The 72,089-nt window shown below is 38.9% G+C and overlaps 4 non-coding genes across 4 annotated transcripts; all 4 read left to right on the top strand.

Annotated features, from left to right (window-relative positions):
* The first annotated feature begins 41,247 nt into the window (after positions 1 to 41,247).
* On the top strand, positions 41,248 to 41,322 carry Trnas-cga. The gene has a single exon. It is a non-coding gene; the product is annotated as a tRNA-Ser (tRNA).
* A 226-nt stretch (positions 41,323 to 41,548) lies between these two features.
* On the top strand, positions 41,549 to 41,623 carry Trnas-cga. Its single transcript has one exon. It is a non-coding gene; the product is annotated as a tRNA-Ser (tRNA).
* A 226-nt stretch (positions 41,624 to 41,849) lies between these two features.
* On the top strand, positions 41,850 to 41,924 carry Trnas-cga. Its single transcript has one exon. It is a non-coding gene; the product is annotated as a tRNA-Ser (tRNA).
* A 226-nt stretch (positions 41,925 to 42,150) lies between these two features.
* Trnas-cga lies at positions 42,151 to 42,225 on the top strand. The gene has a single exon. It is a non-coding gene; the product is annotated as a tRNA-Ser (tRNA).
* Positions 42,226 to 72,089: the final 29,864 nt, after the last annotated feature.

Here is a 72,089-nt window from a genome sequence, read left to right as displayed (position 1 = left end):
TTCTTACTGACTATGTTTTGAACCATTCCTGTGACACTAGTTATAGATTCCGATGCTTCACTTCAGGTATACTGTTTCTCTTGGACCTTCTTATTGACGATGAAACACAGAAATTGAATCGGAATTAAATACAAAAGGCACAATGCCGACTTAAGTACAAGAAGACTGACTATTCTTACTGACTATGTTTTGAACCATTCCTGTGACACTAGTTATAGATTCCGATGCTTCACTTCAGGTATACTGTTTCTCTTGGACCTTCTTACTGACGATGAATCACAGAAATTGCATCGGAATTAAAAATAAAAGGCACAATGCCGAGTAAAGTACAAGAAGACTGACTCTTCTTACTGACTATGTTTTGAACCATTCCTGTGACACTACTTATAGTTTCCGATGCTTCACTTCAGGTTTACTGTATCCCATGGACCTTGTTATTGACGATGAAACACAGCAATTGCATCGGAATTAAATACAAAAGGCAAAATGCCGACTTAAGTACACGAAGACTGACTCTTCTTACTGTCTACGTTTTGAACGATTCCTGTGACACTAGTTATAGATTCCGATGCTTCACTCCAGGTTTACTGTATCCCTTGGACCTTGTTATTGACGATGAAACACAGGAATTGCATCGGAATTAAATACAAAAGGCACTATGCCGACTTAAGGGCAAAAAGACTGACTCTTCTTACTGACTTTGTTTTAAACCATTCCTGTGACACTAGTTATAGATTCTGATGCTTCACTTCAGGTTTATTGTATCCCTCTGACCTTCTTATTGACGATGAAACACAGAAATTGCATCGGAATTAAATTGAAATGGCACAGAGTCGACTTAAGGACAAGAAGACTGACACTTCTTACTGTCTATATTTTGAACCATTCCAGTGACACTAGTTATAGATTCCGATGCTTCACTCCAGGTTTATTGTATCCCTCTGACCTTCTTATTGACGGTGCATCACAGAATTTGCATCGGAATTAAATAGAAAAGGCACAAACTCGACTTATGTACAAGAAGTCTGACTCTTCTTACTGTCTATGCTTTGAACCATTCCTGTGACACTAGTTATAGATTCCGACGCTTCACTCCAGGTTTACTGTATCCCTTGGACCCTGTTATTGACGATGAAACACAGAAATTGCATCGGAATTAAATACAAATGGCACTATGCCGACTTAAGTGCAAGAAGACTGACTCTTCTTACTGCCTATACTTTGAACCATTCCTGTGACACTAGCTATAGATTCCGAAGCTTCACCTCAGGTTTACTGTATCCCTTGGACCTTCTTATTGACGATGAAACACTGAAATTGCATCGGAATTAATTAGAAAGGGTACAATGCCGACTTAAGTACAAGAGGACTGACTCTTCTTACTGACTATGTTTTGAACCATTCCTGTGACACTAGTTATAGATTCCGATGCTTCTCCTCAGGTTTACTGTATCCCTTGGAACTTCGTATTGACGATGAAACACCGAAATTGCATCGGAATTAAATACAAAAGGCAAAATGCCGACTTAAGTATACAAAGGTTGACTCTTCTTACTGTCTATGTTTTGAACCATTCCTGTGACACTAGTTATAGATTCCAATGCTACACTCCCGGTTTACTGTATCCCTTGGACCCTCTTATTGACGATGAAACACAGAAATTGCATCGGAATTAAATACAAAAGGCACTATGCCGATTTAAGGGCAAAAGACTGACTCTTCTTACTGCCTATGTTTTGAACCATTCCTGTGACACTAGCTATAGATTCCGATGCTGCACCTCAGGTTCACTGTATCCCTTGGACCTTCTTATTGACGAAGAAACACGGAAATTGCATCGGAATTAAATAGAAATGGCACAATGTCGACTTAAGTACAAGAAGACTGACTCTTCTTACTGTCTATGTTTTGAACCATTCCTGTGACACTAGTTAAAGATTCCGATGCATCACTCCAGGTTTACTGTATCCATTGGACCTTCTTATTGACGATGAAACACACAAATTGCATCGGAATTAAATAGAAAAGGCACAATGCCGACTTAAGTACAAGAAGACTGACTCTTCTTACTGGCTATGTTTTGAACCATTCCTGTGACACTGGTTATAGATTCCGATGCTTCACTTCAGATTTACTGAATGCCTTGGACCTTCTTATTGACGATGAAAAACAGAAATTGCATCGGAATTAAATGGAAAAGGCACAATGCCGACTTAAGTACAAGAAGACTGACTCTTCCTACTGTCTATGTTTGAACCATTCCTGTGACAATAGTTATAGATTCCGATGCTTCACTTCAGGTCTACTGTATCACTTCTACCTTCTTATTGACGATGAAACACTGAAATTGCATCGGAATTACATATTAAAAGGCATCATGCCGACTTAAGTACATGAAGACCGACTCTTACTACTGACTATGATTTGAACCATTCCTGTTACACTTGTTATAGATTCCGACGCTTCACTTGAGGTTTACTGTATCCCTTGGACCTTGTTATTGACGATGAAACACAGAAATTGCATCGAAAATAAATACAAAAAGCACAATGCCGACTTAAGTATAAGAATACTGACTCATCTTACTGTCTATGTTTTGTACCGTCCCTGTGACACTACTTATAGATTACGATGCTTCACTGCAGGTTTACTGTATCCCTTGGACCTTCTTATTGACGATGAAACACAGAAATTGCATCAGAATTAAATACAAACAGCACAATGCCGACTTAAGTACAAGAAGACTGAATCTTCTTACTGACTATGTTTTGAACCATTCCTGTGATACTAGTTACTGATTCTGATGCTTCACATCTGGTTTACTGTATCCCTCTGACTTTCTTATTGACGATGAAACACAGAAATTGCATCGGAATTAAATACAAAAGGCACAATGCCGACTTAAGTACAAGAAGACTGACTCTTCCTACTGTCTATGTTTTGAACCATTCCTGTGACATTAGTTTTGGTTTCCGATGCTTCACTTCAAGTTTACTGTATCGCTCTGACCTTCTAATTGTCGATGAAACACAGAAATTGCATCGGAATTAATTACATAACGCACAATGCCGACTTAAGTACAAGAAGACTGATTCTTCCTACTGTCTATGTTTTGAACCATTCCAGTGACACTAGTTATAAATTCCGAAGCTTCACTTCAGGTTTACTGTATCCCTCTGATCTTATTGCCTATGAAACACAGAAATTGGATCAGAATTAAATACAAAATGCACAATGCCGACTTAAGGACAAGAAGACTGACTCTTCTTACTGACTATGTTTTGAACCATTCCTGTGACACTAGTTGTAGATTCCGATGCTTCACTTCAGGTATACTGTTTCTCTTGGACCTTCTTATTGACGATGAAACACAGAAATTGCATCGGAATTAAATACAAAAGGCACAATGCCGACTTAAGTACAAGAAGACTGACTCTTCTTACTGACTATGTTTTGAACCATTCCTGTGACACTAGTTATAGATTCCGATGCTTCACTTCAGGTATACTGTTTCTCTTGGACCTTCTTATTGACGATGAATCACAGAAATTGCATCGGAATTAAAAATAAAAGGCACAATGCCGAGTAAAGTACAAGAAGACTGACTCTCCTTACTGACTATGTTTTGAACCATTCCTGTGACACTACTTATAGTTTCCGATGCTTCACTTCAGGTTTACTCCCATGGACCTTGTTATTGACGATGAAACACAGCAATTGCATCGGAATTAAATACAAAAGGCAAAATGCCGACTTAAGTACACGAAGACTGACTCTTCTTACTGTCTATGTTTTGAACCAATCCTGTGACACTAGTTATAGTTTCCGATGCTTCACTCCAGGTTTACTGTATCCCTTGGACCTTCTTACTGACGATGAAGCACAGAAATTGCATCGGAATTAAATGCAAATGGCACAATGCCGACTTAAGGACAAGAAGACTGACTCTTCTTACTGACTTTGTTTTGAACCATTCCTGTGACACTAGTTATAGATTCCGATGCTTCACTTCAGGTTTATTGTATCACTCTGACCTTCTTATTGACAATGAAACACAGAAATTGCATCGGAATTAAATAGAAAAGGCACAATGTCGACTTAAGTACAAGAAGTCTGACTCTTCTTACTGTCTACGTTTTGAACGATTCCTGTGACACTAGTTGTAGATTCCGATGCTTCACTCCAGGTTTACTGTATCCCTTGGACCTTGTTATTGACGATGAAACACAGGAATTGCATCGGAATTAAATACAAAAGGCACTATGCCGACTTAAGGGCAAAAAAGACTGACTCTTCTTACTGCCTATGTTTTAAACCATTCCTGTGACACTAGCTATAGATTCCGATGCTTCACCTCAGGTTCACTGTATCCCTTGGACCTTCTTATTGACGATGAAACACGGAAATTGCATCGGAATTAATTAGAAAACGTACAATGCCGACTTAAGTACAAGAAGACTGACTCTTCTTACTGGACTATGTTTTGAACCATTCCTGTGTCACTAGTTATAGATTCCAATGCTTCACCTCAGGTTTACTGTATCCCTTGGAACTTCTTATTGACGATGAAACACCACAATTGCCTCGGAATTAAATACAAAAGGCAAAATGCCGACTTAAGTATACGAAGATTGACTCTTCTTACTGTCTATGTTTTAACCATTCCTGTGACACTAGTTATAGATTCCGATGCTACACTCCAGGTTTACTGTATCCCTTGGACCTTCTTATTGACGATGAAACACAGAAATTGCATCGGAATTAAATACAAAAGGCACTATGCCGACTTAAGGGCAAGAAGACTGACTCTTCTTACTGCCTATGTTTTAACCATTCCTGTGACACTAGCTATAGATTCCGATGCTTCACCTCAGGTTTACTGTATCCCTTGGACCATCTTATTTGACGATGAAACACGGAAATTGCATCGGAATTAAATAGAAATGGCACAATGTCGACTTAAGTACAAGAAGACTGACTCTTCTTACTGTCTATGTTTTGAACCATTCTTGTGACACTAGTTATAGATTCCGATGCATCACTCCAGGTTTACTGTATCCCTTGGACGTTCTTATTGACGATGAAACACACAAATTGCATCGGAATTAAATAAAAAAGGCACAATGCCGACTTAAGTACAAGAAGACTGACTCTTCTTACTGGCTATGTTTTGAACCATTCCTGTGACACTGGTTATAGATTCCGATGCTTCACTTCACGTTTACTGTATGCTTTGGACCCTCTTATTGACGATGAAACACAGAAATTGCATCGGAATTAAATAGAAAAGGCACAATGCCGACTTAAGTACAAGAAGACTGACTCTTCTTACTGTCTATATTTTGAACCATTCCAGTGACATTAGTTATAGATTCCGATGCTTCACTCAAGGTTTATTGTATCCCTCTGACCTTCTTATTGACGATGCATCACAGAAATTGCATCGGAATTAAATAGAAAAGGCACAAAGTCGACTTATGTACAAGAAGTCTGACTCTTCTTACTGTCTATGTTTTGAACCATTCCTGTGACACTGGTTATAGATTCCGATGCTTCACTTCAGCTTTACTGTATGCCTTGGACCTTCTTATTGACGATGAAACACAGAAATTGCATCGGAATTAAATAGAAAAGGCACAATGCCGACTTAAGTACAAGAAGACTGACTCTTCCTACTGTCTATGTTTGAACCATTCCTGTGACACTAGTTATAGATTCCGATCCTTCACTTCAGGTCTACAGTATCACTTCTACCTTCTTATTGACGATGAAAACACTGAAATTGCATCGGAATTACATATTAAAGGCGCAATGCCGACTTAAGTACATGAAGACCGACTCTTACTACTGACTATGATTTGAACCATTCCTGTGACACTAGTTATAGATTCCGATGCTTCACTTGAGGTTTACCATATCCCTTGGACCTTCTTATTGACGATGAAACACAGAAATTGCATCAGAATTAAATACAAAAGGCACAATGCCGACTTAAGTACAAGAAGACTGAATCTTCTTACTGACTATGTTTTGAACCATTCCTGTGACACTAGTTAATGATTCTGATGCTTCACATCTGTTTTTACAGTATCCCTCTGTCTTTCTTATTGACGATGAAACACAGAAATTGCATCGGAATTAAATACAAAAGGCACAATGCCGACTTAAGTACAAGAAGACTGACTCTTCCTACTGTCTATGTTTTGAACCATTCCTTTGACATTAGTTTTGGATTCCGATGCTTCACTTCAAGTTTACTGTATCGCTCTGACCTTCTTGTTGTCGATGAAACACAGAATTTGCATCGGAATTAATTACAAAAGGCACAATGCCGACTTAAGTACAAGAAGACTGATTCTTCCTACTGTCTACGTTTTGAACCATTCCTGTGACACTAGTTATAGATTCCGAAGCTTCACTTCAGGTTTACTGTATCCCTCTGATCTTATTGCCGATGAAACACAGAAATTGGATCGGAATTAAATACAAAAGGCACAATGCCGACTTAAGGACAAGAAGACTGACTCTCCTTGCTGACTATGTTTTGAACCATTCCTGTGACACTAGTTATAGATTCCGATGCTTCACTTCAGGTATACTGTTTCTCTTGGACCTTCTTATTGACGATGAAACACAGATATTGCATCGGAATTAAATACAACAGGCACAATGCCGACTTAAGTACAAGAAGACTGACTCTTCTACTGTCTACGTTTTTGAACCATTTCTGTGACACTAGTTATAGAGTCCGATGCTTCACTCCAGTTTTCTGTAACCCTTCGGCCTACTTATTGACGATGAATCACAGAAATTGCATCGGAATTAAATATAAAAGGCACAATGCCGAGTAAAGTACAAGAAGACTGACTCTTCCTACTGACTATGTTTTGAACCATTCCTGTGACACTAGTTATAGATTCCGATGCTTCACTTCAGGTTTACTGTATCCCATGGACCTTGTTATTGACGATGAAACACAGCAATTGCATCGGAATTAATTACAAAAGGCAAAATGCCGACTTAAGTACACGAAGACTGACTCTTCTTACTGTCTATGTTTTGAACCAATCCTGTGACACTAGTTATAGATTCCGATGCCTCACTCCAGGTTTACTGCATCCCTTGGACCTTCTTGCTGACGATGAAACACAGAAATTGCATCGGAATTAAATGCAAATGGCACAATGCCGACTTAAGGACAAGAAGACTGACTCTTCTTACTGACTTTGTTTTGAACCATTCCTGTGACACTAGTTATAGATTCCGATGCTTCACTTCAGGTTTATTGTATCCCTCTGACCTTCTTATTGACAATGAAACACAGGAATTGCATCGGAATTAAATAGAAAAGGCACAATGTCGACTTAAGTACAAGAAGTCTGACTCTTCTTACTGTCTACGTTTTGAACCATTCCTGTGACACTAGTTATAGGTTTCGATGCTTCTCTCCAGGTTTATTGTATCCCTTGGACCTTCTTATTGACGATGAAACACAGAAATTGCATCAGAATTAAATAGAAAAGGTACAATGCCGACTTAATTACAAGAAGACTGACTCTTCTTACTGACTATGTTTTGAACCATTCCTGTGACACTAGTTATAGATTCCGATGCTTCACCTCAGGTTTACTGTAAACCTTGGAATTTCTTATTGACGATGAAACACAGAAATTGAATCGGAATTAACTACTAAAGTCACAATGCCGACTTAAGACAAGAAGACTGACTCTTCTTACTGAATATGTTTTGAACCATTCCTGTGTCACTAGTTATAGATTCCGATGCTTCACTTCCGGTTTACTGTATACCTCTCACGTTCATATTGACGATGAAACACAGAAATTGAATCGGAATTAAATACTAAAGTCACAATGCCGACTTAAGGACAAGAAGACTGACTCTTCTTACTGAATATGTTTTGAACCATTCCTGTGACACTAGTTATAGATTCCGATGCTTCACTTCCGGTTTACTGTATACCTCTGACCTTCATATTGACGATGAAACACAGAAATTGCATCGGAATTAAATAGAAAAGGCACAATGTCGACTTAAGTACAAGAAGTCTGACTCTTCTTACTGTCTACGTTTTGAACCATTCCTGTGACACTAGTTATAGATTCCGATGCTTCTCTCCAGGTTTACTGTATCCCTTGGACCTTCTTATTGACGATGAAACACAGAATTAGCATCGGAATTAAATGGAAAAGGCACAGTGAAGACTTAAGTACAAGAAGACTGACTCCTCTTACTGACTATGTTTTGAACCATTCCTGAGAAACTAGTTATAGATTCCGACGCTTCACCTTAGTTTTACTGTATACCTTGGACCATCTTTTTGACGATGAAACACAGAAATTGCATCGGAATTAAATACAAAAGGCACAATGCCGACTTACGTACAAGAAGACTGACTCTTCCTACTGTCTATATTTTGAAACATTCCTGTGACACTAGTTTTGGATTCCGATGCCTCACTTCAGGTTTACTGTATCCCTCTGACATTTTTATTGATGACGAAACACAGAAATTGCATCCGAATTAAATACAAAAGACACAATGCCGACTTAAGTACAAGAAGACTGACTCTTCCTACTGCCTATGATTTGAACCATTCCTGTGACACTAGCTATAGATTCCGATGCTTCACTTCAGGTATACTGTATCCCTCCGACCTTCTTATTGACGATGAAACACAGAAATTGCATCGAAATTAAATACAAAAGGCACAATGCCGACTTAAGGACAAGAAGACTGACTCTTCTTACTGACTATGTTTTGAACCATTCCTGTGACACTGGTTATAGTTTCCGATGCTTCACCTCAGGTTTACTGTAAACCTTGGAATTTCTTATTAACGATGAAACACAGAAATTGCATCAAAAGTAAATACAAAAAGCTAAATGCCGACTTAAGTACACGAAGACTGACTTTTCTTACTGTCTATGTTTTGAACCATTATTGTGACACTAGTTATAGATTCCGATGATACACTGCAGGTTTACTGTATCCCTTGGACCTTCTTATTGACGACGAAACACAGAAATTTCATCGGAATTAAATACAAAAGGCACAATGCCGACTTAAGGACAAGAAGACTGACTCTTCTTACTGACTTTGCTTTGAACCATTCCTGTGACACTAGTTATAGATTCTGATGCTTCACTTCAGGCTTATTGTATCCCTCTGTCCTTCTTATTGACGATGAAACACAGAAATTGCATCGGAATTAAATAGAAGTGGCACAAAGGCGACTTAAGCACAAGAAGACTGACTCCTCTTACTGTCTATGTTTTGAGCCATTCCTGTGACACTAGTTATAGATTCCGATGCTTCACTTCAGGATTACTGTATGCCTTGGACCTTCTTATTGTCGATGAAACACAGAAATTGCATCGGAATTAAATAGAAAAGGCACAATGCCGACTTAAGTAAAAGAAGACTGACTCTTCCTACTGTCTATGTTTGAACCATTCCTGTGACACTAGTTATGGATTCCGATGCTTCACTTCAGGTCTACTGTATCCCTTCTACCTTCTTATTGACGATGAAACACTGAAATTGCATCGGAATTACATATTAAAAGGCACAATGCCGACTTAAGTACATGAAGACCGACTCTTACTACTGACTATGATTTGAACCATTCCTGTGACACTAGTTATAGATTCCGATGCTTCACTTGAGGTTTACTGTATCCCTTGGACCTTCTAATTGACGATGAAACACAGAAATTGCATCGGAAATAAATACAAAAAGCACAATGCCGACTTAAGTACAAGAATACTGACTCATCTTACTGTCTATGCTTTGTACCGTCCCTGTGACACTACTTATAGATTCCGATGCTTCACTGCAGGTCTACTGTATCCCTTCTACTTTCTTATTGACGATGAAACACTGAAATTGCATCGGAATTAAATACAAAAGGCACAATGCCGACTTAAGGACAAGAAGACTGACTCTTCTTACTGACTATGTTTGAACCATTCCTGTGACACTAGTTATAGATTCCGATGCTTCACTTTAGGTATACTGTTTCTCTTGGACCTTCTTGTTGACGATGAAACACAGAAATTGCATCGGAATTAAATACAAAAGGCACAATGCCGACTTAAGTACAAGAAGACTGACTCTTCTACTGTCTATGTCTTTGAACCATTTCTGTGACAACTAGTTATAGAGTCCGACGGTTCACTCCAGTTTTCTGTAACCCTTGGGCCTTCTTATTGACGATGAATCACAGAAATTGCATCGGAATTAAATATAAAAGGCACAATGCCGAGTAAAGTACAAGAAGACTGACTGTTCTTACTGACTATGTTTTGAACCATTCCCGTGACACTAGTTATAGATTCCGATGCTTCACTTCAGATTTACTGTATCCCATGGACCTTGTTATTGACGATGAAACACAGCAATTGCATCGGAATTATATACAAAAGGCAAAATGCCGACTAAAGTACACGAAGACTGACTTCTTACTGTCTATGTTTTGAACCAATCCTGTGACACTAGTTATAGATTCCGATGCTTCACTCCAGGTTTGCTGTATCCCTTGGACCTTCTTACTGTCGGTGAAACACAGTAGTTGCATCGGAATTAAATGTAAATGGCACAATGCCGACTTAAGGACAAGAAGACTGACTCTTCTAACTGACTTTGTTTTGAACCATTCCTGTGACACTAGTTATAGATTCCGTTGCTTAGCATCAGGTTTATTGTATCCCCCTGACCTTCTTATTGACAATGAAACACAGAAATTGCATCGGCATTAAATAGAAAAGGCACAATGTCGACTTAAGTACAAGAAGTCTGACGCTTCTTACTGTCTACGTTTTGAAGCATTCCTGTGACACTAGTTATAGATTTCGATGCTTCTCTCCAGGTTTATTGTATCCCTTGGACCTTCTTATTGACGATGAAACACAGAAATTGCATCAGAATTAAATAGAAAAGGTACAATGCCAACTTAAGTACAAGAAGACTGACTCTTCTTACTGACTATGTTTTGAACCATTCCTGTGACACTAGTTATAGATTCCGATGCTTCACCTCAGGTTTACTGTAAACCTTGGAATTTCTTATTGACGATGAAACACAGAAATTGCATCGGAAGTAAATACAAAAGGCTAAATGCCGACTTTAGTACACGAAGACTGACTTTTCTTACTGTCTATGTTTTGAACCATTCCTGTGACACTAGTTATAGATTCCGATGCTTCACTCCAGGTTTACTGTATCCCTTGGACATTCTTATTGACATTGAAAAACAGAAATTGCATCGGAACTAAATACAAAAGGCACAATCCGAAATTAGTACAAGATGACTGACTCTTCTTACTGTCTATGTTTTGAACCACTACTGTGACTCTAATTATAGATTCCGATGCTTCACTCCAGGTTTACTGTATCCCTTGGACCTTCTTATTGACGATGAAACACAGAAATTGAATCGGAATTAAATACTAAAGGCACAATGATAACTTAAGGACAAGAAGACTGACTCTTCTTACTGACTATGTTTTGAACCATTCCTGTGACACTAGTTATAGATTCCGATGCTTCACTTCCGGTTTACTGTATACCTCTGACCTTCATATTGACGATGAAACACAGTAATTGCATCGGAATTATATACAAAAGGCACAATGCCGACTTAGGTACATGAAGACTGACTCTTCTTACTGTCTACGTTTGAACCATTCCTGTGACACTAGTTATAGATTCCGATGCTTCACTTCAGGTATACTGTATCCCTCTGACCTTCTTATTGACGGTGAAGCACATAAATTGCATCGGAATTCAATACGAAAGGCTAAATGCCGAATTAAGTACAAGAAGACTGACTCTTCTTACTGACTATGCTTTGAACCATTCCTGTGACACTAGTTATAGATTCAGATGCTTCACTCCAATTTTACTGTATCACTTGGACCATCTTATTGACGATGAAACACAGAAATTGCATCGGAATTTAATAGAAAAGGCACAATGCCGACTTAAGTACAAGAACACTGACTCTTCCTACTGTCTACGTTTCGAAAAATTCCTGTGACACTAGTTATGGATTCCGATGCCTCACTTCAGGTTTACTGTATCCCTTGAACCATCTTATTGACGATGAAACACAGAAAATTCATCGGAATTAAATACAAAAGGCACAATGCCGACTTAAGTACATGAAGACCGACTCTTCTTATTGACAATGATTTGAAACATTCCCGTGACACTAGTTATGGATTCCGTTGCTTCACTTCAGGTTTACTCAATCCCTCTGACCTTCTTATAGACGATGAAACACAGAAATTGCATCGGAATTAATTACAAAAGGCACAATGCCGACTTAAGTACAAGAAGACTGACTGTTCCTACTGTCTATGTTTGAACCATTCCTGTGACATTAGTTTTAGAATCCGATGCTTCACTTCAGGTTTACTGTATCCCTCTGACCTTCTTATTGACGATGAAACACAGAAATTGCATCGGAATTAAATACAAAAGGCAAAATGCCGACTTAAGTACAAGAAGACTGACTCTTCCTACTGTCAATGTTTTGAACCATTCCTGTGACACTAGTTATAGATTCCGATGCTTCACTTCAGGTTTATTGTATCCCTCTGACCTTCTTGTAGACGATCAAACACAGAAATAGCTTCGGAATTAAATAGAAAGGGCACAATGTCGACTTAAGTATAAGAAGTCTGACTCTTCTTACCGTCTATGTTTTGAACCATTCCTGTGACACTAGTTATAGATTCCGATGCTTCACTCCAGTTTTTCTGTATCACTTGGACCTTCTTGTTGACGATGAAACACAGAAATTGCATCGGAATTATATAGAAAAGGCACAATGCCGACTTAAGTACAAGAAGACTGACTCTTCTTACTGACTATGCTTTGAACCATTCCTGTGAAACTAGTTTTGATTACGATGCTTTACTTCAGGTTTACTGTATCCCTCTGACCTTATTATTGACGTAGAAACACAGAAATTGCATCGGAATTAAATACAAAAGGCACAATGCCGACTGAAGTACAAGAAGACTGACTCTTCCTACTGTCTATGTTTTGAACCATTGCTGTGACACTAGTTATAGATTCCGATGCTTCACTTCAGGTTTACTGTATCCCTCTGACCTTATTGCCGATGAAACGCAGAAATTGCATCGGAATTACATAAAAAAGGCACAATGCCGACTTAAGTACAAGAAGACTGACTCTTCTTACTGTCTATGTTTGAACCATTCCTGTGACACTAGTTATAGATTCCGATGCTTCACTTCAGGTTTATTGTATCCCTCTGACCTTCTTATTGACAATGAAACACAGAAATTGCATCGGAATTAAATAGAAAAGGCACAATGTCGACTTAAGTACAAGAAGTCTGACTCTTCTTACTGTCTACGTTTTGAACGATTCCTGTGACACTAGTTATAGATTCCGATGCTTCACTCCAGGTTTACTGTATCCCTTGGACCTTGTTATTGACGATGAAACACAGAACTTGCATCGGAATTAAATACAAAAGGCACTATGCCGACTTAAGGGCAAAAAGACTGACTCTTCTTACTGCCTATGTTTTGAACCATTCCTGTGACACTAGCTATAGATTCCGATGCTTCACCTCAGGTTTACTGTTTCCCTTGGACCTTCTTATTGACGATGAAACACGGAAATTGCATCGGAATTAATTAGAAAACGTACAATACCGACTTAAGTACAAAAGGACTGACTCTTCTTACTGACTATGTTTTGAACCATTCCTGTGACACTAGTTATAGATTCCGATGCTTCATTTCAGGTTTACTGTATCCCTTGGAACTTCTTATTGACGATGAAACACCGAAATTGCATCGGAATTAAATACAAAATGCAAAATGCCGACTTAAGTATACGAAGATTGACTCTTCTTACTGTCTATGTTTTGATCCATTCCTGTGACACTAGTTGTAGATTCCGATGCTACACTCCAGGTTTACTGTATCCCTTGGACCTTCTTATTGACGATGAAACACAGAAATTGCATCGGAATTAAATACAAAAGGCACTATGCCGACTTAAGTGCAAGAAGACTGACTCTTCTTACTGCCTATGTTTTAACCATTCCTGTGACACTAGCTATAGATTCCGATGCTTCACCTCAGGTTTACTGTATCCCTTGGACCATCTTATTGACGATGAAACACGGAAATTGTATCGGAATTAAATAGAAGTGGCACAATGCCGACTTAAGTACAAGAAGACTGACTCTTCTTACTGGCTATGTTTTGAACCATTCCTGTGACACTGGTTATAGATTCCGATGCTTCACTTCAGGTTTACTGTATGCTTTGGACCTTCGTATTGACGATGAAACACAGAAATTGCATCGGAATTAAATGGAAAAGGCACAATGCCGACTTAAGTACAAGAAGACTGACTCTTCTTACTGTCTATATTTTGAACCATTCCAGTGACAAGAGTTATAGATTCCGATGCTTCACTCCCGGTTTATTGCATCCCTCTGATCTTCTTATTGACGATGCATCACAGAAATTGCATCGGAATTAAATAGAAAAGGCACAAAGTCGACTTATGTACAAGAAGTCTGACTCTTCTTACTGTCTATGTTTTGAACCATTCCTGTGACACTATTTATAAATTCCGATGCTTCACTCCAGGTTTACTGTATCCCTTGGACCTTGTTATTGACGATGAAACACAGAAATTGCATCGGAATTAAATACAAAAGGCACTATGCCGACTTAAGGGCAAGAAGACTGACTCTTCTTACTGCCTATGATTTGAACCATTCCTGTGACACTAGCTATAGATTCCGATGCTTCACCTCAGGTTTACTGTATCCCTTGGACCTTCTTATTGACGATGAAACACGGAAATTGCATCGGAATTAATTTGAAAAGGTACAATGCCGACTTAAGTAAAAGAAGACTGACTCTTCTTACTGACTATGTTTTGAACCATTCCTGTGACACTAGTTGTGGATTCCGATGCTTCACCTCAGGTTTACTGTATCCCTTGGAACTTCTTATTGACGATGAAACACCGAAATTGCATCGGAATTAAATACAAAAGGCAAAATGCCGACTTACGTGTACGAAGATTGACTCTTCTTACTGTCTATGTTTTGAACCATTCCTGTGACACTAGTTATAGATTCCGATGCTACACTCCAGGTTTACTGTATCCCTTGGACCTTCTTATTGACGATGAAACACAGAAATTGCATCGGAATTAAATATAAAAGGCACTATGCCGACTTAAGGGCAAGAAGACTGACTCTTCTTACTGCCTATGTTTGAACCACTCCTGTGACACTAGCTATAGAATCCGATGCTTCACCTCAGGTTTACTGTATCCCTTGGACCTTCCTATTGACGATGAAACACGGAAATTGCATCGGAATTAAATAGAAATGGCACAATGTCGACTTAAGTACAAGAAGACTGACTCCTCTTACTGTCTATGTTTTGAACCATTCCTGTGACACTAGTTATAGATTCCGATGCATCACTCCAGGTTTACTGTATCCCTTGGACCTTCTTACTGACGATGAAACACACAAATTGCATCGGAATTAAATAGAAAAGGCACAATGCCGACTTAAGTACAGGAAGACTGACTCTTCTTACTGGCTATTATTTGAACCATTCCTGTGACACTGGTTATAGATTCCGATGCTTCACTTCAGGTTTACTGTATGCCTTGGACCTTTTTATTGACGATGAAACACAGAAATTGCATCGGAATTAAATAGAAAAGTCACAATGACGACTTAAGTACATGAAGACTGACTCTTCATACTGTCTATGTATGAACCATTCCTGTGACACTAGTTATAGATTCCGATGCTTCACTTCAGGTCTACTGTATCACTTATACTTTCTTATTGACGATGAAACACTGAAATTGCATCGGAATTACATATTAAAAGGCGCAATGCCAACTTAAGTACATGAAGACCGACTCTTACTACTGACTATGATTTGAACCATTCCTGTGACACTAGTTATAGATTCCGATGCTTCACTTGAGGTTTACTGTATCCCTCTGACTTTCTTATTGACGATGAAACACAGAAATTGCATCGGAATTAAATACAAAATCCACAATGCCGACTTAAGTACAAGAAGACTGACTCTCCCTACTGTCTATGTTTTGAACCATTCCTGTGACATTAGTTTTGGATTCCGATGCTTCACTTCAAGTTTACTGTATCGCTCTGACCTTCTTGTTGTCGATGAAACACAGAAATTGCATCGGAATTAATTACTAAAGGCACAATGCCGACTTAAGTACAAGAAGACTGATTCTTCCTACTGTCTATGTTTTGAACCATTCCTGTGACACTAGTTATAAATTCCGAAGCTTCACTTCAGGTTTACTGTATCCCTCTGATCTTATTGCCGATGAAACACAGAAATTGGATCGGAATTAAATACAAAAGGCGCAATGCCGACTTAAGGACAAGAAGACTGACTCTTCTTACTGACTATGTTTTGAACCATTCCTGTGACACTAGTTATAGATTCCGATGCTTCACTTCAGGTATACTGTTTCTCTTGGACCTTCTTATTGACGATGAAACACAGATTTTGCATCGGAATTAAATCCAACAGGCGCAATGCCGACTTAAGTACAAGAAGACTGACTCTTCTACTGTCTATGTTTTGAACCATTTCTGTGACACTAGTTATAGAGTCCGATGCTTCTCTCCAGTTTTCTGTAACCCTTCGGCCTACTTATTGACGATGAATCACAGAAATTGCATCGGAATTAAATATAAAAGGCACAATGCCCAGTAAAGTGCAAGAAGACTGACTCTTCTTACTGACTATGATTTGAACCATTCCTGTGACACTAGTTATAGATTCCGATGCTTCACCTCAGGTTTACTGTAAACCTTGGAATTTCTTATTGACGATGAAACACAGATATTGCATCAAAAGTAAATACAAAAAGCTAAATGCCGACTTAAGTACACGAAGACTGACTTTTCTTACTGTCTATGTTTTGAACCATTCCTGTGACACTAGTTATAGATTCCGATGATACACTGCAGGTTTACTGTATCCCTTGGACCTTCTTATTGACGACGAAACACAGAAATTTCATCGGAATTAAATACAAAAGGCACAATGCCGACTTAAGGACAAGAAGACTGACTCTTCTTACTGACTTTGCTTTGAACCATTCCTGTGACACTAGTTATAGATTCTGATGCTTCACTTCAGGCTTATTGTATCCCTCTGTCCTTCTTATTGACGATGAAACACAGAAATTGCATCGGAATTAAATAGAAGTGGCACAAAGACGACTTAAGCACAAGAAGACTGACTCCTCTTACTGTCTATGTTTTGAACCATTCCTGTGACACTAGTTATAGATTCCGATGCTTCACTTCAGGTTTACTGTATGCCTTGGACCTTCTTATTGTCGATGAAACACAGAAATTGCATCGGAATTAAATAGAAAAGGCACAATGCCGACTTAAGTAAAAGAAGACTGACTCTTCCTACTGTCTATGTTTGAACCATTCCTGTGACACTAGTTATGAATTCCGATGCTTCACTTCAGGTCTACTGTATCCCTTCTACCTTCTTATTGACGATGAAACACTGAAATTGCATCGGAATTACATATTAAAAGGCACAATGCCGACTTAAGTACATGAAGACCGACTCTTACTACTGACTATGATTTGAACCATTCCTGTGACACTAGTTATAGATTCCGATGCTTCACTTGAGGTTTACTGTATCCCTTGGACCTTCTAATTGACGATGAAACACAGAAATTGCATCGGAAATAAATACAAAAAGCACAATGCCGACTTAAGTACAAGAATACTGACTCATCTTACTGTCTATGCTTTGTACCGTCCCTGTGACACTTCTTATAGATTCCGATGCTTCACTGCAGGTCTACTGTATCCCTTCTACCTTCTTATTGTCGATGAAACACTGAAATTGCATCGGAATTAAATACAAAAGGCACAATGCCGACTTAAGGACAAGAAGACTGACTCTTCTTACTGACTATGTTTGAACCATTCCTGTGACACTAGTTATAGATTCCGATGCTTCACTTTAGGTATACTGTTTCTCTTGGACCTTCTTGTTGACGATGAAACACAGAAATTGCATCGGAATTAAATTCAAAAGGCACAATGCCGACTTAAGCACAAGAAGACTGACTCTTCTACTGTCTATGCTTTGAACCATTTCTGTGACACTAGTTATAGAGTCCGACGGTTCACTCCAGTTTTCTGTAACCCTTGGGCCTTCTTATTGACGATGAATCACAGAAATTGCATCGGAATTAAATATAAAAGGCACAATGCCGAGTAAAGTAGAAGAAGACTGACTGTTCTTACTGACTATGTTTTGAACCATTCCCGTGACACTAGTTATAGATTCCGATGCTTCACTTCAGATTTACTGTATCCCATGGACCTTGTTATTGACGATGAAACACAGCAATTGCATCGGAATTATATACAAAAGGCAAAATGCCGACTAAAGTACACGAAGACTGACTCTTCTTACTGTCTATGTTTTGAACCAATCATGTGACACTAGTTATAGATTCCGATGCTTCACTCCAGGTTTACTGTATCCCTTGGACCTTCTTACTGTCGGTGAAACACAGTAGTTGCATCGGAATTAAATGTAAATGGCACAATGTCGACTTAAGGACAAGAAGAGTGACTCTTCTAACTGACTTTGTTTTGAACCATTCCTGTGACACTAGTTATAGATTCCGTTGCTTAGCTTCAGGTTTATTGTATCCCCCTGACCTTCTTATTGACAATGAAACACAGAAATTGCATCGGCATTAAATAGAAAAGGCACAATGTCGACTTAAGTACAAGAAGTCTGACGCTTCTTACTGTCTACGTTTTGAAGCATTCCTGTGACACTAGTTATAGATTTCGATGCTTCTCTCCAGGTTTATTGTATCCCTTGGACCTTCTTATTGACGATGAAACACAGAAATTGCATCAGAATTAAATAGAAAAGGTACAATGCCGACTTAAGTACAAGAAGACTGACTCTTCTTACTGACTATGTTTTGAACCATTCCTGTGACACTAGTTATAGATTCCGATGCTTCACCTCAGGTTTACTGTAAACCTTGGAATTTCTTATTGACGATGAAACACAGTAATTGCATCGGAAGTAAATACAAAAGGCTAAATGCCGACTTTAGTACACGAAGACTGACTTTTCTTACTGTCTATGTTTTGAACCATTCCTGTGACACTAGTTATAGATTCCGATGCTTCACTCCAGGTTTACTGTATCCCTTGGACCTTCTTATTGACATTGAAAAACAGAAATTGCATCGGAACTAAATACAAAAGGCACAATCCCGAAATTAGTACAAGATGACTGACTCTTCTTACTGTCTATGTTTTGAACCTCTACTGTGACTCTAATTATAGATTCCGATGCTTCACTCCAGGTTTACTGTATCCCTTGGACCTTCTTATTGACGATGAAACACAGAAATTGAATCGGAATTAAATACTAAAGGCACAATGCCAACTTAAGGACAAGAAGACTGACTCTTCTTACTGACTATGTTTTGAACCATTCCTGTGACACTAGTTATAGATTCCGATGCTTCACTTCCGGTTTACTGTATACCTCTGACCTTCATATTGACGATGAAACACAGAAATTGCATCGGAATTATATACAAAAGGCACAATGCCGACTTAGGTACATCAAGACTGACTCTTCTTACTGTCGACGTTTGAACCATTCCTGTGACACTAGTTATAGATTCCGATGCTTCACTTCAGGTATACTGTATCCCTCTGACCTTCTTATAGACGGTGAAGCACGTAAATTGCATCGGAATTCAATACGAAAGGCTAAATGCCGAATTAAGTACAAGAAGACTGACTCTTCTTACTGACTATGCTTTGAACCATTCCTGTGACACTAGTTATAGATTCAAATGCTTCACTTCAGGTTTACTGTTTCCCTCTGACCTTCTTATTGACGATGAAGCACAGAAATTGCATCGGAATTTAATAGAAAAGGCACAATGCCGACTTTAGTACAAGAACACTGACTCTTCCTACTGTCTACGTTTCGAAAAATTCCTGTGACACTAGTTATGGATTCCGATGCTTCACTTCAGGTTTACTGTATCCCTTGAACCATCTTATTGACGATGAAACACAGAAATTTCATCGGAATTAAATACAAAAGGCACAATGCCGTCTTAAGTACATGAAGACCGACTCTTCTTATTGACAATGATTTGAAACATTCCCGTGACACTAGTTATGGATTCCGTTGCTTCACTTCAGGTTTACTCAATCCCTCTGACCTTCTTGTAGACGATGAAACACAGAAATTGCATCGGAATTAATTACAAAAGGCACAATGCCGACTTAAGTACAAGAAGACTGACTGTTCCTACTGTCTATGTTTGAACCATTCCTGTGACATTAGTTTTAGAATCCGATGCTTCACTTCAGGTTTACTGTATCCCTCTGACCTTCTTATTGACGATGAAACACAGAAATTGCATCGGAATTAAATACAAAAGGCAAAATGCCGACTTAAGTACAAGAAGACTGACTCTTCCTACTGTCAATGTTTTGAACCATTCCTGTGACACTAGTTATAGATTCCGATGCTTCACTTCAGGTTTACTGTATCCCTCTGACCTTATGCCGATGAAACACAGAAATTGCATCGTAATTAAATACAAAAGGCACAATGCCGCCTTAAGGACAAGAAGACTGACTCTTCTTACTGACTATGCTTTGAACCATTCCTGTGACACTATTTATAGATTCCGATGCTTCACTCCAGGTATACTGTATCACTTAGACCATCTTATTGACGATGAAACACAGAAATTGCATCGGAATTAAATACAAAAGGCACAATGACGACTTAAGGACAACATGACTGACTCTTCTCACTGACTTTGGTTTGAACCATTCCTGTGACACTAGTTATAGATTCCGATGCTTCACTTCAGGTTTATTGTATCCCTCTGACCTTCTTGTTCACGATCAAACACAGAAATAGCTTCGGAATTAAATAGAAAAGGCACAATGTCGACTTAAGTATAAGAAGTCTGACTCTTCTTACCGTCTATGTTTTGAACCATTCCTGTGACACTAGTTATAGATTCCGATGCTTCACTCCAATTTTACTGTATCACTTGGACCTTCTTATTGACGATGAAACACAGAAATTGCATCGGAATTTAATAGAAAAGGCACAATGCCGACTTAAGTACAAGAACACTGACTCTTCCTACTGTCTACGTTTCGAAAAATTCCTGTGACACTAGTTATGGATTCCGATGCTTCACTTCAGGTTTACTGTATCGCTTGAACCTTCTTATTGACGATGAAACACAGAAAATTCATCGGAATTAAATACAAAAGGCACAATGCCGACTTAAGTACATGAAGACCGACTCTTCTTATTGACAATGATTTGAAACATTCCCGTGACACTAGTTATGGATTCCGTTGCTTCACTTCAGGTTTACTCAATCCCTCTGACCTTCTTATAGACGATGAAACACAGAAATTGCATCGGAATTAATTACAAATGGCACAATGCCGACTTAAGTACAAGAAGACTGACTGTTCCTACTGTCTATGTTTGAACCATTCCTGTGACATTAGTTTTAGAATCCGATGCTTCACTTCAGGTTTACTGTATCCCTCTGACCTTCTTATTGACGATGAAACACAGAAATTGCATCTGAATTAAATACAAAAGGCAAAATGCCGACTTAAGTACAAGAAGACTGACTCTTCTTACTGACTATGCTTTGAACCATTCCTGTGAAACTAGTTTTGATTACGATGCTTTACTTCAGGTTTACTGTATCCCTCTGACCTTATTATTGACGTAGAAACACAGAAATTGCATCGGAATTAAATACAAAAGGCACAATGCCGACTGAAGTACAAGAAGACTGACTCTTCCTACTGTCTATGTTTTGAACCATTGCTGTGACACTAGTTATAGATTCCGATGCTTCACTTCAGGTTTACTGTATCCCTCTGACCTTATTGCCGATCAAACGCAGAAATTGCATCGGAATTAAATAAAAAAGGCACAATGCCGATATAAGTACAAGAAGACTGACTCTTCTTACTGTCTATGTTTGAACCATTCCTGTGACACTAGTTATAGATTCCGATGCTTCACTTCAGGTTTATTGTATCCCTCTGACCTTCTTATTGACAATGAAACTCAGAAATTGCATCGGAATTAAATAGAAAAGGCACAATGTCGACTTAAGTACAAGAAGTCTGACTCTTCTTACTGTCTACGTTTTGAACGATTCCTGTGACACTAGTTATAGATTCCGATGCTTCACTCCAGGTTTACTGTATCCCTTGGACCTTGTTATTGACGATGAAACACAGAACTTGCATCGGAATTAAATACAAAAGGCACTATGCCGACTTAAGGGCAAAAAGACTGACTCTTCTTACTGCCTATGTTTTGAACCATTCCTGTGACACTAGCTATAGATTCCGATGCTTCACCTCAGGTTTACTGTTTCCCTTGGACCTTCTTATTGACGATGAAACACCGAAATTGCATCGGAATTAAATACAAAATGCAAAATGCCGACTTAAGTATACGAAGATTGACTCTTCTTACTGTCTATGTTTTGAACCATTCCTGTGACACTAGTTATAGATTCCGATGCTACACTCCAGGTTTACTATATCCCTTGGACCTTCTTATTGACGATGAAACACAGAAATTGCATCGGAATTAAATACAAAAGGCACTATGCCGACTTAAGTGCAAGAAGACTGATTCTTCTTACTGCCTATGTTTTAACCATTCCTGTGACACTAGCTATAGATTCCGATGCTTCACCTCAGGTTTACTGTATCCCTTGGACCATCTTATTGATGATGAAACACGGAAATTGTATCGGAATTAAATAGAAATGGCAGAATGTCGACTTAAGTACAAGAAGACTGACTCTTCTTACTGTCTATGTTTTGAACCATTCCTGTGACACTAGTTATAGATTCCGATGCATCACTCCAGGTTTACTGTATCCCTTGGACGTTCTTATTGACGATGAAACACACAAATTGCATCGGAATTAAATAGAAAAGGCACAATGCCGACTTAAGTACAAGAAGACTGACTCTTCTTACTGGCTATGTTTTGAACCATTCCTGTGACACTGGTTATAGATTCCGATGCTTCACTTCATGTTTACTGTATGCTTTGGACCTTCGTATTGACGATGAAACACAGAAATTGCATCGGAATTAAATGGAAAAGGGACAATGCCGACTTAAGTACAAGAAGACTGACTCTTCTTACTGTCTATATTTTGAACCATTCCAGTGACAAGAGTTATAGATTCCGATGCTTCACTCCCGGTTTATTGCATCCCTCTGATCTTCTTATTGACGATGCATCACAGAAATTGCATCGGAATTAAATAGAAAAGGCACAAAGTCGACTTATGTACAAGAAGTCTGACTCTTCTTACTGTCTATGTTTTGAACCATTCCTGTGACACTAGTTATAGATTCCGATGCTTCACCTCAGGTTTACTGTATCCCTTGGACCTTCTTATTGACGATGAAACACGGAAATTGCATCGGAATTAATTTGAAAAGGTACAATGCCGACTTAAGTAAAAGAAGACTGACTCTTCTTACTGACTATGTTTTGAACCATTCCTGTGACACTAGTTGTGAATTCCGATGCTTCACCTGAGGTTTACTGTATCCCTTGGAACTTCTTATTGACGATGAAACACCGAAATTGCATCGGAATTAAATACAAAAGGCAAAATGCCGACTTACGTATACGAAGATTGACTCTTCTTACTGTCTATGTTTTGAACCATTCCTGTGACCCTAGTTATAGATTCCGATGCTACACTCCAGGTTTACTGTATCCCTTGGACCTTCTTATTGACGATGAAACACAGAAATTGCATCGGAATTAAATATAAAAGGCACTATGCCGACTTAAGGGCAAGAAGACTGACTCTTCTTACTGCCTATGTTTGAACCATTCCTGTGACACTAGCTATAGAATCCGATGCTTCACCTTAGGTTTACTGTATCCCTTGGACCTTCCTATTGACGATGAAACACGGAAATTGCATCGGAATTAAATAGAAATGGCACAATGTCGACTTAAGTACAAGAAGACTGACTCCTCTTACTGTCTATGTTTTGAACCATTCCTGTGACACTAGTTATAGATTCCGATGCATCACTCCAGGTTTACAGTATCCCTTGGACCTTCTTACTGACGATGAAACACACAAATTGCATCGGAATTAAATAGAAAAGGCACAATGCCGACTTAAGTAAAGGAAGACTGACTCTTCTTACTGGCTATTATTTGAACCATTCCTGTGACACTGGTTATAGATTCCGATGCTTCACTTCAGGTTTACTGTATGCCTTGGACCTTTTTATTGACGATGAAACACAGAAATTGCATCGGAATTAAATAGAAAAGTCACAATGACGACTTAAGTACAAGAAGACTGACTCTTCATACTGTCTATGTATGAACCATTCCTGTGACAGTAGTTATAGATTCCGATGCTTCACTTCAGGTCTACTGTATCACTTATACTTTCTTATTGACGATGAAACACTGAAATTGCATCGGAATTACATATTAAAAGGCGCAATGCCAACTTAAGTACATGAAGACCGACTCTTACTACTGACTATGATTTGAACCATTCCTGTGACACTAGTTATAGATTCCGATGCTTCACTTGAGGTTTACTGTATCCCTCTGACTTTCTTATTGACGATGAAACACAGAAATTGCATCGGAATTAAATACAAAATGCACAATGCCGACTTAAGTACAAGAAGACTGACTCTTCCTACTGTCTATGTTTTGAACCATTCCTGTGACATTAGTTTTGGATTCCGATGCTTCACTTCAAGTTTACTGTATCGCTCTGACCTTCTTGTTGTCGATGAAACACAGAAATTGCATCGGAATTAATTACTAAAGGCACAATGCCGACTTAAGTACAAGAAGACTGATTCTTCCTACTGTCTATGTTTTGAACCATTCCTGTGACACTAGTTATAAATTCCGAAGCTTCACTTCAGGTTTACTGTATCCCTCTGATCTTATTGCCGATGAAACACAGAAATTGGATCGGAATTAAATACAAAAGGCGCAATGCCGACTTAAGGACAAGAAGACTGACTCTTCTTACTGACTAAGTTTTGAACCATTCCTGTGACACTAGTTATAGAGTCCGATGCTTCACTCCAGTTTTCTGTAACCCTTCGGCCTACTTATTGACGATGAATCACAGAAATTGCATCGGAATTAAATATAAAAGGCACAATGCCCAGTAAAGTACAAGAAGACTGACTCTTCTTACTGACTATGATTTGAACCATTCCTGTAACACTAGTTATAGATTCCGATGCTTCACTTCAGGTTTACTGTATCCCATGGACCTTGTTATTGACGATGAAACACAGCAATTGCATCGGAATTAAATACAAAAGGCAAAATGCCGACTTAAGTACACGAAGACTGACTCTTCTTACAGTCTATGCTTTGAACCAATCCTGTGACACCAGTTATAGATTCCGATGCCTCACTCCAGGTTTACTGCATCCCTTGGACCTTCTTACTGACGATGAAACACAGAAATTGCATCGGAATTAAATGCAAATGGCACAGTGCCGACTTAAGGACAAGAAGACTGACTCTTCTTATTGACTTTGTTTTGAACCATTCCTGTGACACTAGTCATAGATTCCGATGCTTCACTTCAGGTTTATTGTATCCCTCTGACCTTCCTATTGACAATGAAACACAGAAATTGCATCGGTATTAAATAGAAAAGGCACAATGTCGACTTAAGTACAAGAAGTCTGACTCTTCTTACTGTCTACGATTTGAACCATTCCTGTGACACCAGTTATAGGTTTCGATGCTTCTCTCCGGGTTTATTGTATCCCTTGGACCTTCTTATTGACGATGAAACACAGAAATTGCATCAGAATTAAATAGAAAAGGTACAATGCCATCCTAAGTACAAGAAGACTGACTCTTCTTACTGACTATGTTTTGAACCATTCCTGTGACACTAGTTATAGATTCCGATGCTTCACCTCAGGTTTACTGTAAACCTTGGAATTTCTTATTGACGATGAAACACAGAAATTGCATCGGAAGTAAATACAAAAGGCTAAATGCCGACTTAAGTACACGAAGACTGACTTTTCTTACTGTCTATGTTTTGAACCATTCCTGTGACACTAGTTATAGATTCCGATGCTTCACTCCAGGTTTACTGTATCCCTTGGACCTTCTTATTGACGATGAAATACAGAAATTGCATCGGAACTAAATACAAAAGGCACAATCCCGAAATAAGTACAAGATGACTGACTCTTCTTACTGTCTATGTTTTGAACCACTACTGTGACTCTAATTATAGATTCCGATGCTTCACTCCAGGTTTACTGTATCCCTTGGACCTTCTTATTGACGATGAAACACAGAAATTGAATCGGAATTAAATAGTAAAGGCACAATGCCGACTTAAGGACAAGAAGACTGACTCTTCTTACTGACTATGTTTTGACCCATTCCTGTGACACTAGTTATCGATTCCGATGCTTCACTTCCGGTTTACTGTAAACCTCTGACCTTCATATTGACGATGAAACACAGAAATTGCATCGGAATTATATACAAAAGGCACAATGCCGTCTTAGGTACATGAAGACTGACTCTTCTTGCTGTCTACGTTTGAACCATTCCTGTGACACTAGTTATAGATACCGATGCTTCACTTCAGGTTTACTGTATCCCTCTGACCTTCTCATTGACGGTGAAGCACATAAATTGCATCGGAATTCAATACGAAAGGCTAAATGCCGAATTAAGTACAAGAAGACTGACTCTTCTTACTGACTATGTTTTGAACCATTCCTGTGACACTAGTTATAGATTCCGATGCTTCACTTCAGGTTTACTGTATCCCTCTGACCTTCTTATTGACGATGAAACACAGAAATTGCATCGGAATTAAATAGAAAAGGCACAATGCCGACTTAAGTACAAGAAGACTGACTCTTCTTACTGTCTATGTCTTGAACCAATCCTGTGACACTAGTTGTAGATTCCGATGCTTCACTTCTGGTTTACTGTATCCCTTGGACCTTCTTATTGACGATGAAACACAGAAATTGCATCGGAATTAAATACAAAAGGCACAATGCCGACTTAAGTACAAGAACACTGACTCTTCCTACTGTCTATGTTTTGAAAAATTCCTGTGACACTAGTTATGGATTCCGATGCTTCACTTCAGAATTACTGTATCCCTTGAACCATCTTATTGACGATGAAACACGGAAATTGTATCGGAATTAAATAGAAATGGCAGAATGTCGACTTAAGTACAAGAAGACTGACTCTTCTTACTGTCTATGTTTTGACCATTCCTGTGACACTAGTTATAGATTCCGATGCATCACTCCAGGTTTACTGTATCCCTTGGACGTTCTTATTGACGATGAAACACACAAATTGCATCGGAATTAAATAGAAAAGGCACAATGCCGACTTAAGTACAAGAAGACTGACTCTTCTTACTGGCTATGTTTTGAACCATTCCTGTGACACTGGTTATAGATTCCGATGCTTCACTTCAGGTTTACTGTATGCTTTTGGACCTTCGTATTGACGATGAAACACAGAAATTGCATCGGAATTAAATAGAAAAGGCACAATGCCGACTTAAGTACAAGAAGACTGACTCTTCTTACTGTCTATATTTTGAACCATTCCAGTGACAAGAGTTATAGATTCCAATGCTTCACTCCCGGTTTATTGCATCCCTCTGATCTTCTTATTGACGATGCATCACAGAAATTGCATCGGAATTAAATAGAAAAGGCACAAAGTCGACTTATGTACAAGAAGTCTGACTCTTCTTACTGTCTATGTTTTGAACCATTCCTGTGACACTATTTATAAATTCCGATGCTTCACTCCAGGTTTACTGTATCCCTTGGACCTTGTTATTGACGATGAAACACAGAAATTGCATCGGAATTAAATACAAAAGGCACTATGCCGACTTAAGGGCAAGAAGACTGACTCTTCTTACTGCCTATGTTTTGAACCATTCCTGTGACACTAGCTATAGATTCCGATGCTTCACCTCAGGTTTACTGTAATCCTTGGACCTTCTTATTGACGATGAAACACGGAAATTGCATCGGAATTAATTTGAAAAGGTACAATGCCGACTTAAGTAAAAGAAGACTGACTCTTCTTACTGACTATGTTTTGAACCATTCCTGTGACACTAGTTGTGGATTCCGATGCTTCACCTCAGGTTTACTGTATCCCTTGGAACTTCTTATTGACGATGAAACACCGAAATTGCATCGGAATTAAATACAAAAGGCAAAATGCCGACTTACGTATACGAAGATTGACTCTTCTTACTGTCTATGTTTTGAACCATTCCTGTGACACTAGTTATAGATTCCGATGCTACACTCCAGGTTTACTGTATCCCTTGGAAGTTCTTATTGACGATGAAACACAGAAATTGCATCGGAATTAAATATAAAAGGCACTATGCCGACTTAAGGGCAAGAAGACTGACTCTTCTTACTGCCTATGTTTGAACCATTCCTGTGACACTAGCTATAGAATCCGATGCTTCACCTCAGGTTTACTGTATCCCTTGGACCTTCCTATTGACGATGAAACACGGAAATTGCATCGGAATTAAATAGAAATGGCACAATGTCGACTTAAGTACAAGAAGACTGACTCCTCTTACTGTCTATGTTTTGAACCATTCCTGTGACACTAGTTATAGATTCCGATGCATCACTCCAGGTTTACTGTATCCCTTGGACCTTCTTACTGACGATGAAACACACAAATTGCATCGGAATTAAATAGAAAAGGCACAATGCCGACTTAAGTACAGGAAGACTGACTCTTCTTACTGGCTATTATTTGAACCATTCCTGTGACACTGGTTATAGATTCCGATGCTTCACTTCAGGTTTACTGTATGCCTTGGACCTTTTTATTGACGATGAAACACAGAAATTGCATCGGAATTAAATAGAAAAGTCACAATGACGACTTAAGTACAAGAAGACTGACTCTTCCTACTGTCTATGAATGAACCATTCCTGTGACACTAGTTATAGATTCCGATGCTTCACTTCAGGTCTACTGTATCACTTCTACTTTCTTATTGACGATGAAACACTGAAATTGCATCGGAATTACATATTAAAAGGCGCAATGCCAACTTAAGTACACGAAGACCGACTCTTACTACTGACTATGATTTGAACCATTCCTGTGACACTAGTTATAGATTCCGATGCTTCACTTGAGGTTTACTATATCCCTTGGACCTTCTTATTGACGATGAAACACAGAAATTGCATCGGAATTAATTACAAAAGGCACAATGCCGACTTAAGTACAAGAAGACTGATTCTTCCTACTGTCTATGTTTTGAACCATTCCTGTGACACTAGTTATAGATTCCGAAGCTTCACTTCAGGTTTACTGTATCCCTCTGATCTTATTGCCGATGAAACACTGAAATTGGATCGGAATTAAATACAAAAGGCGCAATGCCGACTTAAGGACAAGAAGACTGACTCTTCTTACTGACTATGTTTTGAACCATTCCTGTGACACTAGTTATAGATTCCGATGCTTCACTTCAGGTATACTGTTTCTCTTGGACCTTCTTATTGTCGATGAAACACAGATTTTGCATCGGAATTAAATCCAACAGGCACAATGCCGACTTAAGTACAAGAAGACTGACTCTTCTACTGTCTATGTTTTGAACCATTTCTGTGACACTAGTTATAGAGTCCGATGCTTCACTCCAGTTTTCTGTAACCCTTCGGCCTACTTATTGTCGATGAATCACAGAAATTGCATCGGAATTAAATATAAAAGGCACAATGCCGAGTAGAGTACAAGAAGACTGACTCTTCTTACTGACTATGATTTGAACCATTCCTGTGACACTAGTTATAGATTCCGATGCTTCACTTCAGGTTTACTGTATCCCATGGACCTTGTTATTGACGATGAAACACAGCAATTCCATCGGAATTAAATACAAAAGGCAAAATACCGACTTAAGTACACGAAGACTGACTCTTCTTACTGTCTATGTTTTGAACCAATCCTGTGACACTAGTTATAGATTCCGATGCCTCACTCCAGGTTTACTGCATCCCTTGGACCTTCTTACTGACAATGAAACACAGAAATTGCATCGGAATTAAATGCAAATGGCACAGTGCCGACTTAAGGACAAGAAGACTGACTCTTCTTATTGACTTTGTTTTGAACCATTCCTGTGACACTAGTTATAGATTCCGATGCTTCACTTCAGGTTTATTGTATCCCTCTGACCTTCTTATTGACAATGAAACACAGAAATTGCATCGGAATTAAATAGAAAAGGCACAATGTCGACTTAAGTACAAGAAGTCTGACTCTTCTTACTGTCTACGTTTTGAACCATTCCTGTGACACCAGTTATAGGTTTCGATGCTTCTCTCCAGGTTTATTGTATCCCTTGGACCTTCTAATTGACGATGAAACACAGAAATTGCATCAGAATTAAATAGAAAAGGTACAATGCCGACTTAAGTACAAGAAGACTGACTCTTCTTACTGACTATGTTTTGAACCATTCCTGTGACACTAGTTATAGATTCCGATGCTTCACCTCAGGTTTACTATATCCCTTGGACCTTCTTATTGACGATGAAACACAGAAATTGCATCGGAAGTAAATACAAAAGGCAAAATGCCGACTTAAGTACACGAAGACTGACTTTTCTTACTGTCTATGTTTTGAACCATTCCTGTGACACTAGTTATAGATTCCGATGCTTCACTCCAGGTTTACTGTATCCCTTGGAACTTCTTATTGACGATGAAAAACAGAAATTGCATCGGAACTAAATACAAAAGGCACAATCCCGAAATAAGTACAAGATGACTGACTCTTCTTACTGTCTATGTTTTGAACCACTACTGTGACTCTAATTATAGATTCCGATGCTTCACTCCAGGTTTACTGTATCCCTTGGACCTTCTTATTGACGATGAAACACAGAAATTGAATCGGAATTAAATACTAAAGGCACAATGCCGACTTAAGGACAAGAAGACTGACTCTTCTTACTGACTATGTTTTGAACCATTCCTGTGACACTAGTTATCGATTCCGATGCTTCTCTTCCGGTTTACTGTAAACCTCTGACCTTCATATTGACGATGAAACACAGAAATTGCATCGGAATTATATACAAAAGGCACAATGCCGTCTTAGGTACATGAAGACTGAATCTTCTTGCTGTCTACGTTTGAACCATTCCTGTGACACTAGTTATAGATACCGATGCTTCACTTCAGGTTTACTGTATCCCTCTGACCTTCTCATTGACGGTGAAGCACATAAATTGCATCGGAATTCAATACGAAAGGCTAAATGCCGAATTAAGTACAAGAAGACTGACTCTTCTTACTGTCTATGCCTTTAACCAATCCTGTGACACTAGTTGTAGATTCCGATGCTTCACTTCTGGTTTACTGTATCCCTTGGACCTTCTTATTGACGATGAGACACAGAAATTGCATCGGAATTAAATACAAAAGGCACAATGCCGACTTAAGTACAAGAACACTGACTCTTCCTACTGTCTATGTTTTGAAAAATTCCTGTGACACTAGTTATGGATTCCGATGCTTCACTTCAGAATTACTGTATCCCTTGAACCATCTTATTGACGATGAAACACAGAAATTTCATCGGAATTAAATACAAAAGGCACAATGCCGACTTAAGTACATGAAGACCGACTCTTCTTATTGACAATGATTTGAAACATTCCCGTGACACTAGTTATGGATTCCGTTGCTTCACTTCAGGTTTACTCAATCCCTCTGACCTTCTTGTAGACGATGAAACACAGAAATTGCATCGGAATTAATTACAAAGTGCACAATGCCGACTTAAGTACAAGTAGACTGACTGTTCCTACTGTCTATGTTTTGAACCATTCCTGTGACATTAGTTTTAGAATCCGATGCTTCACTTCAGGTTTACTGTATCCCTCTGACCTTCTTACCGACGATGAAACACAGAAATTGCATCGGAATTAAATGCAAATGGCACAATGCCGACTTAAGGACAAGAAGACTGACTCTTCTTACTGATTTTGTTTTGAACCATTCCTGTGACACTAGTTATAGATTCGGATGCTTCACTTTAGGTTTATTGTATCCCTCTGACCTTCTTATTGACAATGAAACACAGAAATTACATCGGAATTAAATAGAAAAGGCACAATGTCGACATAAGTACAAGAAGTCTGACTCTTCTTACTGTCTACGTTTTGAACCATTCCTGTGACACTAGTTATAGATTCCGATGCTTCTCTCCAGGTTTACTGTATCCCTTGGACCTTCTTATTGACGATGAAACACAGAATTAGCATCGGAATTACAGGGAAAAGGCACAATGAAGACTTAAGTACAAGAAGACTGACTCCTCTTACTGACTATGTTTTGAACCATTCCTGAGAAACTAGTTATAGATTCCGACGCTTCACCTTAGTTTTACTATATACCTTGGACCATCTTTTTGACGATGAAACAAGAAATTGCATCGGAATTAAATACAAAAGGCACAATGCCGACTTACGTACAAGAAGACTGACTCTTCCTACTGTCTATGTTTTGTACCATTCCTGTGACACTAGTTTTGGATTCCGATGCCTCACTTCAGGTTTACTGTATCCCTCCGACCTTTTTATTGATGACGAAACACAGAAATTGCATCGGAATTAAATACAAAAGACACAATGCCGACTTAAGTACAAGAAGACTGACTCTTCCTACTGTCTATGATTTGAACCATTTCTGTGACACTAGTTATAGAGTCCGATGCTTCACTCCAGTTTTCTGTAACCCTTCGGCCTACTTATTGTCGATGAATCACAGATATTGCATCGGAATTAAATATAAAAGGCACAATGCCGAGTAGAGTACAAGAAGACTGACTCTTCTTACTGACTATGATTTGAACCATTCCTGTGACACTAGTTATAGATTCCGATGCTTCACTTCAGGTTTACTGTATCCCATGGACCTTGTTATTGACGATGAAACACAGCAATTCCATCGGAATTAAATACAAAAGCAAAATGCCGACTTAAGTACACGAAGACTGAATCTTCTTACTGTCTATGTTTTGAACCAATCCTGTGACACTAGTTATAGATTTCGATTCCTCACTCCAGGTTTACTGCATCCCTTGGACCTTCTTACTGACGATGAAACACAGAAATTGCATCGGAATTAAATGCAAATGGCACAGTGCCGACTTAAGGACAAGAAGACTGACTCTTCTTATTGACTTTGTTTTGAACCATTCCTGTGACTCTAGTTATAGATTCCGATGCTTCACTTCAGGTTTATTGTATCCCTCTGACCTTCTTATTGACAATGAAACACAGAAATTGCATCGGAATTAAATAGAAAAGGCACAATGTCGACTTAAGTACAAGAAGTCTGACTCTTCTTACTGTCTACGTTTTGAACCATTCCTGTGACACCAGTTATAGGTTTCGATGCTTCTCTCCAGGTTTATTGTATCCCTTGGACCTTCTTATTGACGATGAAACACAGAAATTGCATCAGAATTAAATAGAAAAGGTACAATGCCGACTTAAGTACAAGAAGACTGACTCTTCTTACTGACTATGTTTGAACCATTCCTGTGACACTAGTTATAGATTCCGATGCTTCACCTCAGGTTTACTATATCCCTTGGACCTTCTTATTGACGATGAAACACAGAAATTGCATCGGAAGTAAATACAAAAGGCTAAATGCCGACTTAAGTACACGAAGACTGACTTTTCTTACTGTCTATGTTTTGAACCATTCCTGTGACACTAGTTATAGATTCCGATGCTTCACTCCAGGTTTACTGTATCCCTTGGACCTTCTTATTGACGATGAAAAACAGAAATTGCATCGGAACTAAATACAAAAGGCACAATCCCGAAATAAGTACAAGATGACTGACTCTTCTTACTGTCTATGTTTTGAACCACTACTGTGAGTTTAATTATAGATTCCGATGCTTCACTCCAGGTTTACTGTATCCCTTGGACCTTCTTATTGACGATGAAACACAGAAATTGAATCGGAATTAAATACAAAAGGCACAATGCCGACTTAAGTACATGAAGACCGACTCTTCTTATTGACAATGATTTGAAACATTCCCGTGACACTAGTTATGGATTCCGTTGCTTCACTTCAGGTTTACTCAATCCCTCTGACCTTCTTGTAGACGATGAAACACAGAAATTGCATCGGAATTAATTACAAAATGCACAATGCCGACTTAAGTACAAGTAGACTGACTGTTCCTACTGTCTATGTTTTGAACCATTCCTGTGACATTAGTTTTAGAATCCGATGCTTCACTTCAGGTTTACTGTATCCCTCTGACCTTCTTACTGACGATGAAACACAGAAATTGCATCGGAATTAAATGCAAATGGCACAGTGCCGACTTAAGGACAAGAAGACTGACTCTTCTTATTGACTTTGTTTTGAACCATTCCTGTGACTCTAGTTATAGATTCCGATGCTTCACTTCAGGTTTATTGTATCCCTCTGACCTTCTTATTGACAATGAAACACAGAAATTGCATCGGAATTAAATAGAAAAGGCACAATGTCGACTTAAGTACAAGACGTCTGACTCTTCTTACTGTCTACGTTTTGAACCATTCCTGTGACACCAGTTATAGGTTTCGATGCTTCTCTCCAGGTTTATTGTATCCCTTGGACCTTCTTATTGACGATGAAACACAGAAATTGCATCAGAATTAAATAGAAAAGGTACAATGCCGACTTAAGTACAAGAAGACTGACTCTTCTTACTGACTATGTTTTGAACCATTCCTGTGACACTAGTTATAGATTCCGATGCTTCACCTCAGGTTTACTATATCCCTTGGACCTTCTTATTGACGATGAAACACAGAAATTGCATCGGAAGTAAATACAAAAGGCTAAATGCCGACTTAAGTACACGAAGACTGACTTTTCTTACTGTCTATGTTTTGAACCATTCCTGTGACACTAGTTATAAATTCCGATGCTTCACTCCAGGTTTACTGTATCCCTTGGACCTTCTTATTGACGATGAAAAACAGAAATTGCATCGGAACTAAATACAAAAGGCACAATCCCGAAATAAGTACAAGATGACTGACTCTTCTTACTGTCTATGTTTTGAACCACTACTGTGACTCTAATTATAGATTCCGATGCTTCACTCCAGGTTTACTGTATCCCTTGGACCTTCTTATTGACGATGAAACACAAAAATTGAATCGGAATTAAATACTAAAGGCACAATGCCGACTTAAGGACAAGAAGACTGACTCTTCTTACTGACAATGTTTTGAACCATTCCTGTGACACTAGTTATCGATTCCGATGCTTCACTTCCGGTTTACTGTAAACCTCTGACCTTCATATTGACGATGAAACACAGAAATTGCATCGGAATTATATACAAAAGGCACAATTCCGTCTTAGGTACATGAAGACTGACTCTTCTTGCTGTCTACGTTTGAACCATTCCTGTGACACTAGTTATAGATACCGATGCTTCACTTCAGGTTTACTCAATCCCTCTGACCTTCTTGTAGACGATGAAACACAGAAATTGCATCGGAATTAATTACAAAAGGCACAATGCCGACTTAAGTACAAGTAGACTGACTGTTCCTACTGTCTATGTTTTGAACCATTCCTGTGATTAGTTTTAGAATCCGATGCTTCACCTCAGGTTTACTGTATCCCTCTGACCTTCTTACTGACGATGAAACACAGAAATTGCATCGGAATTAAATGCAAATGGCACAATGCCGACTTAAGGACAAGGAGACTGACTCTTCTTACTGACTTTGTTTTGAACCATTCCTGTGACACTAGTTATAGATTCGGATGCTTCACTTTAGGTTTATTGTATCCCGCTGACCTTCTTATTGACAATGAAACACAGAAATTGCATCGGAATTAAATAGAAAAGGCACAATGTCGACATAAGTACAAGAAGTCTGACTCTTCTTACTGTCTACGTTTTGAACCATTCCTGTGACACTAGTTATAGATTCCGATGCTTCTCTCCAGGTTTACTGTATCCCTTGGACCTTCTTATTGACGATGAAACACAGAATTAGCATCGGAATTAAATGGAAAAGGCACAATGAAGACTTAAGTACAAGAAGACTGACTCCTCTTACTGACTATGTTTTGAACCATTCCTGAGAAACTAGTTATAGATTCCGACGCTTCACCTTAGTTTTACTGTATACCTTGGACCATCATTTTGACGATGAAACAAGAAATTGCATCGGAATTAAATACAAAAGGCACAATGCCGACTTACGTACAAGAAGACTGACTCTTCCTACTGTCTATGTTTTGTACCATTCCTGTGACACTAGTTTTGGATTCCGATGCCTCACTTCAGGTTTACTGTATCCCTCCGACCTTTTTATTGATGACGAAACACAGAAATTGCATCGGAATTAAATACAAAAGACACAATGCCGACTTAAGTACAAGAAGACTGACTCTTCCTACTGTCTATGATTTGAACCATTCCTGTGACACTAGCTATAGATTCCGATGCTTCACTTCAGGTTTACTGTATCCCTCCGACCTTCTTATTGACGATGAAACACAGAAATTGCATCGAAATTAAATACAAAAGGCACAATGCCGACTTAAGTACAAGAAGACTGACTCTTCTTACTGACTATGTTTTGAACCATTCCATTGACACTAGTTACAGGTTCCGATGCTTCACTCCAGGTTTACTGTATCCCTTGGACCTTGTTATTGACGATGAAACACAGAAATTGCATCAGAATTAAATAGAAAAGGTACAATGCCGACTAAAGTACAAGAAGACTGACTCTTCTTACTGACTATGTTTTGAACCATTTCTGTGACACTAGTTATAGATTCCGATGCTTCACCTCAGGTTTACTGTAAACCTTGGAATTTCTTATTGACGATGAAACACAGAAATTGCATCAGAAGTAAATACAAAAAGCTAAATGCCGACTTAAGTACACGAAGACTGACTTTTCTTACTGTCTATGTTTTGAACCATTCCTGTGACACTAGTTATAGATTCCGATGATACACTGCAGGTTTACTGTATCCCTTGGACCTTCTTATTGACGGCGAAACACAGAAATTTCATCGGAATTAAATTTAAAAGGCACAATGCCGACTTAAGGACAAGAAGACTGACTCTTCTTACTGACTTTGTTTAGAACCATTCCTGTGACACTAGTTATAGATTCTGATGCTTCACTTCAGGTTTATTGTATCCCTCTGACCTTCTTATTGACGATGAAACACAGAAATTGCATCGGAATTAAATAGAAATGGCACAAAGACGACTTAAGCACAAGAAGACTGACTCCTCTTACTGTCTATGTGTTGAACCATTCCTGTGACACTAGTTATAGATTCCGATGCTTCACTCCAGGTTTGCCGTATCCCTTGGACCATCTTATTGACGATGAAACACAGAAATTGCATCGGAATTAAATACGAAAGGCACAATGCCGACTTAAGTACAAGAAGACTGACCCTTCCTACTGTCTATGATTTTAACCATTCTTGTGACACTAGTTATAGATTCCGATGCTTCACCTCAGGTTTACTATATCCCTTGGACCTTCTTATTGACGATGAAACACAGAAATTGCATCGGAAGTAAATACAAAAGGCTAAATGCCGACTTAAGTACACGAAGACTGACTTTTCTTACTGTCTATGTTTTGAACCATTCCTGTGACACTAGTTATAGATTCCGATGCTTCACTCCAGGTTTACTGTATCCCTTGGACCTTCTTATTGACGATGAAAAACGGAAATTGCATCGGAACTAAATACAAAAGGCACAATCCCGAAATAAGTACAAGATGACTGACTCTTCTTACTGTCTATGTTTTGAACCACTACTGTGACTCTAATTATAGATTCCGATGCTTCACTCCAGGTTTACTGTATCCCTTGGACCTTCTTATTGACGATGAAACACAAAAATTGAATCGGAATTAAATACTAAAGGCACAATGCCGACTTAAGGACAAGAAGACTGACTCTTCTTACTGACAATGTTTTGAACCATTCCTGTGACACTAGTTATCGATTCCGATGCTTCACTTCCGGTTTACTGTAAACCTCTGACCTTCATATTGACGATGAAACACAGAAATTGCATCGGAATTATATACAAAAGGCACAATGCCGTCTTAGGTACATGAAGACTGACTCTTCTTGCTGTCTACGTTTGAACCATTCCTTTGACACTAGTTATAGATACCGATGCTTCACTTCAGGTTTACTGTATCCCTCTGACCTTCTCATTGACGGTGAAGCACATAAATTGCATCGGAATTCAATACGAAAGGCTAAATGCCGAATTAAGTACAAGAAGACTGACTCTTCTTACTGTCTATGTCTTGAACCAATCCTGTGACACTAGTTGTAGATTCCGATGCTCCACTTCCGGTTTACTGTAAACCTCTGACCTTCATATTGACGATGAAACACAGAAATTGCATCGGAATTATATACAAAAGGCACAATGCCGTCTTAGGTACATGAAGACTGACTCTTCTTGCTGTCTACGTTTGAACCATTCCTGTGACACTAGTTATAGATACCGATGCTTCACTTCAGGTTTACTCAATCCCTCTGACCTTCTTGTAGACGACGAAACACAGAAATTGCATCGGAATTAATTACAAAAGGCACAATGCCGACTTAAGTACAAGTAGACTGACTGTTCCTACTGTCTATGTTTTGAACCATTCCTGTGACATTAGTTTTAGAATCCGATGCTTCACCTCAGGTTTACTGTATCCCTCTGACCTTCTTACTGACGATGAAACACAGAAATTGCATCGGAATTAAATGCAAATGGCACAATGCCGACTTAAGGACAAGGAGACTGACTCTTCTTACTGACTTTGTTTTGAACCATTCCTGTGACACTAGTTATAGATTCGGATGCTTCACTTTAGGTTTATTGTATCCCGCTGACCTTCTTATTGACAATGAAACACAGAAATTGCATCGGAATTAAATAGAAAAGGCACAATGTCGACATAAGTACAAGAAATCTGACTCTTCTTACTGTCTACGTTTTGAACCATTCCTGTGACACTAGTTATAGATTCCGATGCTTCTCTCCAGGTTTACTGTATCCCTTGGACCTTCTTATTGACGATGAAACACAGAATTAGCATCGGAATTAAATGGAAAAGGCACAATGAAGACTTAAGTACAAGAAGACTGACTCCTCTTACTGACTATGTTTTGAACCATTCCTGAGAAACTAGTTATAGATTCCGACGCTTCACCTTAGTTTTACTGTATACCTTGGACCATCATTTTGACGATGAAACAAGAAATTGCATCGGAATTAAATACAAAAGGCACAATGCCGACTTACGTACAAGAAGACTGACTCTTCCTACTGTCTATGTTTTGTACCATTCCTGTGACACTAGTTTTGGATTCCGATGCCTCACTTCAGGTTTACTGTATCCCTCCGACCTTTTTATTGATGACGAAACACAGAAATTGCATCGGAATTAAATACAAAAGACACAATGCCGACTTAAGTACAAGAAGACTGACTCTTCCTACTGTCTATGATTTGAACCATTCCTGTGACACTAGCTATAGATTCCGATGCTTCACTTCAGGTTTACTGTATCCCTCCGACCTTCTTATTGACGATGAAACACAGAAATTGCATCGAAATTAAATACAAAAGGCACAATGCCGACTTAAGTACAAGAAGACTGACTCTTCTTACTGACTATGTTTTGAACCATTCCATTGACACTAGTTACAGGTTCCGATGCTTCACTCCAGGTTTACTGTATCCCTTGGACCTTGTTATTGACGATGAAACACAGAAATTGCATCAGAATTAAATAGAAAAGGTACAATGCCGACTAAAGTACAAGAAGACTGACTCTTCTTACTGACTATGTTTTGAACCATTTCTGTGACACTAGTTATAGATTCCGATGCTTCACCTCAGGTTTACTGTAAACCTTGGAATTTCTTATTGACGATGAAACACAGAAATTGCATCAGAAGTAAATACAAAAAGCTAAATGCCGACTTAAGTACACGAAGACTGACTTTTCTTACTGTCTATGTTTTGAACCATTCCTGTGACACTAGTTATAGATTCCGATGATACACTGCAGGTTTACTGTATCCCTTGGACCTTCTTATTGACGGCGAAACACAGAAATTTCATCGGAATTAAATTTAAAAGGCACAATGCCGACTTAAGGACAAGAAGACTGACTCTTCTTACTGACTTTGTTTAGAACCATTCCTGTGACACTAGTTATAGATTCTGATGCTTCACTTCAGGTTTATTGTATCCCTCTGACCTTCTTATTGACGATGAAACACCGAAATTGCATCGGAATTAAATAGAAATGGCACAAAGACGACTTAAGCACAAGAAGACTGACTCCTCTTACTGTCTATGTGTTGAACCATTCCTGTGACACTAGTTATAGATTCCGATGCTTCACTCCAGGTTTGCCGTATCCCTTGGACCATCTTATTGACGATGAAACACAGAAATTGCATCGGAATTAAATACGAAAGGCACAATGCCGACTTAAGTACAAGAAGACTGACCCTTCCTACTGTCTATGATTTTAACCATTCTTGTGACACTAGTTATAGATTCTGATGCTTCACTTAAGGTTTACTGTATCCCTGGGACCTTCTTATTGACGATGAAACACAGAAATTTCATCGGAATTAAATACAAAAGGCACAATGCCGACTTAAGTACAAGAAATCTGCCAGGAAGTTTCATATCAGCGCACACTCCGCTGCAGAGTGAAAATCTCATTCTGGAAACATCCCCCAGGCTGTGGCTAAGCCATGTCTCCGCCATATCCTTTCTTTCAGGAGTGCTAGTTCTGCAAGGTTCGCAGGAGAGCTTCTGTAAAGTTTGGAAGGTAGGAGACGAGATACTGGCAGAAGTAAAGCTGTGAGTACCGGGCGTGAGTCGTGCTTCGGTAGCTCAGTTGGTAGAGCACTTGCCCGCGAAAGGCAAAGGTCCCGAGTTCGAGTCTCGGTCGGGCACACAGTTTTAATCTGCCAGGAAGTTTCATATCAGCGCACACTCCGCTGCAGAGTGAAAATCTCATTCTGGAAACATCCCCCAGGCTGTGGCTAAGCCATGTCTCCGCCATATCCTTTCTTTCAGGAGTGCTAGTTCTGCAAGGTTCGCAGGAGAGCTTCTGTAAAGTTTGGAAGGTAGGAGACGAGATACTGGCAGAAGTAAAGCTGTGAGTACCGGGCGTGAGTCGTGCTTCGGTAGCTCAGTTGGTAGAGCACTTGCCCGCGAAAGGCAAAGGTCCCGAGTTCGAGTCTCGGTCGGGCACACAGTTTTAATCTGCCAGGAAGTTTCATATCAGCGCACACTCCGCTGCAGAGTGAAAATCTCATTCTGGAAACATCCCCCAGGCTGTGGCTAAGCCATGTCTCCGCCATATCCTTTCTTTCAGGAGTGCTAGTTCTGCAAGGTTCGCAGGAGAGCTTCTGTAAAGTTTGGAAGGTAGGAGACGAGATACTGGCAGAAGTAAAGCTGTGAGTACCGGGCGTGAGTCGTGCTTCGGTAGCTCAGTTGGTAGAGCACTTGCCCGCGAAAGGCAAAGGTCCCGAGTTCGAGTCTCGGTCGGGCACACAGTTTTAATCTGCCAGGAAGTTTCATATCAGCGCACACTCCGCTGCAGAGTGAAAATCTCATTCTGGAAACATCCCCCAGGCTGTGGCTAAGCCATGTCTCCGCCATATCCTTTCTTTCAGGAGTGCTAGTTCTGCAAGGTTCGCAGGAGAGCTTCTGTAAAGTTTGGAAGGTAGGAGACGAGATACTGGCAGAAGTAAAGCTGTGAGTACCGGGCGTGAGTCGTGCTTCGGTAGCTCAGTTGGTAGAGCACTTGCCCGCGAAAGGCAAAGGTCCCGAGTTCGAGTCTCGGTCGGGCACACAGTTTTAATCTGCCAGGAAGTTTCTTAAGTACAAGAAGACTGACTCTTCTTACTGTGTATATTTTGAACCATTCCAGTGACACTAGTTATAGATTCCGATCCTTCACTCCAGGTTTATTGTATCCCTCTGACCTTCTTATTGACGATGCATCACAGAAATTGCATCGGAATTAAATACAAAAGGCACAATACCGACTTAAGTAAAAGAAGACTGACTCTTCTTACTGGCTATGTTTTGAACCATTCCTGTGACACTAGTTATAGATTCCGATGCTTCACTTCAGGTTTACTGTATGCGTTGGACCTTCTTATTGACGATGATACACAGATATTGCATCGGAATTAAATAGAAAAGGCACAATGCCGACTTAAGTAAAAGAAGACTGACTCTTCCTACTGTCTATGTTTGAACCATTCCTGTGACACTAGTTATGGATACCGATGCTTCACTTCAGGTCTACTGTATCCCTTCTACCTTCTTATTGACGATGAAACACTGAAATTGCATCGGAATTACATATTAAAAGGCACAATGCCGGCTTAAGTACATGAAGACCGACTCTTACTACTGACTTTGATTTGAACCATTCCTGTGACACTAGTTATAGATTCCGATGCTTCACTTGAGGTTTACTGTATCCCTTGGACCTTCTTATTGACGATGAAACACAGAAATTGCATCGGAAATAAATACAAAAAGCACAATGCCGACTTAAGTACAAGAATACTGACTCATCTTACTGTCTATGTTTTGTACCGTCCCTGTGACACTACTTATAGATTCCGATGCTTCACTGCAGGTTTACTGTATCCCTTGGACCTTCTTATTGACGATGAAACACAGAAATTTCATCAGAATTAAATACAAAAGGCACAAAGCCGACTTAAGTACAAGAAGACTGAACCTTCTTACTGACTATGTTTTGAACCAATCCTGTGACACTAGTTATTGATTCTGATGCTTCACATCTGGTTTACTGTATCCCTCTGACTTTCTTATTGACGATGAAATACAGAAATTGCATCGGAATTAAATACAAAAGGCACAATGCCGACTTAAGTACAAGAAGGCTGACTCTTCCTACTGTCTATGTTTTGAACCATTCCTGTGACATTAGTTTTGGATTCTGATGCTTCACTTCAAGTTTACTGTATCGCTCTGACCTTCTTATTGTCGATGAAACACAGAAATTGCATCGGAATTAATTACAAAAGGCACAATGCCGACTTAAGTACAAGAAGACTGATTCTTCCTACTGTCTATGTTTTGAACCATTCCTGTGACACTAGTTATAGATTCTGAAGCTTCACTTCAGGTTTACTGTATCCCTCTGACCTTATTGGCGATGAAACACAGAAATTGGATCGGAATTAAATACAAAAGGCACAATGCCGACTTAAGGACAAGAAGACTGACTCTTCTTACTGGCTATGTTTGAACCATTCCTGTGACACTAGTTATAGATTGCGATGCTTCACTTCAGGTATACTGTTTCTCCTGGACCTTCTTGTTGACGATAAAACACAGAAAGTGCATCGGAATTAAATACAAAAGGCACAATGTCGACTTAAGTACAAGAAGTCTGACTCTTCTTACAGTCTACGTTTTGAACCATTCCTGTGACACTAGTTATAGATTTCGATGCTTCTCTCCAGGTTTATTGTATCCCTTGGACCTTCTTATTGACGATGAAACACAGAAATTGCATCAGAATTAAATAGAAAAGGTACAATGCCGACTTAAGTACAAGAAGACTGACTCTTCTTACTGACTATGTTTTGAACCATTCCTGTGACACTAGTTATAGATTCCGATGCTTCACCTCAGGCTTACTGTAAACCTTGGAATTTCTTATTGACGATGAAACACAGAAATTGCATCGGAAGTAAATACAAAAGGCAAAATGCCGACTTAAGTACACGAAGACTGACTTTTCTTACTGTCTATGTTTTGAACCATTCCTGTGACAGTAGATATAGATTCCGATGCTTCACTCCAGGTTTACTGTATCCCTTGGACCTTCTTATTGACGATGAAAAACAGAAATTGCATCGGAACTAAATACAAAAGGCACAATCCCGAAATAAGTACAAGATGACTGACTCTTCTTACTGTCTATGTTTTGAACCACTACTGTGACTCTAATTATAGATTCCGATGCTTCACTCCAGGTTTACTGTATCCCTTGGACCTTCTTATTGACGATGAAACACAGAAATTGAATCGGAATTAAATACTAAAGGCACAATGCCGACTTAAGGACAAGAAGACTGACTCTTCTTACTGACTATGTTTTGAACCATTCCTGTGACACTAGTTATAGACTCCGATGCTTCACTTCCGGTTTACTGTATACTTCTGACCTTCATATTGAGGATGAAACACTGAAATTGCATCGGAATTATATACAAAAGGCACAATGCCGACTTAGGTACATGAAGACTGACTCTTCTTACTGTCTACGTTTGAACCATTCCTGTGACACTAGTTATAGATTCCGATGCTTCACTTCGGGTTTACTGTGTCCCTCTGACCTTCTTATTGACGGTGAAGCACATAAATTGCATCGGAATTCAATACGAAAGGCTAAATGCCGAATTAAGTACAAGAAGACTGACTCTTCTTACCGACTATGTTTTGAACCATTCCTGTGACACTAGTTATAGATTCCGATGCTTCACTTCAGGTTTACTGTATCCCTCTGACCTTCTTATTGACGATGAATCACAGAAATTGCATCGGAATTTAATAGAAAAGGCACAATGCCGACTTAAGTACAAGAACACTGACTCTTCCTACTGTCTATGTTTCGAAAAATTCCTGTGACACTAGTTATGGATTCCGATGCTTCACTTCAGGTTTACTGTATCCCTTGAACCATCTTATTGACGATGAAACACAGAAATTGCATCGGAATTAAATACAAAAGGGACAATGACGACTTAAGGACAACATGACTGACTCTTCTCACTGACTTTGTTTTGAACCATTCCTGTGACACTAGTTATAGATTCCGATGCTTCACTTCAGGTTTATTGTATCCCTCTGACCTTCTTATTGACGATCAAACACAGAAATAGCTTCGGAAATAAATAGAAAAGGCACAATGTCGACTTAAGTATAAGAAGTCTGACTCTTCTTACCGTCTATGTTTTGAACCATTCCTGTGACACTAGTTATAGATTCCGATGCTTCACTCCAATTTTACTGTATCACTTGGACCTTCTTATTGACGATGAAACACAGAAATTGCATCGGAATTATATAGAAAAGGCACAATGCCGACTTAAGTACAAGAAGACTGACTCTTCTTACTGACTATGCTTTGAACCATTCCTGTGAAACTAGTTTTGATTCCGATGCTTTACTTCAGGTTTAGTGTATCCCTCTGACCGTATTATTGACGATGAAACACAGAAATTGCATCGGAATTAAATACAAAAGGCACAATGGCGACTGAAGTACAAGAAGACTGACTCTTCCTACTGTCTATGTTTCGAACCGTTGCTGTGACACTAGTTATAGATTCCGATGCTTCACTTCAGGTTTACTGTATCCCTCTGACCTTATTGCCGATGAAACACAGAAATTGCATCGGAATTAAATATAAAAGGCACAATGCCGACTTAAGTATAAAAAGACTGACTCTTCCTACTGTCTATGCTTTGATCCATTTCTGTGACACTAGTTATGGAGTCCGATGCTTCACTTCAGGTTTACTGTATCCCTTGGACCTTCTTATTGACGATGAATCACAGAAATTGCATCGGAATGAAATACAAAAGGCACAATGCCGACTTGAGTACACGAAGACTGACTTTTCTTACTGTCTATGTTTTGAACCATTCCTGTGACACTAGTTATAGATTCCGATGCTTCACTCCAGGTTTACTGTATCCCTTGGACCTTCTTATTGACGATGAAAAACAGAAATTGCATCGGAACTAAATACAAAAGGCACAATCCCGAAATAAGTACAAGATGACTGACTCTTCTTACTGTCTATGATTTGAACCACTACTGTGACTCTAATTATAGATTCCGATGCTTCACTCCAGGTTTACTATATCCCTTGGACCTTCTTATTGACGATGAAACACAGAAATTGAATCGGAATTAAATACTAAAGGCACAATGCCGACTTAAGTACAAGAACACTGACTCTTCCTACTGTCTATGTTTCGAAAAATTCCTGTGACACTAGTTATGGATTCCGATGCTTCACTTCAGGTTTACTGTATCCCTTGAACCATCTTATTGACGATGAAACACAGCAATTGCATCGTAATTAAATACAAAAGGCACAATGCCGCCTTAAGGACAAGAAGACTGACTCTTCTTACTGACTATGCTTTGAACCATTCCTGTGACACTATTTATACATTCCGATGCTTCACTCCAGGTATACTGTATCCCTTGGACCATCTTATTGACGATCAAACACAGAAATTGCTTCGGAATTAAATAGAAAAGGTACAATGTCGACTTAAGTATAAGAAGTCTGACTCTTCTTACCGTCTATGATTTGAACCATTCCTGTGACACTAGTTATAGATTCCGATGCTTCACTCCTATTTTACTGTATCACTTGGACCTTCTTATTGACAGAAATTGCATCGGAATTAAATAGAAAAGGCACAATGCCGACTTAAGTACAAGAAGACTGACTCTTCTTACTGACTATGCTTTGAACCATTCCTGTGAAACTTGATTTGATTCCGATGCTTAACTTCAGGTTTACTGTATCCCTCTGACCTTATTATTGACGATGAAACACAGAAATTGCATCGGAATTAAATACAAAATGCACAATGCCGACTGAAGTACAAGAAGACTGACTCTTCCTACTGTCTATGTTTTGAACCATTGCTGTGACACTAGTTATAGATTCCGATGCTTCAATTCAGGTTTACTGTATCCCTCTGACCTTATTGCCGATGAAACACAGAAATTGCATCGGAATTAAATAAAAAAGGCACAATGCCGACTTAAGTACAAGAGGACTGACTCTTCTTACTGTCTATGTTTGAACCATTCCTGTGACACTAGTTGTAAATTCCGATGCTTCACTTCAGGTTTACTGTATCCCTCTGACCTTCTCATTGACGATGTAACACAGAAATTGCATCGGAATTAAATACAAAAGCTAGAATGCAGACTTATGTACATGAAGGCTGACCCTTCGTACTGTCTATGTTTGAACCATTCCTGTGACACTAGTTATAGATTCCGATGCTTCACTTCAGGTTTACTGTTTTCCTTGGACCTTATTGTTGATGATGAAACACAGAAATTGCATCGGAATTAAATACAAAAGGCACAATGCCGACTTAAGTATAAAAAGACTGACTCTTGCTACTGTCTATGTTTTGATCCATTTCTGTGACACTAGTTATGGACTCCGATGCTTCACTTCAGGTTTACTGTATCCCTCTGACCTTCTTATTGACGATGAAACACAGAAATTGCATCGGGATTAAATACAAAAGGCACAATGCCGACTTAAGTACAAGAAGACTGACTCTTTTTACTGTCTACGTTTTGAACCATTCCTGTGACACTAGTTATAGGTTCCGATGCTTCACTTCCTTTTTACTGTATCCCTCTGACCTTCTTATTGACGATGAAACACAGAAATTGCATCGGAATTAAATACGAAAAGCACAATGCCGACTTAAGTACAAGAAGACTGACTCTTCTTACTGTCTATGTTTGAACCATTCCTGGGACACTAGTTATAGATTCCGATGCTTCACTTCAGGTTTACTGTATCCCTCTGACCTTCTTAATGACGGTGAAACACAGAAATTGCATCGGAATTCAATACGAAAGGCACAATGCCCAATTAAGTACAAGAGGACTGACTCTTCTTACAGACTATGTTTTAACCATTCCTGTGACACTAGTTATAGATTCCGATGCTTCACTTTAAGTTTACAGTATGCCTCTCACCTTCTTATTGACGATGAAACACAGAAATTGCATCGGGATTAAATACAAAAGGCACAATGCCGATTTAAGAACATGAAGACTGACTCTACTTACTGTCAATGTTTGTACCATTCCTGTGACACTAGTTATAGATTCCAATCCTTCACTTCAGGTTTTGTGTATCCCTCTGACCTTCTAATAGACGGTGAAACACAGAAATTGCATCAGAATTCTATACGAAGGCACAATGCCGAATTAAGTACAAGAAGACAGACTCTTCTTACTTACTATGTTTTGAACCATTCCTGTGACACTAGTTATAGATTCCGATGCTTCACTTCAGGTTTACTGTATCCCTCTGACCTTCTTATTGACGATGAAACACAGAAATTGCATCGGTATTAAATAGAAAAGGCACAATGTCGACTTAAGTACAAGAAGACTGACTCTTCTTACTGTCTATGTTTTGAGCCAATCCTGTGACACTAGTTATAGATTCCGATGCTTAACTCCAATTTTACTGTATCACTTGGACCTTCTTATTGACGATGAAACACAGAAATTGCATCGGAATTAAATAGAAAGGGCACAATGCCGACTTAAGTACAAGAAGACTGGCTCTTCTAACTGACTATGTTTTGAACCATTCCTGTGAAACTAGTATTGATTCCGATGCTTCACTTCAGGTTTACTGTATCCCTCTGACCTTATTATTGACGATGAAACACAGAAATTGCATCGGAATTAAATACAAAAGGCACAATGCCGACTGAAGTACAAGAAGACTGACTCTTCCTACTGTCTATGTTTTGAACCATTGCTGTGACACTAGTTATAGATTCCGATGCTTCACTTCAGGTTTACTGTATCCCTCTGACCCTATTGCCAATGAAACACAGAAATTGCATCGGAATTAAATAAAAAAGGCACAATGCCGACTTAAGGACAGGAAGACTGACTCTTCTTACTGACTATGTTTTGAACCATTCCTGTGACACCAGTTATAGATTCCGATGCTTCACTTCAGGTTTACTGTATCCCTCTGACCTTCTTATTGACGATGTAACATAGAAATTGCATCGGAATTAAATACAAAAGCTACAATGCCGACATATGTACATGAAGACTGACTCTTCGCACTGTCTATGCTTTGAACCATTAAAGTGACACTAGTTATAGATTCCGATGCTTCACTTCAGGTTTACTGTTTCCCTTGGACCTTCTTATTGATGATGAAACACAGAAATTGCATAGGAATTTAATACAAAAGGCACAATGCCGACTTAAGTATAAAAAGACTGACTCTTCCTACTGTCTATGTTTTGAAACATTTCTGTGACACTAGTTATTGAGTCCGATGATTCACTTCAGGTTTACTGTATCCCTTGGACTTTCTTAATGACGATGAATCACAGAAATTGCATCGGAATGAAATACAAAATGCACAATGCCGACGTAAGTACAAGAAGATTGACTCTTCTCACTGTCAATGTTTTGAACCATTCCGGTGACACTAGTTATAGATTCCGATGCTTCACTTCAGGTTTACTGTGTCCCTTGGACCTTCTTATTGACGATGAAACACAGAAATTGCATCGGAATTGAATACAAAAGGCACAATGCCGACTTAAGTACAAGAAGACAGACTCTTTTTACTGTCTACGTTTTGAACCATTCCTGTGACACTAGTTATAGGTTCCGATGCTTCACTTTCTTTTTACTGTATCCCTCTGACCTTCTTATTGACGATGAAACACAGAAATTGCATCGGAATTAAATACAAAAGGCACAATGCCGACTTAAGTACAAGAAGACTGACTCTTCTTACTGTCTATGTTTGAACCATTCCTGTGACACTAGTTATAGATTCCGATGCTTCACTTCAGGTTTACTGTATCCCTCTGACCTTCTTAATGACGATGAAACACAGAAATTGCATCGGAATTCAATACGAAAGGCACAATGCCCAATTAAGTACAAGAGGACTGACTCTTCTTACTGACTATGTTTTGAACCATTCCTGTGACACTAGTTATAGATTCCGATGCTTCACTTTAGATTTACAGTATGCCTCTGACCTTCTTATTGACGAAGAAACACAGATATTGCATCGGTATTAAATAGAAAAGGCGCAATGGGGACTTAAGTACAAGAAGACTGACTCTTCTTACTGTCTATGTTTTGAACCAATCCTGTGACACTAGTTATAGATTCCCATGCTTCACTTCAGGTATACTGTTTCTCTTGGACCTTCTTGTTGACGATGAAACACAGAAATTGCATCGGAATTAAATACAAAAGGCACAATGCCGACTTAAGTACAAGAAGACTGACTCTTCTACTGTCTATGTTTGGAACCATTTCTGTGACACTAGTTATAGAGTCCGACGGTTCCTCCAGTTTTCTGTAACCCTTGGGCCTTCTTATTGACGATGAATCACAGAAATTGCATCGGAATTAAATATAAAAGGCACAATGCCGGGTAAAGTACAAGAAGACTGACTGTTCTTACTGACTATGTTTTGAACCATTCCCGTGACACAAGTTATAGATTCCGATGCTTCACTTCAGATTTACTGTATCCCATGGACCTTGTTATTGATGATGAAACACAGCAATTGCATCGGAATTATATACAAAAGGCAAAATGCCGACTTAAGTACACGAAGACTGACTCTTCTTACTGTCTATGTTTTGAACCAATCCTGTGACACTAGTTATAGATTCCGATGCTTCACTCCAGGTTTACTGTATCCCTTGGACCTTCTTACTGTCGATGAAACACAGAAATTGCATCGGAATTAAATGTAAATGGCACAATGCCGACTTAAGGACAAGAAGACTGACTCTTCTAACTGACTTTGTTTTGAACCATTCCTGTGACACTAGTTATAGATTCCGATGCTTAGCTTCAGGTTTATTGTATCCCTCTGACCTTCTTATTGACAATGAAACACAGAAATTGCATCGGAATTAAATAGAAAAGGCACAATGTCGACTTAAGTACAAGAAGTCTGACTCTTCTTACTGTCTACGTTTTGAACCATTCCTGTGACACTAGTTATAGATTTCGATGCTTCTCTCCAGGTTTATTGTATCCCTTGGACCTTCTTATTGACGATGAAACTCAGAAATTGCATCAGAATTAAATAGAAAAGGTACAATGCCGACTTAAGTACAAGAAGACTGACTCTTCTTACTGACTATGTTTTGAACCATTCCTGTGACACTAGTTATAGATTCCGATGCTTCACCTCAGGTTTAGTGTAAACGTTGGAATTTCTTATTGACGATGAAACACAGAAATTGCATCGGAAGTAAATACAAAAGGCAAAATGCCGACTTAAGTACACGAAGACTGACTTTTCTTACTGTCTAAGTTTTGAACCATTCCTGTGACACTAGTTATAGATTCCGATGCTTCACTCCAGGTTTACTGTATCCCTTGGACCTTCTTATTGACGATGAAAAACAGAAATTGCATCGGAACTAAATACAAAAGGCACAATCCCGAAATAAGTACAAGATGACTGACTCTTCTTACTGTCTATGTTTTGAACCACTACTGTGACTCTAATTATAGATTCCGATGCTTCACTCCAGGTTTACTGTATCCCTTGGACCTTCTTATTGACGATGAAACACAGAAATTGAATCGGAATTAAATACTAAAGGCACAATGCCGACTTAAGGACAAGAAGACTGACTCTTCTTACTGACTATGCTTTGAACCATTCCTGTGACACTAGTTATAGATTCCGGTGCTTCACTTCCGGTTTACTGTATACCTCTGACCTTCATATTGACGATGAAACACAGAAATTGCATCGGAATTTAATAGAAAAGGCACAATGCCGACTTAAGTACAAGAACACTGACTCTTCCTACTGTCTATGTTTCGAAAAATTCCTGTGACACTAGTTATGGATTCCGATGCTTCACTTCAGGTTTACTGTATCCCTTGAGCCATCTTATTGACGATGAAACACAGAAATTTCATCGGAATTAAATACAAAAAGCACAATGCCGATTTAAGTACATGAAGACCGACTCTTCTTATTGACAATGATTTGAAACATTCCCGTGACACTAGTTATGGATTCCGTTGCTTCACTTCAGGTTTACTCAATCCCTCTGACCTTCTTGTAGACGATGAAACACAGAAATTGCATCGGAATTAATTACAAAAGGCACAATGCCGACTTAAGTACAAGAAGACTGACTGTTCCTACTGTCTATGTTTGAACCATTCCTGTGACATTAGTTTTAGTATCCGATGCTTCACTTCAGGTTTACTGTATCCCTCTGACCTTATTGCCGATGAAACACAGCAATTGCATCGTAATTAAATAAAAAAGGCACAATGCCGCCTTAAGGACAAGAAGACTGACTCTTCTTACTGACTATGCTTTAAACCATTCCTGTGACACTATTTATAGATTCCGATGCTTCACTCCAGGTATACTGTATCCCTTGGACCATCTTATTGACGATGAAACACAGAAATTGCATCGGAATTAAATACAAAATGCACAATGACGACTTAAGGACGACAAGACTGACTCTTCTCACTGACTTTGTTTTGAACCATTCCTGTGACACTAGTTATAGATTCCGATGCTTCACTTCAGGTTTATTGTATCCCTCTGACCTTCTTATTGACGATCAAACACAGAAATAGCTTCGGAATTAAATAGAAAAGGCACAATGTCGACTTAAGAATAAGAAGTCTGACTCTTCTTACCGTCTATGTTTTGAACCATTCCTGTGACACTAGTTATAGATTCCGATGCTTCACTCCAATTTTACTGTATCACTTGGACCTTCTTATTGACGATGAAACACAGAAATTGCATCGGAATTATAGAGAAAAGGCACAATGCCGACTTAAGTACAAGAAGACTGACTCTTCTTACTGACTATGCTTTGAACCATTCCTGTGAAACTAGTTTTGATTCCGATGCTTTACTTCAGGTTTAGTGTATCCCTCTGACCTTATTATTGACGATGAAACACATAAATTGCATCGGAATTAAATACAAAAGGCACAATGCCGACTTACGTACATGAAGACTGACTCTTCTTACTGTCTACGTTTGAACCATTCCTGTGACACTAGTTATAGATTCCGATGCTTCACTTCAGGTTTACTGTATCCCTCTGACCTTCTTATTGACGGTGAAGCACATAAATTGCATCGGAATTCAATACGAAAGGCTAAATGCCGAATTAAGTACAAGAAGACTGACTCTTCTTACTGACTATGTTTTGAACCATTCCTGTGACACTAGTTATAGATTCCGATGCTTCACTTCAGGTTTACTGTATCCCTCTGACCTTCTTATTGACGATGAAACACAGAAATTGCATCGGAATTTAATAGAAAAGGCACAATGCCGACTTAAGTACAAGAACACTGACTCTTCCTACTGTCTATGTTTCGAAAAATTCCTGTGACACTAGTTATGGATTCCGATGCTTCACTTCAGGTTTACTGTATCCCTTGAGCCATCTTATTGACGATGAAACACAGAAATTTCATCGGAATTAAATACAAAAAGCACAATGCCGATTTAAGTACATGAAGACCGACTCTTCTTATTGACAATGATTTGAAACATTCCCGTGACACTAGTTATGGATTCCGTTGCTTCACTTCAGGTTTACTCAATCCCTCTGACCTTCTTGTAGACGATGAAACACAGAAATTGCATCGGAATTAATTACAAAAGGCACAATGCCGACTTAAGTACAAGAAGACTGACTGTTCCTACTGTCTATGTTTGAACCATTCCTGTGACATTAGTTTTAGAATCCGATGCTTCACTTCAGGTTTACTGTATCCCTCTGACCTTATTGCCGATGAAACACAGCAATTGCATCGTAATTAAATAAAAAAGGCACAATGCCGCCTTAAGGACAAGAAGACTGACTCTTCTTACTGACTATGCTTTAAACCATTCCTGTGACACTATTTATAGATTCCGATGCTTCACTCCAGGTATACTGTATCCCTTGGACCATCTTATTGACGATGAAACACAGAAATTGCATCGCAATTAAATACAAAATGCACAATGACGACTTAAGGACGACAAGACTGACTCTTCTCACTGACTTTGTTTTGAACCATTCCTGTGACACTAGTTATAGATTCCGATGCTTCACTTCAGGTTTTTTGTATCCCTCTGACCTTCTTATTGACGATCAAACACAGATATAGCTTGGGAATTAAATAGAAAAGGCACAATGTCGACTTAAGTATAAGAAGTCTGACTCTTCTTACCGTCTATGTTTTGAACCATTCCTGTGACACTAGTTATAGATTCCGATGCTTCACTCCAATTTTACTGTATCACTTGGACCTTCTTATTGACGATGAAACACAGAAATTGCATCGGAATTATAGAGAAAAGGCACAATGCCGACTTAAGTACAAGAAGACTGACTCTTCTTACTGACTATGCTTTGAACCATTCCTGTGAAACTAGTTTTGATTCCGATGCTTTACTTCAGGTTTAGTGTATCCCTCTGACCTTATTATTCACGATGAAACACATAAATTGCATCGGAATTAAATACAAAAGGCACAATGCCGACTGAAGTACAAGAAGACTGACTCTTCCTACTGTCTATGTTTTGAACCGTTGCTGTGACACTAGTTATAGATTCCGATGCTTCACTTCAGGTTTACTGTATCCCTCTGACCATATTGCCAATGAAACACAGAAATTGCATCGGAATTAAATAAAAAAGGCACAATGCCGACTTAAGTATAAAAAGACTGACTCTTCCTGCTGTCTATGCTTTGATCCATTTCTGTGACACTAGTTATGGAGTCCGATGCTTCACTTTACTGTATCCCTTGGACCTTCTTATTGACGATGAATCACAGAAATTGCATCGGAATGAAATACAAAAGGCACAATGCCGACTTGAGTACACGAAGACTGACTTTTCTTACTGTCTATGTTTTGAAGCATTCCTGTGACACTAGTTATAGATTCCGATGCTTCACTCCAGGTTTACTGTATCCCTTGGACCTTCTTATTGACGATGAAAAACAGAAATTGCATCGGAACTAAATACAAAAGGCACAATCCCGAAATAAGTACAAGAACACTGACTCTTCCTACTGTCTATGTTTCGAAAAATTCCTGTGACACTAGTTATGGATTCCGATGCTTCACTTCAGGTTTAATGTATCCCTTGAACCATCTTATTGACGATGAAACACTGCAATTGCATCGTAATTAAATACAAAAGGCACAATGCCGCCTTAAGGGGCAGAAGACTGACTCTTCTTACTGACTATGCTTTGAACCATTCCTGTGACACTATTTATAGATTCCGATGCTTCACTCCGGATATACTGTATCCCTTGGACCATCTTATTGATAATGAAACACAGAAATAGCATCGGAATTAAATACAAAAGGCACAATGACGACTTAAGGACAACATGACTGACTCTTCTTACTGACTTTGTTTTGAACCATTGCTGTGACACTTGTTATAGATTCCGATGCTTCACTTCAGGTTTATTGTATCCCTCAGACCTTCTTATTGACGATCAAACACAGAAATTGCTTCGGAATTAAATAGAAAAGGTACAATGTCGACTTAAGTATTAGAAGTCTGACTCTTCTTACCGTCCATGTTTTGAAACATTCCTGTGACACTAGTTATAGATTCCGATGCTTCACTTCAGGTTTACTGTATCCCTCTGACCTTCTTAATGACGGTGAAACACAGAAATTGCATCGTAATTAAATAGAAAAGGCACAATGCCGACTTAAGTACAAGAAGACTGACTCTTCTTACTGACTATGCTTTGAACCATTCCTGTGAAACTAGGTTTGATTCCGATGCTTAACTTCAGGTTACTGTATCCCTCTGACCTTATTATTGACGATGAAACACAGAAATTGCATCGGAATTAAATACAAAATGCACAATGCCGACTGAAGTACAAGAAGACTGACTCTTCCTACTGTCTATGTTTTGAACCATTGCTGTGACACTAGTTATAGATTCCGATGCTTCACTTCAGGTTTACTGTTTTCCTTGGACCTTATTATTGATGATGAAACACAGAAATTGCATAGGAATTAAATACAAAAGGCACAATGCCGACTTAAGTATAAAAAGACTGAGTCTTCCTACTGTCTATGTTTTGTTCCTTTCTGTGACACTAGTTATGGAGTCCGATGCTTCACTTCAGGTTTACTGTATCCCTCTGACCTTCTTAATGACGGTGAAACACAGAAATTGCATCGGAATTCAATACGAAAGGCACAATGCCCAATTAAGTACAAGAGGACTGACTCTTCTTACAGACTATGTTTTAACCATTCCTGTGACACTAGTTATAGATTCCGATGCTTCACTTCAGGTTTTGTGTATCCCTCTGACCTTCTAATGGACGGTGAAACACAGAAATTGCATCGGAATTCTATACGAAGGCACAATGCCGAATTAAGTACAAGAAGACAGACTCTTCTTACTGACTATGTTTTGAACCATTCCTGTGACACTAGTTATAGATTCCTATGCTTCACTTCAGGTTTACTGTATCCCTCTGACCTTCTTATTGACGATGAAACACAGAAATTGCATCGGTATTAAATAGAAAAGGCACAATGTCGACTTAGGTACAAGAAGACTGACTCTTCTTACTGTCTATGTTTTGAACCAATCCTGTGACACTAGTTACAGATTCCGATGCTTCACTCCAATTTTACTGTATCACTTTGACCTTCTTATTGACGATGAAACACAGAAATTGCATCGGAATTAAATAGAAAAGGCACAATGCCGACTTAAGTACAAGAAGATTGACTCTTCTCACTGTCTATGTTTTGAACCATTCCGGTGACACTAGTTATAGATTCCGATGCTTCACTTCAGGTTTACTGTGTCCCTTGGACCTTCTTATTGACGATGAAACACAGAAATTGCATCGGAATTGAATACAAAAGGCACAATGCCGACTTAAGTACAAGAAGACTGACTCTTTTTACTGTCTACGTTTTGAACCATTCCTGTGACACTAGTTATAGGTTCCGATGCTACACTTCCTTTTTACTGTATCCCTCTGACCTTCTTATTGACGATGAAACACAGAAATTGCATCGGAATTAAATACAAAAGGCACAATGCCGACTTAAGTACAAGAAGACTGACTCTTCTTACTGTCTATGTTAGAACCATTCCTGTGACACTAGTTATAGATTCCGATCCTTCACTTCAGGTTTACTGTATCCCTCTGACCTTCTTATTGATGATGAGACACAGAAATTGCATCGGAATTCAATACGAAAGGCACAATGCCCAATTAAGTACAAGAGGACTGACTCTTCTTACTGACTATGTTTTGAACCATTCCTGTGACACTTGTTATAGATTCCGATGCTTCACTTTAGGTTTACAGTATGCCTCTGACCTTCTTATTGACGATGAAACACAGAAATTGCATCGGTATTAAATAGAAAAGGCACAATGGGGACTTAAGTACAAGAAGACTGACTCTTCTTACTGTCTATGTTTTGAACCAATCCTGTGACACTAGTTGTAGATCCCAATGATTCACTTCTGGTTTACTGTATCCCTTGGACCTTCTTATTGACGATGAAACCCAGAAATTGCATCGGAATTAAATACAAAAGGCACAATGCCGACTTAAGTACAAGAACACTGACTCTTCGTTTCTGTCTATGTTTTGAATCATTCCTGTGACACTAGTTATAGATTCCGATGCTTCACTACAGGTTTACTGTATCCCTTGTACTTTCTTATTGACGATGAAACACAGAAATTGCATCGGAATTAAATACAAATGGCACAATGGCGACTTAAGTACATGAGGACCGACTCTTCTTATTGACAATGATTTGAACCATTCCTGTGACACTAGTTATAGATTCCGATGCTTCACTTCAGGTTTACTGTATTCCTTGGACATTCTTATTGACGATGAAACACAAAATTGCATCGGAATTAAATACAAAAGGCACAATGCCGACTTAAGGACAAGAAAACTGACTCTACTTACTGACTATGTTTTGAACCATTCCTGTGACACTAGTTATAGATTCCGATGATTCACTTCCGGTTTACTGTATCCCTCTGACCTTCTTATTGACGATGAAACACAGAAATTGCATCGGGATTAAATACAAAAGGCACAATGCCGATTTAAGTACATGAAGACTGACTCTTCTTACTGTCAATGTTTGAACCATTCCTGTGACACTAGTTATAGATTCCGATGCTTCACTTCAGGTTTTGTGTATCCCTCTGACCTTCTTATAGACGATGAAACACAGAAATTGCATCGGAATTCAATACGAAAGGCACAATGCCGAATTAAGTACAAGAAGACAGACTCTTCTTACTGACTATGTTTTGAACCATACCTGTGACACTAGTTATAGATTCCGATGCTTCACTTCAGGTTTACTGTATCCCTCTGACCTTCTTATTGACGATGAAACACAGAAATTGCATCGGTATTAAATAGAAAAGACACACTGTCGACTTAAGTACAAGAAGACTGACTCTTCTCACTGCCTATGTTTGAACCAATCCTGTGACACTAGTTGTAGATTCCGACGCTTCACTTCAGGGTTACTGTATCCCTTGGACCTTCTTATTGACGATGAAACACTGAAATTGCATCGGAATTAAATACAAAAGGCACAATGCCGACTTAAGTACAAGAACACTGACTCTTCCTACTGTCTATGTTTTGAACCATTCCTGTGACACTAGTTATAGATTCCGATGCTTCACTTCAGGTTTACTGTATTCCTTGTATTTCCTTTGTGACGATGAAACACAGATATTGCATCGGAATTAAATACAAAAGGCACAATGCCGACTTAAGTACATGAAGACCGACTCTTCTTATTGGCAATGATTTGAACCATTCCTGTGACACTAGTTATAGATTCCGATGCTTCATTTCAGGTTTACTATATCCCTTGGACATTTTATTGACGATGAAACACAGATATTGCATCGGAATTAAATACAAAAGGCACAATGCCGACTTAAGGACAAGAAGACTGACTCTACTTACTGACTATGATTTGAACCATTCCTGTGACACTAGTTATAGATTCCGATGCTTCACTTCAGGTTTTCTGTATCCCTCTGACCTTCTTATTGACGATGAAACACAGAAATTGCATCGGTATTAAATAGAAAAGGCACAATGTCGACTTAAGTACAAGAAGACTGACTCTTCTTACTGTCTATGTTTTGAAACAATCCTGTGACACTAGTTATAGATTCCGATGCTTCACTCCAATTTTACTGTATCACTTGGACCTTCTTATTGACGATGAAACACAGAAATTACATCGGAATTAAATAGAAAAGGCACAATGCCGACTTAAGTACAAGAAGACTGACTCTTCTTACTGACTATGTTTTGAACCATTCCTGTGAAACTAGTTTTGATTCCGATGCTTCACTTCAGGTTCACTGTATCCCTCTGACCTTATTATTGACGATGAAACACAGTAATTGCATCGGAATTAAATACAAAAGGCACAATGCCGACTGAAGTACAAGAAGACGGACTCTTCCTACTGTCTATGTTTTGAACCATTGCTGTGACACTAGTTATACATTCCGATGCTTCACTTCAGGTTTACTGTATCCCTCTGACCTTATTGCCGATGAAACACAGAAATTGCATCGGAATTAAATAAAAAAGGCACAATGCCGACTTAAGGACAGGAAGACTGACTCTTCTTTTTGACTATGTTTTGAACCATTCCTGTGACACCAGTTATAGATTCCGATGCTTCACTTCGGGTTTACTGTATCCCTCTGACCTTCTTATTGACGATGTAACACAGAAATTGCATCAGAATTAAATACAAAAGCTACAATGCCGACATATGTACATGAAGACTGACTCTTCGTACTGTCTATGCTTTGAACCATTCCTGTGACACTAGTTATAGATTCCGATGCTTCACTTCAGGTTTACTGTTTCCCTTGGACCTTCGTATTGATGATGAAACACAGAAATTGCATCGGAATTTAATACAAAAGGCACAATGCCGACTTAAGTATAAAAAGACTGACTCTTCCTACTGACTATGTTGTGATCCATTTCTGTGACACTAGTTATGGAGTCCGATGATTCACTTCATGTTTACTGTATCCCTCTGACCTTCTTATTGACGATGAAACACAGAAATTGCATCGGAATTAAATACAAAAGGCACAATGCCGACTTAAGTACAAGAAGACTGACTCTTCCTACTGTCTATGTTTGAACCATTCCTGTCACACTAGTTATAGATTCCGATGCTTCACTTCAGGTTTACTGTATCCCTCTGACCTTCTTAATGACGATGAATCACAGAAAATGCATCGGAATTCAATACGAAAGGCACAATGCCCAATTAAGTACAAGAGGACTGACTCTTCTTACTGACTATGTTTTGAACCATTCCTGTGACACTAGTTATAGATTCCGATGCTTCACTTTAGGTTTACAGTATGCCTCTGACCTTCTTATTGACGATGAAACACAGAAATTGCATCGGTATTAAATAGAAAAGGCACAATGGGGACTTAAGTACAAGATGGCTGACTCTTCTAACTGTCTATGTTTTGAACCAATCCTGTGACACTAGTTGTAGATCCCAATGATTCACTTCAGGTTTACTGTATCCCTTGGACGTTCTTATTGACGATGAAACCCAGAAATTGCATCGGAATTAAATACAAAATGCACAATGCCGACTTAAGTACAAGAACACTGACTCTGATTACTGTCTATGTTTTGAATCATTCCTGTGACACTAGTTATAGATTCCGATGCTTCACTACAGGTTTACTGTATCCCTTGTACTTTCTGATTGACGATGAAACACAGAAATTGCATCGGAATTAAATACAAATGGCACAATGCCGACTTACGTACATGAGGACCGACTCTTCTTATTGACAATGATTTGAACCATTCCTGTGACACTAGTTATAGATTCCGATGCTTTACTTCAGGTTTACTGTATCCCTTGGACATTCTTATTGACGATGAAACACAAAATTGCATCGGAATTAAATACAAAAGGCACAATGCCGACTTAAGGGCAAGGAGACTGACTCTACTTACTGACTATGATTTGAACCATTCCTGTGACACTAGTTATAGATTCCGATGCTTCACTTCCGGTTTACTGTATCCCTCTGACCTTCTTATTGACGATGAAGCACAGAAATTGCATCGGGAATAAATACAAAATGCACAGTGCCGATTTAAGTACATGAAGACTGACTCTTCTTACTGTCAATGTTCGAACCATTCCTGTGACACTAGTTACAGATTCCGATGCTTCACTTCAGGTTTACTGTATCCCTAGGACCTTCTTATTGACGATGAAACACTGAAATTGCATCGGAATTGAATACAAAAGGCACAATGCCCACTTAAGTACAAGAACACTGACTCTTCCTACTGTCTATGTTTTGAACCATTCCTGTGACACTAGTTATAGATTCCGATGCTTCACTTCAGGTTTACAGTATCCCTTGTATTTCCTTTGTGACGATGAAACACAGTCATTGCATCGGAATTAAATACAAAAGGCACAATGCCGACTTAAGTACATGAAGACCGACTCTTCTTATTGACAATGATTTGAACCGTTCCTGTGACACTAGTTATAGATTCCGATGCTTCATTTCAGGTTTACTGTATCCCTTGGACATTTTTATTGACGATGAAACACAGAAATTGCATCGGAATTAAATACTAAAGGCACAATGCCGACTTAAGGACAAGAAGACTGACTCTACTTACTGACTATGATTTGAACCATTCCTGTGACACTAGTTATAGATCCCGATGCTTCACTTCCGGTTTACTGTATCATTCTGACCTTCTTATTGACGATGAAACACAGAAATTCCATCGTGATTAAATACAAAAGGCACAATGCCGATTTAAGTACATGAAGACTGGCTCTTCTTACTGCCAATGTTTGAACCATTCCTGTGACACTAGTTATAGATTCCGATGCTTCACTTCAGGTTTTGTGTATCCCTCTGACCATCTTATAGACGGTGAAACACAGAAATTGCATCGGAATTCAATACGAAAGGCACAATGAGGAATAAAGTACAAGAAGACAGACTCTTCTTACTGACTATGTTTTGAACCATTCCTGTGACACTAGTTATAGATTCCGATGCTACACTTCAGGTTTACTGTATCCCTCTGACCTTCTTATTGACGATGAAACACAGAAATTGCATCGGTATTAAATAGAAAAGGCACAATGTCGACTTAAGTACAAGAACACTGACTCTTATTACTGTCAATGTTTTGAACCATTCCTGTGACACTAGTTATAGATTCCGATGCTTCACTTCAGGTTTACTGTATCCCTTGTACTTTCTTTGTGACGATGAAACACAGAAATTGCATCCGAATTAAATACAAAAGGCACAATGCCGACTTAAGTACATGAAGACCGACTCTTCTTACTGACAATGATTTGAACCATTCCTGTGACACTAGTTATAGATTCCGATGCTTCATTTCAGGTTTACTGTTTCCCTTGGAAATTTTTATTGACGATGAAACACAGATATTGCATCGGAATTAAACACAAAAGGCACAATGCCGTCTTAAGAACAAGAAGACTGACTCTTCCTACTGACTTTGCTTTGAACCATTAGTGTGACGCTGGTTATAGATACCGATGCTTCACTTCAGTTTAACTGTATGGCTTGGACCTTCTTATTGACGATGAAACACAGAAATTGCATCGGAATTAAATACAAAATGCACAATGCCGACATAAGTACAAGAAGACTGACTCTTCTTACTGACTATGTTCTGAACCATTCCTGTGACACTAGTTATAGATTCCGATGCTTCACTTCAGGTTTACTGTATACCTTGGACTATCTTTGTGACGATGAGACACAGAAATTGCATCGGAATTAAATACAAAAGGCATAATGCCGACTTAAGTACAAGAAGACTGACTCTTCATACTGTCTATGTTTGAACCATGCCTGTGACTCTAGTTATAGATTCTGATGCTTCACTTCAGGATTACTGTATCTCTTGAACCTTCATATTGACGATGAAACACAGAAATTGCATCGGACTTAAATACAAAAGGCACAATGCCGACTTAAGTACATGAAGACCGACTCTTAGTACTGACTATGATTTGAACCATTCTTGTGACACTAGTTATAGATTCCGATGCTTCACTTGAGGTTTACTGTATCCCTTGGACCTTCTAATTGACGTTGAAACACAGAATTTGCTTCAGAATTAAATACAAAAGGCACAATGCCGACTTAAGTATAAGAAGACTGACTCTTCCTACTGCCTATGTTTTGATCCATTTCTGTGACACTTATTATAGAGTCCGATGCTTCACTTCAGGTTTACTGTATCCCTTGGACCTTCTTTCTGACGATGAATCACAGAAATTGCATCGGAATTAAATACAAATGGCACAATGCCGGCTTAAGTACAAGAAGACTGACTTTTCTTACTGTCTATATTTCGAACCATTGCAGTGACACTAGTTATAGATTCCGATGCATCACTTCAGGTTTACTGTATCCCTCTGTCGTTCTTATTGACGGTGAAGCACAGGAATTGCATCGGAATTACATACCAAACGCACAATGCCCAATTAAGTACAAGAAGACTGACACTTCTTATTGACAATGATTTTAACCATTCCTGTGACACTAGTTATAGATTCCGATGCTTCACTTCAGGTTTACTGTATCCCTTGGACATTCTTATTGACGATGAAACACAGAAATTGCATCGGAATTAAATATAAAAGGCACAATGCCGACTTAAGGATAAGAAGATTGACACTTCTTACTGACTTTGTTTTGAACCAATAGTGTGACACTAGGTATAGATTCCGATGCTTCACTTCCGGTTTACTGTATCGCTTGGACCATCTTATTGACGATGAAACACGGAAATTGCATCGGAATTAAATACAAAAGGCACAATGCCGATTTAAGTACATGAAGACTGACTCTTCTTACTGTCTATGTGTGAACCATTCCTGTGACACTAGTTATAGATTCCGATGCTTCACTTCAGGTTTTGTGTATCAATCTGACCTTCTTATAGACGGAGAAAACCAGAAATTGCATCAGAATTCAATACGAAAGGCACAATGCCGAATTAAGTACAAGAAGACTGACTCTTCTTACTGACTATGTTTTGAACCACTCCTGTGACACTAGTTATAGATTCCGATGCTTCACTTCAGGTTTACTGTATCCCTCTGACCTTCTTAATGACGATGAAACACAGAAATTGCATTGGTATTAAATAGAAAAGGCACAGTGCCGACTTAAGTACAAGAAGACTGACTCTTCTTACTGTCTATGTTTCGAACCAATCCTGTGACACTAGTTGTAGATTCCGATGCTTGACTTCAGGTTTACTGTATCCCTCTGACCTTCTTAATGACGATGAAACACAGAAATTGCATCGGTATTAAATAGAAAAGGCACAATGCCGACTTAAGTACAAGTAAGACTGACTCTTCTTACTGTCTATGTTTCGAACCATTCCTGTGACCCTAGTTATAGATTCCGATGCTTCACTTCAGGTTTACTGTATCCCTTGTACTTTCTTTGTGACGATGAAACAAAGAAATTGCACCGGAATTAAATACAAAAGGCACAATGCCGACTTAAGTACATGAAGACCGACTCTTCTAATTGACAATGATTTGAACCATTCCTGTGACACTAGTTATAGATTCCGATGCTTCATTTCAGGTTTACTGTATCCCTTGGAAATTTTTATTGACGATGAAACACAGATATTGCATCGGAATTAAATACAAAAGGCACAATGCCGACTTAAGAACAAGAAGACTGACTCTTCCTACTGACTTTGCTTTGAACCATTAGTGTGACGCTAGTTATAGATACCGATGCTTCACTTCAGTTTAACTGTATCGCTTGGACCTTCTTATTGACGATGAAACACAGAAATTGCATCGGAATTAAATACAAAAGGCACAATGCCGACATAAGTACAAGAAGACTGACTCTTCTTACTGACTATGTTCTGAACCATTCCTGTGACACTAGTTATAGATTCCGATGCTTCACTTCAGGTTTACTGTATACCTTGGACTATCTTAATGACGATGAGACACAGAAATTGCATCGGAATTAAATACAAAAGGCACAATGCCGACTTAAGTACAAGAAGACTGACTCTTCATACTGTCTATGTTTTGAACCATTCCTGTGACTCTAGTTATAGATTCTGATGCTTCACTTCAGGATTACTGTATCTCATGGACCTTCATATTGACGATGAAACACAGAAATTGCATCGGACTTAAATACAAAAGGCACAATGCCGACTTAAGTACATGAAAACCGACTCTTAGTACTGACTATGATTTGAACCATTCTTGTGACACTAGTTATAGATTCCGATGCTTCACTTGAGGTTTACTGTATCCCTTGGACCTTCTAATTGACGTTGAAACACAGAAATTACTTCAGAATGAAATACAAAAGGCACAATGCCGACTTCAGTATAAGAAGACTGACTCTTCCTACTGCCTATGTTTTGATCCATTTCTGTGACACTTTTTATAGAGTCCGATGCTTCACTTCAGGTTTACTGTATCCCTTGGACCTTCTTTCTGACGATGAATCACAGAAATTGCATCGGAATTAAATACAAATGGCACAATGCCGGCTTAAGTACAAGAAGACTGACTTTTCTTACTGTCTATATTTCGAACCATTGCAGTAACACTAGTGATAGATTCCGATGCTTCACTTCAGGTTTACTGTATCCCTAGGACCTACTTACTGACGATGAAACACAGAAATTGCATCGGAATTAAATACAAAAGGGACAATGCCGACTTAAGTACAAGAAGACAGACTCTTCTTACTGTCAATGTTTTGAACCATTAGTGTGACTCTAGTTATAGATTCCGATGCTTCACTCCAGGTTTACTGCATCCCTTGGACCTTCTTATTGACGATGAAACACAGAAATTGCATCGGAATTAAATACAAAAGGCACAATGCAGACTTAAGGACAAGAAGACTGACTCTTCTTACTGACTATGTTTGAACCATTCCTGTGACACTAGTTATAGGTTCCGATGCTTCACTTCCGGCTTACTGTATCCCTCTGACCTTCTTATTGACGATGAAACACAGAAATTGCATCGGAATTAAATACAAAAGGCACAATGCCGACTTAAGTACAAGGAGACTGACTCTACTTACTGTCTATGTTTGAACCGTTCCTGTGACACTAGTTATAGATTCCGATGCATCACTTCAGGTTTACTGTATCCCTCTGTCGTTGTTATTGACGGTGAAGCACAGAAATTGCATCGGAATTACATACCAAACGCACAATGCCCAATTAAGTACAAGAAGACTGACACTTCTTACTGACTATGCTTTTAACCATTCCTGTGACACTAGTTATGGATTCCGATGCTTCACTTTAGGTTTACTGTATCCCTCTGACCTTCTTATTGACGATGAAACACAGAAATTGCATCGGTATTAAATAGAAAAGGCACAATGCCGACTTGAGTACAAGAAGACTGACTCTTCTTACTGTCTATGCTTTGAACCAATCCTGTGACAATAGTTGTAGATTCCGATGCCTTCCTTCAGGTTTACTGTATCCCTTGGACCTTCTTATTGACGATGAAACACAGAAATTGCATCGGAATTAAACACAAAAGGCACAATGCCGACTTAAGTACAAGAACACTGACTCTTCCTACTGTCTATGTTTTGAACCATTCCTGTGACACTAGTTATAGATTCCGATGCTTCACTTCAGGTTTACTGTATCCCTTGTACTTTCTTATTGACGATGAAACACAGAAATTGCATCGGAATTAAATACAAAAGGCACAAATCCGACTTAAGTACATGAAGACCGACTCTTCTTACTGACAATGATTTTAACCATTCCTGTGACACTAGTTATAGATTCCGATGCTTCACTTCAGGTTTACTGTATCCCTTGGACATTCTTATTGACGATGAAACACAGAAATTGCATCGGAATTAAATACAAAAGGCACAATGCCGACTTAAGACCAAGGAGACTGACTTTTCTTACTGACTTCGCTTTGAACCATTAGTGTGACGCTAGTTATTGATACCGATGCTTCACTTCCGGTTAACTGTATCGCTTGGACCTTCTTATTGTCGATAAAACACAGATATTGCATCGGAATTAAATACAAAAGTCACAATGCCGACTTAAGTCCAAGAAGACTGACTCTTCTTACTGACTATGTTCTGAACCATTCCTGTGACACTAGTTATAGATTCCGATGCTTCACTTCGGGTTTACTGTATACCTTGGACAATCTTAATGACGATGAAACACAGAAATTGCATCGGAATTAAATACAAAAGGCACAATGCCGACTTAAGTACAAGAAGACTGACTCTTCATACTGTCTATGTTTTGAACCATTCCTGTAACTCTAGTTATAGATTCTGATGCTTCACTTCAGGATTACTGTATCTCTTGGACCTTCATATTGACGATGAAACACAGAAATTGCATCGGACTAAAATACAAAAGGTACAATGCCGACTTAAGTACATGAAGACCGACTCTTAATACTGACTATGATTTGAACCATTTCTGTGACACTAGTTATAGATTCCGATGCCCTACGTCAGGTTTACTGTATCCCTTGGACCTTCTTATTGACGATGAAACACAGAAATTGCATCGGAATTAAACACAAAAGGCACAATGCCGACTTCAGTACAAGAACACTGACTCTTCCTACTGTCTATGTTTTGAAGCATTCCTGTGACACTAGTTATAGATTCCGATGCTTCACTTCAGGCTTACTGTATCCCTTGTACTTTCTTATTGACGATGAAACACAGAAATTGCATCGGAATTAAATACAAAAGGCACAAAGCAGACTTAAGTACATGAAGACCGACTCTTCTTATTGACAATGATTTTAACCATTCCTGTGACACTAGTTATAGATTCCGATGCTTCACTTCAGGTTTACTATATCCCTTGGTCATTCTTATTGACGATGAAACACAGAAATTGCATCGGAATTAAAAATAAAAGGCACAATGCCGACTTAAGGATAAGAAGACTGACACTTCTTACTGACTTTGCTTTGAATCATTAGTGTGATACTAGTTATAGATTCCGATGCTTCACTTCCAGTTTACTGGATCGCTTGGACCATCTTCTTGACGATGAAACACGGAAATTGCATCGGAATTAAATACAAAAGGCACAATGCCGATTAAAGTACATGAAGACTGACTCTTCTTACTGTCTATGTGTGAACCATTCCTGTGACACTAGTTATAGATTCCGATGCTTCACTTCCGGTTTTGTGTATCCATCTGACCTTCTTATAGACGGTGAAAACCAGAAATTGCATCGGAATTCAATACGAAAGGCACAATGCCGAATTAAGTACAAGAAGACAGACTCTTCTTACTGACTATGTTTTGAACCACTCCTGTGACACTAGTTATAGATTCCGATGCTTCACTTCAGTTTTACTGTATCCCTCTGACCTTCTTAATGACGATGAAACATAGAAATTGCATTGGTATTAAATAGAAAATGCACAATGCCGACTTAAGTACAAGAAGACTGACTCTTCTTACTGTCTATGTTTCGAACCAATCCTGTGACACTAGTTGTAGATTCCGATGCTAGACTTCAGGTTTACTGTATCCCTCTGACCTTCTTAATGACGATGAAACACAGAAATTGCATCGGTATTAAATAGAAAAGGCACAATGCCGACTTAAGTACAAGAAGACTGACTCTTCTTACTGTCTATGATTCGAACCATTCCTGTGACACTAGTTATAGATTCCGATGCTTCACTTCAGGTTTACTGTATCCCTTGTACTTTCTTTGTGACAATGAAACAAAGAAATTGCATCGGAATTAAATACAAAAGGCACAATGCCGACTTAAGTACATGAAGAACGACACTTCTTATTGACAATGATTTGAACCATTCCTGTGACACTAGTTATATATTCCGATGCTTCATTTCAGGTTTACTGTATCCCTTGGACATTTTTATTGACGATGAAACACAGATAGTGCATCGGATTTAAATAGAAAAAGCACAATGCCGACTTAAGACCAAGGAGACTGACTCTTCTTACTGACTTCGCTTTGAACCATTAGTGTGACGCTAGTTATAGATACCGATGCTTCACTTCCGGTTAACTGTATCGCTTGGACCTTCTTATTGTCGATAAAACACAGATATTGCATCGGAATTAAATACAAAAGGCACAATGCCGACTTAAGTACAAGAAGACTGACTCTTCTTACTGACTATGTTCTGAACCATTCCTGTGACACTAGTTATAGATTCCGATGCTTCACTTCAGGTTTACTGTATACCTTGGACTATCTTAATGACGATGAAACACAGAAATTGCATCGGAATGAAATACAAAAGGCACAATGGCGACTTAAGTACAAGGAGACTGACTCTTAATACTGTCTATGTTTTGAACCATTCCTGTGACTCTAGTTATAGATTCCGATGCTTCACTTCAGGATTACTGTATCCCTTGGACCTTCTTATTGACGATGAAACACAGAAATTGCATCGGAATTAAATACAATAGGCACAATGCCGACTTAAGTACATGAAGACCGACTCTTCCTACTGACTATGATTTGAACCATTCGTGTGACACTAGTTATAGATTCCGATGCTTCACTTGAGGTTTACTGTATCCCTTGGACCTTCTAATTGACGTTGAATCACAGAAATTGCATCGGAATTAAATACAAAAGGCACAATGCCGACTTAAGTATAAGAAGACTGACTCTTCTTACTGTCTATGTTTCGTATCATTCCTGTGACACTAGTTATAGATTCCGATACTTCACTTCAGGTTTACTGTATCTCTTGGACCTTCTTATTGACGATGAAACACAGATATTGCATCGGAATTAAATACAAAAAGGACAATGCCGACTTAAGTACAAGAAGACAGACTCCTCTTACTGTCAATGTTTTGAACCATTACTGTGAATCTAGTTATAGATTCCGATGCTTCACTCCAGGTTTACAGTATCCCTTGGACATTCTTATTGACGATGAAACACAGAAATTGCATCGGAATTATATACAAAAGGCACAATGCCGGCTTAAGTACAAGAAGACTGACTCTTCTTACTGTCTATGTTTCGAACAATTCCTGTGACACTAGTTATAGATTCCGATACTTCACTTCAGGTTTACTGTATCCCTTAAACCTTCTTATTGACGATGAAACACAGATATTGCATCGGAATTAAATACAAAAGGGACAATGCCGACTTAAGTACAAGAAGACGGACTCCTCTTACTGTCAATGTTTTGAACCATTACTGTGACTCTAGTTATAGATTCCGATGCTTCACTCGAGGTTTACTGTATCCCTTGGACATTCTTATTGACGATGAAACACAGAAATTGCATCGGAATCAAATACAAAAGGCACAATGCCGACTTAAGGACAAGAAGACTGACTTCTCTTACTGACTTTGTTTTGAACCATTAGTGTGACACTAGTTATAGATTCCGATGCTTCACTTCCGGTTTACTGTACGGCTTGGACCATCTTATTGACGAAGAAACACAGAAATTGCTTCGGAATTAAATACAAAAGGCACAATGCCGACTTATGGACATGAAGACTGACTCTTCTTACTGATTATGTTTTGAACCATTCCTGTGACACTAGTTACAGTTTCCGATGCTTCACTTCCGGTTTACTGTATCCCTCTGACCATTTTATTGACGATGTCACACAGAAATTGCATCGTGATTAAATACAAAAGGCACAATGCCGACTTAAGTACATGAAGACTGACTCTTCTTACTGTCTATGTTTGAACCAATCCTGTGACACTAGTTATAGATTCCGATGCTTCACTTCAGGTTTACTGTATCCCTCTGACATTCTTATTGACGGTGAAACACAGAAATTGCATCGGAATTAAATACAAAAGGCACAATGCCGACTTAAGTACATGAAGACCGACTCTTCTTACTGACTATGATTTGAACCATTCCTGTGCCACAAGTTATAGATTCCGATGCCCCACTTTAGGTTTACTGTATCGCTTGGACCTTCTTATTGACGATGAAACACAGAAATTGCATCGGAATTAAATACAAAAGGGACAATGCCGACTTAAGTACAAGAAGACAGAGACTTCTTACTGTCAATGTTTGAACCATTACTGTGACTCTAGTTATAGATTCCGATGCTTCACTCCAGGTTTACTGTATCCCTTGGACCTTCTTATTGACGATGAAACACAGAAATTGCATCGGAATTATATACAAAAGGCACAATGGCGACTTAAGGACAAGAAGACTGACTCTTCTTACTGACTATGTTTCAACCATTCCTGTGACACTAGTTATAGGTTCCGATGCTTCACTTCCGGTTTACTGTATCCCTCTGACCTTCTTATTGACGATGATACACAGAAATTGTATCGGAATTAAATACAAAAGGCACAATGCCGACTTAAGTACAAGAAGACAGACTCTTCTTACTGTCTATGTATGAGCCATTCCTGTGACACTAGTTATAGATTCCGATGCTTCACTTCAGGATTACTGTACCCCTCTGACCTTCTTATTGACGGTGAAGCACAGAAATTGCATCGGAATTACATACGAAACGCACAATGCCCAATTAAGTACAAGAAGACAGACACTTCTTACTGACTATGATTTAAACATTCCTGTGACACTAGTTATAGATTCCGATGCTTCACTTCAGGTTTACTGTTTCCCTACTACTTTCTTATTGACGATGAAACACAGAAATTGCATCGGAATTAAATACAAAAGGCACAA

Source organism: Schistocerca piceifrons, unplaced genomic scaffold (assembly GCF_021461385.2).
Source record: "Schistocerca piceifrons isolate TAMUIC-IGC-003096 unplaced genomic scaffold, iqSchPice1.1 HiC_scaffold_2489, whole genome shotgun sequence".
In the NCBI taxonomy this organism is placed as follows: domain Eukaryota; kingdom Metazoa; phylum Arthropoda; class Insecta; order Orthoptera; family Acrididae; genus Schistocerca; species Schistocerca piceifrons.
This window is presented reverse-complemented; position numbering and strand designations above follow the sequence as displayed.